General features: G+C 37.1%; 1 protein-coding gene across 1 annotated transcript; it reads right to left on the bottom strand.

Annotated features, from left to right (window-relative positions):
* Positions 1–17,601: 17,601 nt before the first annotated feature.
* Positions 17,602–46,099, bottom strand: LOC139712625 (polycomb group RING finger protein 1-like). The gene is made up of 10 exons (XM_071624436.1): positions 45,157–46,099; positions 42,259–42,358; positions 41,631–41,727; positions 39,197–39,252; positions 38,468–38,527; positions 37,137–37,209; positions 34,309–34,336; positions 30,493–30,591; positions 23,637–23,717; positions 17,602–20,283 (listed from the first exon to the last, which is right to left on the bottom strand). Exons 1-10 carry the CDS (start codon positions 45,718–45,720, stop codon positions 20,221–20,223), a joined length of 1,221 nt encoding a protein of 406 aa, XP_071480537.1. The 5' UTR covers positions 45,721–46,099; the 3' UTR covers positions 17,602–20,220.
* Positions 46,100–54,116: the final 8,017 nt, after the last annotated feature.

Raw genomic sequence — 54,116 nt, 5'->3', positions numbered from 1 at the left:
TCTATCTTGTATTGTAAGATGACTATTATAATATGGTATATGTAGGCTTATGTTACGTCTGTATTTCAAAAGATAGCTATCAGCAGTAAAATAATTGTTTTCCCATCAGGGCGCAGTGTATGTAGGTCCGCCCGACACGACCAGTATGTGTATTCAAAGTGCATACCATATTGGGGGTGGGGGGGGGGGGGAGGGGGAGCATGTCGTCGCTACTTTCTCGTGTTGTATCATTTTTTTCAAAGGGAAACAGTATTGGCTGCTGGTTGCTGTGGCTAGTGCGGTACTGAAGTATCAGCTGAGCAGTAAAGCAACAATTTTTCATACTGGAAACTATAGTGGAAAGCAATATTTTAGCATATGCGCTCTTACAAATACTCGGTCTCTTCGATGACGACTATAGAAATAGTACACATTCAAACCGTTAAATGGAGAATGTGAATACTCAGTAATTTGAACTAGAGGGCTCTATCATTCCTAGTACTGTACATCAGCAGTGGCTGCCCGTCCTCGTGACGATTAACAGTAGGAAGTGCAAACTCTGATACATATGTGGAAGAGCTTTTAACCTATAGAGAATTATCATAGTTGATATACCAGTGAAAACATTAACAAAAATTGCACAGTACTCACTACATCTTAGACTGTTATTTGATCTATTTGAAATCAGGCGGAAAGGAATGCTTATGATGTGTTATGTCGCAAATTCATGCTTGATGGAATGGAACTGTAATTCTTGCACCCGAAGAGACTAGCAGACTTTAAGTAGGTCCTATATATTCTATTGATAAAGAGACATGCAAATACAAACAAACAAACAAACAAACAAACAAACAAACAAAAATCATTAAACGAAGTTACACAAATTAACTGAAAGCTGATGTTTGGCATAGCTTTCAGGTGACAGAAGAGGAAGGAAGGCAACTCAGTAATGTGAAGTTGCTGAAGAAATGCTGTCATCCGATGGGAGTCGGCATCAGTACGGCCCCGCCAGAGGACCAGACGCCTCTTGCACCCATCGAACTTCGGCAGCAGTCAGAAATGACTCTGGATAATGTTTCGTTACTTCTGAGGCTTAATGAAAGCAAGTCCTCGTGGAAGTTTCGTACGGATCTCCTTCTTCGATTAAGGTAAGAAACACACATGTATATTAATCTTACTTGATAAGCAAAAGAGTCAGCATGATTTATTCACGAAATATCCGATGAAAATTTACACAGCACGCCGCTGCACTATGTTTTTTAGACATAATCATATATAGAAGTATACACGAACTGGTATAATCACGCCATGATGAAAATAACTGGGAATTAGTTTGCAAGTGAAGAAATCTTGTCTTCTCGGACACTTGACTTCTCGCGTGAATGACCAGGTGATTTTTGTAACATCCTAACTGCCACTTCGACAACATATTTACAGAAAAAACAAAATATTTTGTCATGGTTTATGGTTTTGTCTGCTTTTGCACGAGATTGCAGCTGCTGCATGTTTTCCGTTGATGATCTCTAGGGACCTGCCCTAACCCAAACCTTGGCTGGAAATGTTATACCAGGGAGGTGTCTCACCTCCCTGGTTATACCCAGCTTTGACGTCTTCAGATTCAGCCACAGTTCGCCACATGCTCGAGTGCATTTCGTTAGTTCCTGTTCTGTTGTTTGTCTTCTTCCTTTAAAATTGGAACTAAATTAAAATCTAAATTGATTCAATATACCACAGCAAACATAACATGCACTGAAATGTTGTAGAAAGTAAAACAGTGACGGATTGCACATTCTGTTCAAACTTTGTTAAACATGTAACAAAATTTCGACAGTATAAATGTAAATACATGTACTATTATACACTAGTGGGGGACGCGTCAGTCCAAAGCTGCCCCTGCCCCAAATGTCCAGTGTTCTCAGGTAAAAGTCTGCAAGAATGCATAGAAGGTGAACTTGCGATACTCTGGTGAATGCGAGACCCCCGGGTCTCTTATATTTTAAAATGCATGTCCGCATTTTTCTACAAACTTGCCAGAGTGATAAGATATACAAATATAAACAGCATGCCCACTAGAGGCCTCAAAACTGCGTCCACCCCCCCCCCCCCTCAGTTTTGATGTTCTGCAAGAATGCATGGAATGTGAACTTGCGACAGTCAGGTGAGCGAGAGACCCCCGGGAATCTTGATTTTGTTTTGTTTTGTTTTGTTTCTAATAGGGTTAGATAATAATAATTATAATAATCATTGCATTCGTAGTCCGCTTCAAACGGTGTTTCTATGACAACTGGTGCTATTTATGTAAAAGACAAGAAAACACGATAACATAATTAGGACAGTGCAAACCAAAATAACAGAAACAAAGAGAAGAAGAAAAAAATCTTCAATTGTATAGAAGACGAAACGTTTGTATTGATGACGTAAAAATATATTGAGCTAATGATATGTCTTTTCCTGTAGAAAACAAATCCGTGACTACACTGGGGAAGACTTTTTGGAAGGATCCTTCCTAAGCCAGTCCAAAACCGCTCTCGATTCTCAAATCAAGTTTTATCCTCCTCCAACCAACCCTCGCGTTAACGTAACACGGCCTCTCTGGAATCGACTACCGAAGGTATGCATCAACCGCCCTTTTTTTACCAAGGGGGGGGGGGGGATTAGAATCGAAAAAAAAGATAGAAAAGAAATGAAATAAGATTGAAAAAAGTCTATTGACAAAAATGATAACATATGAGAAATAGATTAACAGTACAATGTATATACTACAATGTATGTACTTCAATAAAAATCGAAACAAACAAGTGAAAAGTGAAATGATAAGCGAACTTACTAACTGAAAGAAGGAAATTAATTTTGTAATCAAAATGCAGTTTCAGACCAGAACGTCGTTTGAAGAGCACTGTTTTTTTTTTCTGCATTGAAGGTGCGATATACTGGTTGAATATTGTATTCAATTCAAACGGCAAATATTGTGAAGTAAACACTTGAAATTTGATGTGTGATGTGCATACTTAAGTATAGCTCACTTGAATGAACTGCATGCTTTGGGCCTGTGGCAAAATGTAACCCTTTAACAGAGATCTAAATCAGAGATCATTCATATTGCTGGATGATTTCTAATCGCAATCGTTATCATTTCAGCTGACACAAAAAATATGTTGTGATGGCTGAACTCATGCCAACATTCCCTATCTGTCACCCGATATTGAAGTAACCCATTTATACAATAATAGAAACATATATAATGTATTCCTGTATACATGATATAAAGGCCTACGTACATGTATATCATATTTCATAGCATGATCAAGGTGCAAAATAATGTATTGATCAACAAACTCCTGTTGCAGATACATGTATGTGTGTTTATTTACAAACAGAAATAAAAAGAAAATGTTTGGGAACTGGGAAGAGTTAATACCAAACTGCTGTTTGTGACATAGTGACTTTTTTTTTTGTCATACTATGGCTTCAAAAATCAATTTTGTAACAGACAATACTTAAGAGTAACACTGACACATTGGAAGTTGTTATTGGCCGAGTCAAAGCTGATTGATGTTGCCCACTATAGGAAATCACGAGTTGAAACCAAAATGCATGTTTTATGATGAAGATAATGAAAAGAATATTAAAAAAAAGAGGTTTCATAATATTTATGATGAAATAAACGTCTTTCATAACTTTCCATAATGCAACAGGACTTGAGGGTCCAAATAGAACTTGAACTAAGTACAGCAAGTCCTGAAATTTCCCCCTTTTTTCCCTAGAGTTAAGTACGTAATGTATTTTCATTTCATTACACTAATATTTACAAAAGCAACGCAGCGAATAATCTAGTAAGAGAATTAACTATCCCTTAATACTAGAAGTATAGACACCCCAAGCTCATGATTCATTGGATTTTGTAGGATGTCAAAGTAAAGCGTATTCACGGATCCACACACTTGGCAGGAACCTATCTACAAAGGAGCTCACTACCAGAGTTGCAGTGTCGTGGGAAGCAGCGGTATTCTGTCTGGGGCTAACTGTGGGGAAGAAATCGACCATACGGACTTTGTGTTCAGGTGGGCTGACGTGCTAGCTATACCTTCCGTTGGGTTTATTTAAATAGATGGTCAATTCCAGCGTAACGGACATGACATTCAGACAACTTTTTTGTGATTCAAACCATCACACAGTGAAATTGGGAGTCTCCAAAAGATTCTAATTGAGTTTATCAGACACATTTAAGTATATGTAATGTACACAGAAAATTTCATGGAAATTTATCAAGTGGTTGTTGAGAAATTGCATTTTTAGCGAGCGTAACGGACATGACACTAAATGGACAAGGCATTTTGATCTACTTACCATTATGAAAATTCCTGTGAATTTTTGGATAAGATGCAGCTGGTTTTGGTCTTGATTAAACCTTTAGATCATGCTTTACTCATAAAGTCCTAATTTAGAGTAGTTTTACTGTTCATTCTTTTTTAATAGTTTAAAATATTGCGTAACGGACATGACACTTCGAGTGTAACGGACATGACAGTTTTGTCCACTTTTTGTAAGCTAAGAGAATTTTTTTATTACAAGGTATAGCAGATATTCAATTGTTGGCATAGTAAGGTTAGAACATAGGGACACACATCATAACTGCAATCATGTAATATTTCTTGTATTTATATCATTTTAGGGGGGTTAGTCTTTGTATATATTTACAAAACAAAGAAATATAAAACAAATTCGCTCCTGCACCAGCTAGCTACAATTAGTGACAAATTTCCAGTTACTACCACCCACCATAGCAAAATAGGACATATTACTATCTTATACTATGGTTATTTTTTTCTTAGTGGCCTAATATTTGATACTAAGTACTACACACTAGCGTAACGGACATGACACCCTTGTAAGGTGAACCATATTTTCACTTCTTTGTTTCAAAATAAAAAGATTAAAATAACTGCACACTGCTAACTACATTGTGCTCTTGAAAAAAACATCAAAAAGTCCTTTTATTGCAGGTTTCAGTGATCTAACAGCTACTCTAAAGCACATGGAGTACAATGTTCAGAGTACCACGATGGCATACATGTACAACACAGAAAACCATGTCTCCATATCTGCTGATAGGCAAAGAAAACAGAATCAACCAGATCTGTATGAAATAAATAGTTTGAATACATCATTAAAATGCACTCAGGATTGCATCAACTTTTATGCAATGAAACAGGACCACAAAACTGTTTGGTACCATTATCAAATTAGTGTTATCATCTGAAATAAATAAGGTACCAGGTATGTAAATTTCATTCCTGCAAAGTTCTTTCATTTGGCATTAATGTCATCCTTGGAGTAGAATCATCCTCTGTTATCCAATCTTGGATAGACTATTGTAAAAACTTCCACTGCTAGTACCAGTACTTTATCATTGTCAACACATCCTTTCTTTTTTTGGCTAGAAGTGAATGATCAAGCCCCTTTTTTTTCTGAGAATTTTCACAACATATAATCCATTTCCATGTAGAGTGGTCACCTGGGCAACAAAGTATATCTTGTTTTCTTCACGGCAAATTCAACTCGTACAAATTATATAATCAACTTATTGCTTGCTTAGGCACTTCTTAAGGCTTGCCAGAGTGGTGTACTGGTTACATTATTCTCACCAGCTTGTGAGTAGGACTTTTTGAAATACTGGATGCTTTCCCTACCAACTGGTTGTAAATGATTATACAGTGTACCTTTCAGTGGATAAACATCTTCTCATAGCATCTCAAAATTGTGCTTTTTGTACGATGCTGTGCGCTGTCATATATACATGTACCAGTATATCCCTTGGCATAGAGGTACATCTAGTTAAGTTGTATTGATGAAATGGATAGGCAGCATTCAGACCGACTTTCTCCGACGATAGAGCTACATGTACTGTCAACACGCTTAATAAAGCAAACAATTCCATTCTCAGCCCTCTTGGCAAGTGATATCTCATTAACGTGCCACTGAAGGTGTGGATTAATAGAGTCATAGAGATGAGAGAGGTACATGTATAGATGCAGCACAAACTTTTTTTTTTTAAATTATGAGGCAACACCATCATTGAAGACATTGATGCTGGTGACATTTGGATTCTTTGTTGTTGTATCATCAGTGATCATGTTCGTTGGATGCACGAGGATCCATTTGTGCAGGAGTTCCTGGCTGTTGTGTTGACTCCATGGCAGATATGTGTTAGATGTGGTCTACAATGTACTTATATGTAGAAAGTGCTCATTTTAAGTATTAAAGGGAAGGCCAACAGTGAAAGCTCCATTGTCTAAATACTCCTTAGAATGACAGCTGCTGTTTATCAGTCAGGATTACAAGAGGTGGGAATGGATCAAACAGGTGTAACAGGGTAGCAAGATCATCTAAAATCAACTGTCTTCCAGTGGCAGAAAGCAAAGTCTGCTTGTTTTTGTTTTATTGAGTGATGTGCAGACTTAATCATTTACTCAAGTACAGAAATGTCCTACTATCCTCAAGCAATTAAAACTAATCACTACCCTGTTTCACTGGGCCACAGTGTTATTTCTGCCACTTGTCTAATATGAGGTGTCATGTCCGTTACGCAAAGTGTCATGTCCGTTACGCCATTTACAGGAAAACTAGAAGTGGTATAGAAAAGTGGTTTTCACACATGCAAGGGGATTCAATCCTAACATAGAAAATGAATTTGCAGCAACTTTACACTAATTTCCTCTTGGCTATGAAAACTTATAGTAAAAAACGTAACGGACATGACGCTTCAAATGTTATAGAAATCACACAACTTTGGGGATCAATGGGTCATAAACTGATGAATGCTAAGGAAGTTGGTTGTGATTTTCTGTTGATATATACACTGGACTATAGTTTAAAAGCTGAACAAGGCCTCTAGGACATATCCGGCCTTCTTTAGAGACAGGAACACTAAACTCTTTAAAAATAGCCAAATTTTTGCTTCATTGCAACGCATCATACAATATTTTCATTGACCGAGAAAAATACAAAATTTTGTAATAACAAAGATGCGACTAGTGAAAAATGAAAATATATATGTTACTTTCTTAGAATATTTGAGAACTTAAGTGAAACTGAAAACTTCATTTTTTCACCAAAGTGAACATTTCTCATGGAATTGCCCAGATGTAAGTTTTAAATAGACTTGCAATGCGGTATTTTGTCAGTTCTACATGTACTATATTTATTCAAGAATAAGAGATTGTAAACAGAACTGCCTGTTTTGTCAAAGTTTCACATTGAGACACGCGACATATATAGTGAATTAAAGAAATGGTATTTTTTTCAGAGTAGATTGTTTTTCCTTTCACCATTCGCTCGTACCCTAAGACAACCATTTTTCTTTTTCTTTTTTAACCCATCTCAAAGCCGTGCGGGAAGAGGGATTCGACACCCACCCCCTCCCATCTTCGAAACCGAATGATGAAACAAGATGAAATTTGGCATACCTGTACATCAAGTAAATCAAGCTGGATCAACAAATGAAATAGGCCCTACAGTAATGTATCATGAGCATAATTCTTAAGTCTTTAATTGCTGATAAAGTATCATGCAAATGGACAAAATTCTTATGCCTTTCATGGGTTTGTCAGTAATTTTTGAGGAAAAATTGATGGTAACTTTCTCATTTAAGTGAGCTATCGATATTTTGCAGTCGTTTAATGCCAGAATGGCGTCCTTATCAATACTAAATACGTGTAATCAAGAAGTTGATAGGAAGTGGTCTTCTACACCCATGTCAAGTGCATGTTGACATTTTTCTTAAGAGCAAACTCTGCCAAAGTCATTAATCCTACCGTAATTTGATTATTGTTCCTGTGCATGGTCAAACTGCTCACTTGGCTCAGTCGGTTGCGCGTCTGCCTCACGATCACGCGGCCCGGGTTCGAACCCGAGTCTGGACTGAGAAATGTTGTGTGTATTAAAGCATACCGTCCCCTCTAGCAAGATCGAGGCAAAACACTCTGTCCCTCGGATAGGACATAAAATGGACGTCCCGTGTATGAGAGAGTAATAACTCATGCACGTAAGATCCCGCTTCATTCATTCATTGCAAAGAGCAGGGTGTTTAACCCGGTGAAGTGGTCCCACCTCACATCCAACTGGACCCCATGGAAGACCAGCTTTAACGTATAGCTGAATATGGGATATCCAGCCATCTTCTCAGATGGAAATGAGCAAGCAAACAAGATGTGCTTATCAAACAACACAAGAAAATGGCCAGAGTGGTAAGGAGAGTGGATCACACAGTGCCGACCAGCCAGGTGCTCGGAAGGCTACGCTGGACGACGCGACGCTTGAAAAGAGGTGGCGTTTGAACACTTGTACAGCAGTAAGACACTTCACGGCAAACATGCCTGAATATGTGCGAGAACTCATTACACCCCTTGGCAACACACACTCATCTTACACGAAACGCAAGTAACAATGGTCTAATAATTCCACAAGTTAAAACTCAAGCAGGAAAAAAAAAATCGTTTTCACACTATGCACCATGTCTTTGGAATCTGATCAGCTCCCCGCTTTAGTCCGAAACGCCACCTCCCTTCAAACGTTCGTAAGAACATACATACAATATCTCACTTGGGGTAGAATGCGGTTATTTTGATATTCTTGTATAATGAAAAGGTATTATTTTCCTTTAAATAATGTGAACTTGTGTATCATTATAACGAAGATGAATTTTGCATTATACGTATAGTATTAATATTGTTTTGATGCTCACGATGTAAAAAGGGATGTCCTTGATTTGTTATAATGTGTATGTTGAACTAACTGTTATTTGCATTCTGATGCAGGGCCCCCCTAGGATAACAGTGTATAAACCACTGATGGGGCTACCCTGGGCAAAGAAAACTGAATAAATAAATAAATTAAGAGGGCTCTAGCTGCCATTTGCAAAATATGCAAATGCAGACATCTGCAAAGTTGACGTACAAAACATGATGTATTCTGCCACCAAAATGGAAATAAACTCGATACAGTGCATTAGGTTTATGAGTAAATGGATTATCAAATCCTTTATACAGTTGTATTACATTTCTAAATATTTGTATCCAACATTAAATGATTCTCAAATTCCTCTAAAATGTTCAAATTTATGCCAGCCAGTGAAAGTTTATGCATATTTGCTGTTTATGAATTCAATAATTATGTGGAAAAAAAAATTAGGAAGAGAGAAAATATCCGAACCCCCCCCCCCCCCAATGTTATTATAGCAGTAAGAATGGGACTTGTTTTTTCTTCTTTTTCGTAGCGTTCACTCTTCATACATTTTTTTCTATCAAATTTTTATCACGGAAATGGATAATTGATCATAATATGAAAGGCAATCGTAGCCATGAAATACTTTGAGAACATTCCATAATCTTTGGCCTTCATGAGACCTTATATTGACCTCTGATTTGCTAATGAACTTATGATTGCAAACCAAGTATAGGTTTATTGGGCAAGTCCAAGCTATTCGATCACGTACTCATGGCTGAAAATTCAAAATGCTTCAAATAAAACAAACTTGGTGTCATTGTAAAGCCAAGATGTTGAAATACATGAATTTTACTGATAAAAAAACACAGAAAATTGCTTGTGTGTGGCCAGTAATAAATGAATACATTTGCATAAATTAGAAATTAGGGTAACGCGTGGGACATAAAAAATTGTTGCATTTTAAAGATATATTAAAATTTTACTTTTGTAGCCCAATACAAGTGGGACCACCATGTCTGATTGGGAAGTTATCATGATTATGACTTCCAATTTCTCAAATAATTTAATATTCAAATGAGGGACATGCCAAAATTGGCATGTCCCACGCGTTACTTTTTTAGGTCTTGTTTCTCATTTGCATAAAAGCTGGTACATGTAATTGAATTTTCCTTAAACTTTCAAAAGACCAAATCTACATTAGTCTCCATCATAACGTAGAGAAGAAAAGTCAGTCTGTTCAATATAATTAACACCATCTTTAATGAGACTTGGTAACGCGTGGGACAGCATAATTACAATGGGAGTATATTGAAATTTTTTCCATAAAGGAATAGAATTTCCCCAAACCTTATAGAACAATGAATTCTCTATACAGTACTCAAAATACCGATTATTTTAGCCTTGTACATTCCTGGCATTCTTTTACCGGGCTGGAAGTAAATTTGTGAAAGTTTTGTACAAAGCAAAATACAAACAAACAAAACAAAATAAAATGAAACAAACAAAATTTATATATACTTCATAGGTCTTCATAATTATTGTCTATGAGAACTCACATTTTGCTTAATTGTGATATATTTTGCCATATTTATTGAAGAGATGACCTAATTTTTCCTTCAAATAAAAATCGCAGTCTTTTTTTTAAACAAATAAAGTGTCCACCCAATTTTTTTCCAGTCACAAAATGAAATGAATGTATTGTACGTGTTGTGTATGTACCATAATACTTTGATGCTGTATAACTACTAAAGATTTATTATCACAATATTTTGCTTGATAAAAAGTTGTTCATGGTTTGTGTTTGATCTTAATATGCGACTATGAGTGTTGTGCCTTACACTATAAACAAACAATAACGGTCACTCAAAAGTACAGGTATGACACAAGTTATAAAACAGACTTTCACCACATAGTAATAAATGAACAACTTTGCATCAAGGGTGGGGGGACTATATAGGCCTACATGTACAGCGGTACTTGTAAATCTACAACACTGTTCTGTTCACTGAAAGCAACTGAAGATTCCGTGTATAGTGGTCTATGGCTTCATGAAAGATACAGCAATATTACTCTAATATCAAAAACTTTCTAAATTATATCAAATAGTTTACTGGACGTTTATTTTTTTCTATTATAAATTGTTTATTTGAAAGCCCATAACGACTTTACGAAGAGAATGGTGTGTCACAGAAATAAGTCTGAAATACTTTTGTGAACCTGTTACCTTTTTCAAAATATGTAATAATATGTTCTATATGAAAGCAAAAAAAAAAAAATGGTAAAGCGTAAAACTTAACTAGAAATGTCGCTATGGCGACTGGTAAGCCTCCACCATAATGCATGGTTCTCCTAATAGTACAATGTCTTGGCAATGTGTGATGATAGTTTTGCATAATTGGCAAAATATTAAAATGACAGGCTTGTCACAAATGTGTTGAATGTTCACATTCCTTTAACTAGGTATGATTGGATGAATTTCTATATTGTTTCAGAATGCAGGTATTTGGGGATTTGAGAATTTTTACTTGACTTCTGACCTTTTAATAAATTTATGCATCATTAAGTAATTTTCAAAGTATGGAGAAAAAAGTGTAATTTCAGTATCAAATAGTAAAATTTTAGCATTTTAACCTGGCCTTTGTCCCTTGACCTTTAACCCTATGACCCTAAAATTCCCAAGAGAATCACTGTCAGGTAGACCATGCAGTTCCATGGTGATACCTTGAGTTACTTTCGAGATATGGTGGAAGAAGTGAAATTTAGCACTTTCACTTGACCTTTGACCTATTGGCAATATATGTATATATGTATATATGTATATATTATGTTTCAAGAAAAATCCTGTAGGCATTGCTTAAATAAGAGGGAAATAGTGACATTTTAAGGAGTTGACCTTGACCTTTGACCCCTGACCCATAACCCTACATAATCACTGCCAGTCAGTACATGCATATGTACTAAGTTCCATGAAGATACCTTGAACCATTTGCGAGATATGGAGAAAAAAGTGAAATTCTAATATTTTCACTTGACCTTTGACCTCATGACCCCAAACTCTCTCTGAAGAATCCTCATTTAGCAGTACACATATAAATTAAGTTTCAAGAAAATACCTTCAGGCATTGCATAGATATGAGAGAAATAGTGAAATTTTGAGTATTTGACCTCTGACCTTGAGCATGTGCAACCAAAAGGTGATAGGCACAACTTCGCCCACTCATACATAATGATTATACATGCCAAGTTTCATTAGGATACCTCAAACAGTTTTTTAGTTACGCTGTCCATAAAAATTGATTACGGACGGACGGACGAACAACCCGAAAACATAAAGCCTCCGGCAACACTTCGTGGCGGAGGCATAAAAAACAAACAAACAAACGTACAGGCGATTTCGGGCATTTTGGGGGAGCAATAAGATAGGTAGTTTCAAACAGTTGAATTACCAATGGTTAACAGCCTACATGTATCCATTTTCATCAGACGATTTGCGTAGCCTCCATAGAAATGATGTACTAAATGAATCAGTTTGTTTATGAAAATTAATTTATGAAATGGTAAATAAAGCTTTTCTGCAAGCAAATGGAGTCAAATATTATGTATCTGTCTTACTGCCTGACATAAATACCACACTTAAAGTTTTCTCAAGTAGATGTGCCATTTTCAGAATACATGTATTACCCATAGTGACAAAAATGTCCCACGCGTTACAATACCCATCTTTTCAAAATTGACCGTGAGAAAAAAACAGAGAACTTAATGAATTAATGAACATATTCTTCTATCTAAGTAAAGATGTGTAACAAGTTGCTCACTATGATTTTTTTGTGTGCGCAAGTATTTTCACAATATTTGAGAAACAAAGTAAACGAAGAAAAAAAAAGAGTCATCTTTCTGGTCCCACGCGTTACTCAAGAATAAATTAGCATAAATCAATTACGGAATTAGTAATTCTCATTTTATTCTGTTGTTTTGTGCGTAGATACCTATAATATCTACCAGAAACAACCAAACAATTGAGCTGTCATAACTACCTGAAATATAGGACTTAATTTGTTTACTGGTGCAAAATAGCTTGGACTTGCCCTATTCCATCCATATGAATTCCACAATGTGACAAGACTCAGTATAAAGCGCATTTCTGTGTAATAGTATGAGAAAAAAAACCCCACATACTTTTAAATGATAAACGTCTAAATATATGTATGTAATCACCAAAGACGTGGAGGGGTCTGGGGTTCCATCCCTCTCCCATCCTCTTTCCTCTGTTCCTAGCAGTTGTGTACACGTCCACGCACATCACGACATTTTCCTCCACTACGACTATTGCCCCGGTCTTATTTTCTCCAAGGACTTAGGGTTAGGGCTAGGGTTTTGATAGGATTTTATTAGTTTGATGTGAGGATTAGGTATGCAGATATTTCAAGGGCGCAATTGGCGCAGGAGCAAATGTCGTGGAAACCATACATGTACTAATTGTACATGTGAGACAACAATAACAAAGTCGTGATAGCAGTGATTATACCAGCTACCTTTCTGAGTATGTACGTGTAGTAAACAAGATATCTTCGTCTCACTTCTCGAATTCAAATCATGCAGAATGAATAATGCTCCAACATCCGAGTTTGCTGCTGACGTGGGAAGGAAAACAAGTCAGATGTCTCTCACGGGGAAAAGTCTTGCCAAACTAAGGTGAACTTTTGCCAAAGACTTGCCTTTCAACTGTTGGTCTTGATATTTACCCGACAAACCCACTTTGGGGTTTTCAGGTTTCAGGTTTCAGGTTTATTTAACACTTCCATAAAAACAAATCAACATATAACAGAAAACATTCAGCATTACAATCAATTAGACTACACAAAAGCATTATCATTACAACAACATTCATAAGAAGTATAACAATGAACAAAATGATTGGATAGTGTTAGGAGACAAGCAGAAAGGCACAGCCTTATATTTAAGCCTGTCTCCAGAAAAAATATACACATATATTATAATAAATCATATCATGGGAATATTTTTGATAAATATAAATCATTTCAATTTCAGCAAGTTGAAACATGGCTGTACACACCTATCAGATACACACACACACACACACACATACGCACGCCTACACACAAACGGCCTAACAATCAGAAAATTCAATGTATTGATTTAGAAGGTATAACTTGTATCTCCTTTGGAATAATCGTAATGATGTGCTGCCTCGAATATCTGGAGGAATTCCGTTCCATATTTTAGGTCCATTGACAAATATCGATTTTTGAGACGGCAAGGTTCTGGCAAAAGGAACACTATATACGTTAACATTTCTCATATTATATCTACAATTAGTATATAACTTAAAATAATCTAATAAATTTTGAGGAATCATATTGTTAAAACACAAATACATAAATATTGCACACTGATAAATATAAATATCTTGAAACCTCAAAAGTTTCAATTGGTAAAATATTGGAGTAGTATGGGCATAATAATCACTGTGATTTATCAAACGAATAAGTTTTTTTTGAAGCAATAATATTCTATTCACATTTGACATACTGGAATTGGCCCATATTACCGAACAATAATTCAAATGCGGGAGACTTATCATACTCTCATAGGCTATACCTGTATAATGATGGCAGCGTCAGTTAAACGCGAGGTCACGTCTCTTTACACGCTTACACTCTCTTTTCCCCGGTGTTTTGTTGTTTTGGATGCGAAAACATCACGATCTTCTTAACCCCCAAGTTTAACGTCTATAAAGTAGAGCTACGGAAATGTCTCCACATTCTCCTCTTCTTCTTCTTTGTTCTATTTCATGCAGTTGGCTGAAATCTTCAAAGTTCAAACCATCGTGCCAGGCCGACCTTGAATACGTCTCATCTGACAAAGTCACGTACTCCCACCTGCCAGTTCATGTAGTTCGCCTTCCCACCTACCCAGAATCAAAGTTCTTGAGACTTCTTGCCCAAGGCTGCCAAGTCTTGCCAGAGTCTGAGGGAAAGCTTGTACTGGGAAACCCTCAGTTCAGTCCCAAATTGAATGGGTTCTGGCGTCAGCACGGCATTCCTTTAAAAGTCTCTTCAGGTGAATAGATAATCACAGTACAGTGCACTCCCGTTATAACGAAATGCTCGGGACCGGCAGTTTTCTTTAACCGAACAAATTCAATATAATGCATTGTATAACGAAAACAAGGAATCCACGCATAGTATGTATTGCATTCTGTTTGAGGAATACTCATCGTACACTGGAAAGCTATGTGAAATGGGATGGTACCTTTCTAATTTCGTTTAAATATTACATTTAAAAGACAGAATAAGGTTGTTTGTATTGTCAAACATGACTTTGTATAGAAAATAATGGTTGAGGATTCGGTTAAGATCGCTATTCCAGAGGTCCATTTGTTACTAAAATTCGTTACTCCGAAGGCTCCTTATTCCGAAGTTTCACCATTCCCGGGATTCTGAAGGTTTGTTCAACTGAAGCTTCACTTTTCCGACGATTCGTTATTCCAAAAGTTCATGTAATCTTGTTAGAAATATATTGTTCGTTTTCCGAAGGTTCGTTGACGGGAAAATGAAATGAGGTTCGTCACTCCAAAGGTTTGTAAATCAGAAAATTAGAAAGGTTCACTTTTCCGAAGGTTCGTTGTTCCGACGGTTTTTTTAACCGAAAATGAAAGAAGGTTCGTTATTACGAAGGATTGTGAATAAAAAAAAAGAAAAAAAAATAGGTTAGTTATTTCGAAGGTTCAGTTATCTTAATACGATTATAAGGTTTGGAATTTTTTAGTGGCCTCACCTTTATCACTTTTAGATTAAGGATTTTTTTTTTTTTAATGTTCCGATGATCGAACGTTTGCAATTCCTATCAATTTCGGACTAACGAACCGTCGTAATAAGAACCACATTTCATTGTCAGATTAACGAACCTTATTAATAACGAACCTTTGGAACAACGTCAAAATGTTCGTAATAACAAATCCTATTTCATATCTGAATTTACGGACATTGAAGTGTATCATAAATATCAGAATCTGTGTTTTGTCATTTAAGAACCTTCAGAACAATAAAACGAATCTTATTTAATTTCAGATTATTGTACATGTATTACAACAACGCAAGTTGCCCTCGGTAACTGTGCGTGACACACGGAGCAAACACACGGTGATGTGAAGCGTTCTCCCATGCACGCTATACGAGCAAAATGCTTGCTCCGCTATAACGTATTTTCGAAAAGCGCTCCGCATTTCGTTATAACGGAGCACTTCTTTTGTTTTTCTTTGTCAGTGGCGCTCGGAAAAGACTTCGAAAATGTCGCTATAACCGTGTCTGTTAAAAGCGAATTTTGTACCATAGACTTTAATGGCGATAATTTTGGGACCAGAAGTTTTACTTCGTTATAACCGTGTTCGTTGTAACGGGAGTGCACTGTACATGTAAACCTGACACTGCTCGCGAGATAGCAGCACTATACATGTACACTAGTTGCAAGCAAAGAAGAAGCTACGCTAACAGGGTTTACTCCCGCGATTTCGCGTATAGTGCGCTCATGGGCGAAATACGGGCGCCATTGAAAGCAACAGACCTATAGAGGGCGTATATTACGTGCCGTTAGTAGTGATTTCTGTCTCCCTTTCATTTTCCCCCTTTTTAGGGGGCATTCAGGGGAAGAGATGTACTTAGGACCTCGTTTTGTCATACAGAAGTATCATTCCTGTCTAATCATGAAATGCAAATGAATAAATGTCATTTATTTCCCAATATGCAGTCCCACAAAGTTTGAGCTAAAGAAGCCCGAGAGAGAAAGAGATAGACGGCGTTTGTCAGCTCAAGCACAAACTTTGAGGGACTACAGATTGAAAAGTAAAGACATTACTTCAATTTTTTTTTAACGTATCGACAGAAAATATACTTCTGCTGATATTTTGAGGTCTGAAACACAATTTTACCGCTGTGTGCCTCCTTAAAATGAAGAAAATGAAAGGAAGGTACTGGTAGGGTTCGCTCCATAGGCTCACGTGTTAAGAAGATCGCGGTACATTGTATTACATGTATTCCTAAAATGGCCGCCGTTGGGTTCCATGTGGGGCTCCATGGCGTATCACACTAACCTTGTTTGCGTGCGAAATCGCGAGAGTACGCCCTCTTAGCGCTAGCTTCTATACTCTTTGGTTGCAAGCACCACCCTTCCCTTCAAGGAATTTCGTCCGCTTTCGCGTTCGCCTTTTATGACTTTTTGTTGCTATATGCACACTTTGATACCAAAGTCGCAGGATTAAGACATACGGTTCGGGTGTTAAATTACGGTAAACAAAACGTGCACGTCAGACATTACTTGGTGTGTTAACTCATTGGAAAGCAATACCGGTACTCATTTCCATTAAACAACACCATCTGCATAAATCATTCACACTTTAATAAGATTCATTTTATAGAATGAAATGAGAATAAAAATAGTAAGAAAAAACGATGAAATGAAACAAAATTGGAAAAAATGAAAATGAAATGTACACTGACCTACAATAGGCAAATATGATTTGTAGGTATAAATAGGTGTCAGTTGCCAAGTAATGTTCAAATTTTTGGCCACTGAATATTTTCAGATCATAAAAACAAGCAAGATTTTAGTGACATGTATCTGTAATTGAAATCTGATTAAAAAAAACAACCATGATATTTCTAAAGAGATATACATGTACATTGCACAAAAATCTACACACATCCATTTTTATTCCTTTCGAACCAACAAGTCGCAATACCATTGATGGGTCAAGGACTTTTCCCAGCCGCCCCCCCCCCCCCCCCCTCTCTCTCTCGCTCACATCCACAAAGCCTCGCTTATATATTCAGGTTGATATCCGTAATGTAAACACAACGAAACCTTCACAATTTCCTTTACTAATGTCATTTTTTATTCATTTTCTCTTTTCATCTCTTAGGGTGAATTGTGATAGACCAGGGCCCCGTTTCATAAAACTTGTTATCAGTGACAAGTTGTCATAGTTGTTATAAGCTACTGAAATCATTGCATCTTATTGGCTAAGAGCAAATTTGTCACAGAAATATGACACTTTTCACTAATAACAACTTTTATGAAATGGGACCCAGGGCCCCATTTCATAAAAATTGTCATCAGTGACAAGTTGTCATAGTTGTGATAAGCTACTGAAATCCTTGCATCTGATTGGCTGAGGGCAAATTTGTCATAGACATGTGGCAGTTGTCACTGATAACAAGTTTTATGAAATGGGCCCCTGTAAGTGATTCAAGTGCTAACAATATCGCACAATTTTAGAGTCCTACAATAGAAAGAAAACTGAGCTTGATTGAAGAAAATACCAGAAATGGCCATATCATGACTAGGGAAAGTAGAACCTCTCCTCATATAGGACACATAAACACATAACATGCAGAGAGTCAAGTAGAATCATTTTAGATGATGTTCCTTTAACTCCTCTTTGCCCCTATGTCTCCCATACAATTAATGCAGGGCTCTACTCTGTTGGGATTGCTATACATCTCTGCCAGCGAGTTCATGTCTACGGTTTTTGGCCGTTCCATTTGTCTGCAGAGCGGAAAGCCGTTCCGTATCACTACTACGACCATCTCATCACCTCAAGAATCATTCATGACTTTTCAAATGAGTTCGGCGTACTAGTTAAATTGCACGAACTAGGAATCATCAAACTTCATGTCCAAAAATGCAGAGGAAATAGGTAGCTGCATACATGTATGTGAGGAGTGAAATAACATAGTGTTATCAACAGCACCCGGACATAATACATACCAGGTATCATTGGTTTGGGGTTTTCTGGGTACTTTACAAAGTGGTTTTCTGACTCCTAATGTCACATGATGAACAGCCACTCCTAATCGAAATTCTTTCTGACCTTTCACTACATACCAATAATATCCAATATGGGGTGGAAACTGGTGGTGATGATATAGATTTCATAAGAAATTAAAAGGTCTTCATACAACAAATTACTTATGTTGGATAGTGATATACATACGTGTATGATAATCACATCAGCCATATTTCAAATTTAATGTAAACAGCCTTGATATGATTAGATGTACCTTTGAATGATTATACCTTGCCATGAAAACTTGATGGGTGGTCATTTGTTTTCTTTAGTGTCCGTGTTAGATGCACTATGTAGGCTGCTTCAGTCTTTCATTGTTAATACACCACATTATGCAACCTACATCCCAGTGAAAGAAAAAAAAAGGCAAAACGTCAATACAGATCTCTCTTCTCGGTGTGATATGCAACAATATTTTTTAACAATTTCTCCGTGACGTATCATCCAAAATGAATAATTCTGGTGCAGCTCCTTGTCGATGGTTACCATATTCCAAAGGGGTTGTACAATGTATCTTCATAACAAGTTAATTTATCCTCAAATCAGACACAACACCAAATCTTTTTCCATCTCACATCTTGTTGCTCTCTTTTGCCATTTTTCTGCATGGACAGGATGACTGTCAAAAAATTACTGTGCTTATTTAGACTTTGCAAAACAACAACAAAAACCCCACATATGAAGATTGAGACAGGAACATGAAACAAAATGAATAAATCTCTTGTGAAAATCATCAATTTTTTCTGTTGCCAACACTTCATTCATTTCTTTTCTTTTTCACAGATAAATATAGACATTTTACTGAAACACTTCATCACTTTACCAAGTTTGATAGAAACCATGATTGATGCTTTTAAGCCACCACAAAAACACTTGCCTTGAAGCAGTCACAGTGATTATATCTGGAATCTCCCAGTAATCAAGTTATGACTTGATTTCACCTTCTGTATAGGCCTAAATGGAAACACATACCATGCTTCCTTATGATATTATAATAGACATGTAATGGTTTGCTTTGTACATTCTACACAAATATACTTAAAAACAACAAGAACAAAAAGAAAAAAAAAAGGCAAAACCTCCAATGCTGCACTTTCCTAATTAAAAGATACAAGCTTGGTTCTAATTTACACATATGCAGTGGTGATCTTGGTGGCAGCATATTCTATCAACTTTTGGGAGGACAATGTCATCCCTTAGCAAAAACAAAACTGAGGAAATCCATGTTACCTACTGACAAAAGTTGTGTAATTTTAATGTCTTTACCACTCCTTGAACTTGGGCAGGAATACATGCTCATGTCACTGAATGTTCTGCAAGCCATACTGTAGAGTGTTCTTATTGACAGCATTCCTAGTTGCTTCACATCCTGCTTATTCAGAAGTAAAAAAAAAAAAAATGATATTTCCATCTTGTGTTGGTTACCACTGCCTAGCTTTATGTGTCACCTTTTTTATGTGTGTGTGTTCTTTGTCAATTACATGTCTTTACTAATTTGGCCCATGTCAGCATTCATCTCTGAATGCAAAGTGTCCCACAACCTTCAAATAGAAGTAGTTTACACAACTATCTTCTATCATCTATACACAGCAACAGTCATATGATTTTTGGATGTACAATACATTTAACTATTTGTTTTTCCCAGGGTAGCATCACACAACATCTGGCTGTGACCTGGTGACACTGTAATATAGGCACAGCATCCCATTTGCCATCTGTGGGTTGGAAAGATATAATTGAAGAGAATAATAAAAAAGACTTAACCAAAACATGGGTTGGAGCAGTTAGTTAGTATTTACTACTGTATAAGAACTCATTCAATTAAAAATTTATGGAATAGGGTCGTGTCTTGTGGCAGAGAATGGAAAATCACAACAGTACTGAAGACAAGTTTGGATTAATTCAGTAGATGTCTTAACGAGTAGATGTCTTAACCCTAAAATGGCCGGGGGGGGGGGGGGGGGGGGGGGGGATTGAATTAACCCCCCTCGACATTTTCCACTACCATTCCGCCGCACAATTTTTTTTTAATCTGACTACGCCTCTTGCTAACTTTTTACTTTCAAGCCTCGCACACCTTATGACACCACTTTCGAGAAAATTGGGCATACCGTTACAACGCTGCACCACATTTTATACATGCTTGTCAGACCGAAAATAGCTCAACAATGTGATTTTGGGTACAAAGACTATGCAAATAGATTTTTCTCACCTTATTCAAAAAGATCTGATTATTTTCACTTTCAATGACTGAAATTAATTAATTATAGCATAATTATGCTTGAATTAGGTTCTGTAATAAATTTTGCGGAAAAAATACTAAAAAATAAAAAGTCAAAAACAAAAAAATACATGAAAAATACATAAACAATAAAATACATAAGAAATTAATTTGGGTACCAGATTTTTTTCAAGTATATATTAAATAATATAACCAAAACTTAGGATGCTAGGGTTAGGGGTAGAGCAAAATTTATGATTTCATGCATATTAATTAATATAAAATATAAAAAATAAAAAAATCAATATTTTCTTTTATAGTTTGGTAGATTAGGCGACAGGTAATGTGTGTGCCAATTTTCATGGTGATTGCGCGATCGACGGCCGAGATCGGGGGGAGGGGGCTACAGAACAGCCCAAAAAGCCCGGCCTGATTAGGGTTAAGCAAAGAAAATGACTCATATGGGGCATTCTTCTTAGCTTTCAATATGTCAAAGAATAGTTACTGCTAAATCAACTTCAGAGTCTAGACTTTTATTCCACAACATTTCCCAAGAGTTTGCAGGAATGTGAACATTTTGTAGGACTAAATGACTTAAAATGATGGTGAGCTTTTCAATATACATGTACCTGTGTTACCATCAATGTATAATTGCTGCTGCTCAGTGAGGACTTGAATAAATGGAACTCTTCTCATATTGGGTGACACAACATATTTTGACAAGTTTACTAAGATGTGTTATTTCTACTACATAGACAGAATGAGACAGAGGATACACACAATATATTTTTCATGAGAGTTTTACACAATATAAACAACAGCCATGGAGACTATGTTCATTAAGAAATCTAATACAGTTAGCCAGTTCAGACTGCATTATATTCTTCTGGAATTTTGAATTTTGATTTTTTCCCCCTTTAATTTTTACTGAAAGCCACAAAAACAAAAATATGACACTCTATGACAAGAGATCTGGTGCTCACCTGAGTATCGCAAGCTAACCTTCCATGAATTCTTGCAGATTACTACAGTGCACTCCCATTAAAAAAAAACAAACACAATTATAACAAAATTCTGGTTACAACTATCAAAGTAAAAATTCAGGCCACAACATTACCCACTCTATGTGTTTTTATTGTTCACATATTCGGTTATAACGAAATTCTGACATAACAAAAGGAAACTGCCGGTGCAGAGGACTTTGTTATAACGGAAGTCTACAGAACCTGAGAACATTGCAAACTTGGGGGCATGGGGTAGCTTTGAGGGCTTCCATAGGAGGGTGATGCCATTTGCATATTCTATCACACTGGTTAAAATACCTGCCAAGTACCCTGTATTTTAAAAAACCAGGCAAGTGCCAAATTGTGTCTCGCCCATTCGCGTACAAAAAATTGATATTTTTATAACACCCAGAAGTTCATTGACCTGCTTATGACCTTTGACCTTGTGGTGACCTTCAACACCCCAAGGGACATTTACCATCCAAGTTTGGTCACAAACGGACAAAGGGATCAAAAGTTATGAGCCATAATCGAAATGCGCCATAAAAACTTAACATTGGGCCCTAAAAATTGTTGACCCCTTTCTGTGACCTTTGACCTTGCGATGACCTTTAACTCCCCAAGGGACATCTTCCATCCAAGTCTGGTCACAAACGGACAAAGGGATCGAAAGTTATGAGCCATAAATGAAACGCGCCCTAAAAACTTAACATTGGGCCCTAAAAGTTTGTTGACCCCTGTCTGTGACCTTTGACCTTGTGGTAACCTTCAACTTCCCAAGAGACATCTATCATCTAAGTTTGGTCACAAACGGACAGATACATCAAAAGTTATGAGCCATTAACGAAATGCGCCCTAAAAACTTAACATCGGGTCCTAAAGTTCATTGACCTCTGCCTGTGACCTTTGACCTTGAGGTGCCCTTCATGTTTGGTAAAATGTGTAACTTTGTATAACCACTCTTCCCTCCAAGTTTGATTGAAATTGAAATCCTCAGTAGAGAGTTATTTAAGTTTATGTAGCGTTACGGACAGACGACGGACGGACGGACGAATGGACAACGGATGGACGATGGACGGACAGACGCCGCAGGCGATTCCTTAGTCTCCCCGCACCTCTGGTGGGCTCGATAAAAATTGGCTAGGCAGTTTAAAAAAGACTGAAATATAAGAACTGCCGCCCTCCCCCATTTGATCCCTGCCCAAACCCTTGATTTACCATAAATAACATTAAAAGTGCATCCAATATATATACTCAAGATTATTTCCGGTTTTAAGTAATTTATTTTATTTCGTGTAGTTTTTTTTTTTTTTTTTTTCAAATAGGGGGCTGAGGGGATGATACCCAAATATACATGTGGATTGAGTGATTGCAGCAATATTAGTAGAACACATCAGTGAAAGTGTAAGGAAAATCAGACAATCCATTCAAATGTTATGGATTTTTGAAGTAATGGTGACATGACCGCTGGATCAGAAGACTACTACAGATTATGACATCACACATGCACTACAATATAAAGAAAATATAAAGAAAATTCAACATATTTTCACATTTGTAGTATTTATGGAGCACTAGTCTTACCTCTTTCAGAAAGCAGGCATACATGTAATAATATAACCCTCGACACATGTCAGTTACAAGCCAAGGGAATGTGTATTCTTTAAATCAAATGATATTTTGTGGATTTTTCTTTATATTTTCTCTATACCGTAGTGCTTGATATGTAATTTCCGTAATTTTTTTCGTTCTTGTATAATGTCAAATTACTTTGCGAAGTGAGGTATTCCTGCCTGGAGAGTGAAATAGAAAATGTCTAAAAAAGAAAGAGCAGCATACTAACCTGATCCTCAGTGCTCTGGGCCCATATACGTTTCAGCGAGACTTCAGGTTCTAAGATTTCTTCATCACACACAATGTCCACCTAGAGAAAGAAGATGATGGTTAGACTGATATATTCACTTCTCAGGATACCTAGGATGTAGAGTTGTTTGACTTGGAACTGCAATATGTACCATTATACAAAAAATCCTACAAAATCTGCCAGTGTGCACAAGGTTCCACTTCTCAGATTGCAGCAGAAAATACATCCACATATTCCTTACTAAAAAGTGGCAAAGACTTCATCAGTGTAGAAAAAACGACACACCATTTACCCCAACACATTTTAGTTTATCCCCAAGAATATAAAGACTAAGAAACAGCTACCCATCTTCCCTCAATGAGTTGTATCACACGTTATAGTCTTATTGCCGGAGGTTGAACTTTGACCATACAATACTTAAAAAAACTAGAAATGTCGCTATGGCGACTGATGCCTCCGCCATAATGCATGATTCTCCCAATAGGTGTATAGTACAATGTCTTCACAATGTGTGATGACAGTTTCACATAACTGGCAAAATATTGAAATGACATCAGGTTTGTCAGAAATATCTTGAATGTTCACTTTCCTTGAACTGGGTATGCTATAATTGTCTAAGAGTGCAGGTACACATATTTGGGGAATTGAACATTTTTATTTGACTTCTGACAGACCCTTTTATAAGTTTATGCATTGAGTAATTTCCAAGGTATGAAGAAAGAGTGTAATTACAGTACAAAATAGTTTTTGGGTTTTTTTTTGTTTTGTTTTGTTTTTGTTTTGGGGGAGGGGGAGCATTGAAACCTGGCCTTTGACCCTTAACCTTTGACCTTTGACCTTCTGGCTGGAAATTTTCCGGAGAATCTCCATTAGGTAATGCATGTATATATTAAGTTTTAAAACTAATAATGCAAGCATTGCATATACTAGTATATGAGGGAAATAGTAAAATTTTAAGGAGTTGACCTTGACCTTTGACCCCCTGACTATTGACCCACGACCCCTCAATTCCCTAGATAATCCCTGCCAGTCAGTACATGCGTATGCACCAAGTTCCATGAAGATACATTGAACCATTTGCGAGAAAAGTGATATTGCAACATTTTCACCTAACCTTTGACCTTTGACCTTTCGACCTTTGACCTTATGACATGAAACTCTCTTTGGAGAATCTTTACGCAGTAGTACATGTCTACACTAAGTTTCAAGAGAATACCTTTGGGCATTACATAGATATAAGGGAAATAGCAACATTTTTAGCATTTGACCTTGACCTTTTGACCTTTGACCTCTTGCCAATGTCACTAAAATCTACTCAACTAATTGTCCCATCATACATCATCCTTGGACCAAGTTTGGTGAAAGCTGCTTCATCCAGTTTTGAGTTATCACGTACACAGATAAATTCTAGGATTTGACCTTGATCTTTGACCTTTGACCTCTGTCCGATTTCACTAAAAAACTTATCAAGTAATTGCCCCATCATACATCATCCTCCGACAAAGTTTGGTGAAATTTGCTCGATCCAGTCTTGAGTTATCGCGTAAACGGATACAATTTCATGATTTGACCTTGACCTTTGACCTTTGGCCGATTTCACCTAAAATCTTATCAAATAATTGCCCCATCATACTTTATACTTGGACCAAGTTTGGTAAAATTCCAGTCAATATTACTCAAGTTATCGCGTAAACGAAAGCGGACGTACGTACGAACGGACGTACGTACGGACGGACGGACAACCCGAAAACATAATGCCTCCGGCACCACTTCGTGGCGGAGGCATAAAAATACTTCCACACTATTTCAAGGGTGCTGAATCCTAAACTCTATGATGCATCTTTTGCATCATTGAGGGTTTTAAAATATTCAGAAGTCTGTCGACAATTGAATTACCAATATAAATATTTCCTTATAAGTGGTTGAAAAAAAAAAATCAGTATTTCAATCTTTGGTGACCATTCTGGATATCTAAAACCCTAGAGGATGTGAGTTTTGCTTCTCTCAGGTTTGGATTCAGCACCCTTGAAATAGGGGACAACAATATTTTGTTTTTTGAATTGTTCCCTATTCATAAGGAATATCTAGGAATATCAGAACAAGGCAAGTGCCAAATTGTGTCTCGCCCATTTGCGTACAAGAAATTAATATTTTTCTAACTCCTAGAAGTTCATTGACCTGCCTATAACCTTTGACCTTGTGGTGACCTTCAACCCCCAAGGGACATTTACCATCCAAATTTGGTCACAAACAGACAAAGAGATCAAAAGTTATGAGCCATAATCGAAACGCGCCATAAAAACTTGATGGGGCCCTAAAAATTTGTTGTCCCCTTTCTGTGACCTTTGACATTGTGATGACCTTTAATTCCCCAAGGGACATCTACCGTCCAAGTTCGGTCACAAACGGACATACGGATCAAAAGTTATGAGCCACAATCGAAACGCGCCCTAAAAACTTAACATTGGGCCCTAAAAGTTTGCTGACCCCTGTCTGTGACCTTTGACCTTGTGATGACCTTCGCCTCCCCAAGGGACATCTACCATCCAAGTTTGGTCACAAATGGAAAAAGGGATCAAAAGTTATGAGCCATAATCAAAACGCGCCCTAAAAACTTAACATTGGGTCCTAAAAATTTGTTGACCCCTGTATGTGACCTTTGACCTTGTGGTAACCTTCAACTTCCCAAGGGACATCTACCATCTAAGTTTGGTCACAAACAGACAAAGGGATCAAAAGTTATGAGCCATAATCAAAATGCGCCATAAAAACTTAACATTGGGCCCTAAAAGTTTGTTGACCCCTGTCTGTGACCTTTGACCTTGTGGTAACCTTCAACTTCCCAAGGGACATCTACCATCTAAGTTTGGTCACAAACAGACAGATATATCAAAAGTTACGAGCCATAAACGAAACACGCCCTAAAAACTTAACATTGGGCCCTAAAGTTCATTGACCTCTGCCTGTGACCTTTGACCTTGAGGTGCCCTTCATGTTTGGTAAAATGTGTAACTTTGTATAACCACTCTTCCCTCCAAGTTTGATTGAAATTGAAATCCTCAGTAGAGAGTTATTCAAGTTTTTGTAGCGTTATGGACAGACGATGGACGGACGGACGACGGACGGACAGACGCCGCAGGCGATCCCTTAGGGTGGGATTTCACGGAGCACGCGAACGATTTGCGAAGGACGCGAATGGCAAAATCCAGCATTCGTATTTTAGTCTGCAAAAGTTCGCCAAACGGTCGTGAGCGTTCGGAAGCGTCGTCAGTTGTTCGCGAATGTCGTTTTTACTTCGGCGAGAATTTCAAAAAAGTTTGAAATTTTTTGCGAACCTTTTCCGCACACTTGGTCGTGATTTGCTCGTGAATTGTTCTCGAAATTGTCTTGAAAGCTTCGTCATATGCGCAAGACCTTCGCAAGACACGCGCGATGTTCGCAAAATGTTCGTGAAACCCCAAACAGACTCCGAAACTTTGGAGAATGTCTCGCGTATGTTACGCGAAATCTGCGAAGTTTTTCCGATCATTTTACGACGTAATCGCAAACGGTTCGCGTACCTTTTGAGACATTCTCGCGAACGTTTAGCGCACGTTTGGGTGATGTATGACTTATACGTTTTCTGCAGATAAAAATCGTAGCATACATCTAAACATCAAAGAATTATTAACAACTATAGTAACAAAAGAAATTAAAGACTAGCAAAGAGAAAGAAATGTTTGATATACAAAAAAAAATCGCAGAATACACTTAGAATTTATCTTAACTATGTAAAATTTCATTTGAACTACAGAGATTATGTGTCGGAGGAACTGAAAAAAAAATCAAATGCTCCTTACTATAGTTGAAATAGGTATTAAGAAAAAGAATGTAGGCAAGCACACGATAGAGAAATGAGAGAAAAAGAAAGGAGAAATAGAGGAAAGAAAAAAATTCAACTCAAGACAGCTTCCAACTCTCCCTGGGTACATTTTCTCCCATGATTATTGAAAATTTTTCGTTGTTCGCATTTCCGTCGCGTGTTCTTCGTGTACGTAACATGCTGTACTTTAGCAATGATACACACGACATTCGCACATACGTCGTGGAAACTTCGCACAAATTGCGCAAGAATAGTTTTCGGCTTCATTGTCGGAAAACATTCGGAGAAAAACTTTTCCGAATGTTGGATTTTGTCATTCGCGTCCTTCGCAAATCGTTCGCGTGCTCCGTGAAATCCCACCCTTAGTCTCCCCACACCTCCGGTGGGCTCGACAAAAAATGATAAAACAAGGTTTGGCCCAAAATCTGACTTTGGCACCTAGACTAAACCTGTATTATCAACAGTGGTTTGTATCTACATAACAAATATCCAACAGTCACTATGACCGGAAATCTTAGACTAGATATCAAAATGTACCTGTCCTTGCGAGAACTTGTAGCTTCTTTTAATCAATTTACTGGCTGGAGTCTACAGACATACACAACATGCACACACATATCAGCACGCTGATGTTCCACAAGATTCATACATCTCTGATGTTATTACTGAATATCCTGAACTGTGCACAGAGTCTAACAGCTAAAACAATACTGGTCGAAATACTTTTGAGCTGCATTTTAACCATTTCCAGCAGCTGTTTTGTAAAAAATGAAAAAAACAAACACACAAAATAAATCAATGAACAGAAAACCTTGCTCATTCATTCAGCTGCCTCTTACTTTGGAGTCCTCCCCCCCCCCCCCAAAAAAAAAAAAAAAAAATGTGTGCCATACTACTCCAAAAATTAATCTAAGATCATTTATGGATTTTTATGTGACCATGCTGAGCTCAAGATCATTTTTAAACTGTTCAAAGAGGCTTAGAGGGGTAAGCAAATGCAAAAAATAATAATAATGAAAAAAAAAATCATACACTCTTCAATAATTCCTGATGTCACAGTAGTAAATGAGAAAGGAGCATTGAAAGAACTTCACAAAGCTTCAAATGATAAGCATGTGATTTTTAGACCTGTGCTGCAGAGAAGTTTAGGGCAGATATCCACAATACCTTTTGGAGAAAGTATGTTAAATGCTCTTTCCCTCTCCTGGACACATAAATTTTGCATAAACTCCTTTCATTTTTTACATTATTCTATGTAATCAATGTATTATAACTTTTCAACAGACTGTATGATTTCCCTCAAATTTTCACTGTGTTACTGAATTGTCTGCATTTGTTGAATCCACTTACCGGTATGTTTACGAAAACTTTCCAATAAACAAGGCAAATGTCAAGAGATGTCTCGCCTGCATATTGCAATTTGTGTACATTGTATGGTTTGATAACTTGATGTAGCTTCCAAGGTGGGAAATATCAATAAGATCTGAAGCTGGCATTGTCAAACCTGACTTATATTCACACTTTACCATCATCTTTAGGTAATGTACATATGGTACATATTTTATAGTCACAGCTCAAAGCTGTGGAAACTTATTGAGGGAACACTTCAATATTGTATGTTTTTTCCAATGTAAGTTAATTTGACCTTTGACCCTGTCAGACTTTGCCACTTTTCAAACTTGACTTGACCGGAATCTTTAGGTGATGTACCTGTGGTGTGAGTTTGGTAGTCATAGCTCAAAACTGTGGAAAGTTTATTGAAAGTATACCAAAAATAGTGTGGTTGATAAAGTCTAAGGGTACAGAACCAAGAGAGCCTAGTGCTCACTTGTGTATTGCAAGTTCACCTTCCATGCACTCTTGCAGACCATTAACTAAACAGAACATAGCAAACGAGGGGGGGGGGGGGGGGGAGTGGGCTTTTGGGGCCTTCGGGGGGCATGGTGTCAATTAAATTGTACATTCTATCATACTGGCAATATTTCCTCTCTTTTTTTAATAGAAAATTTGACCATGCATTTTCAAAAGGAAGATCAAAATGTGAAAGGCCACCCCTGGATCTGCCATTAGAAACCTGAAAGTGCACTCATCAATGTAAAACATTACCATGTGTGTATAATCATCTTTAGTTTTACAATGTATAGCACCTATATATAATTTCTGGTTCCACAGAAAGAGTGTTTTTTTGTTTTTGTTTTGTTTTGTTTTGTTTGTTTGTTTGTTTGTTTGTTTGTTTTTTTTGGGGGGGGGGAGATAGGGGAGGGATTGTTTGTTTGTTTGTTTTTTTCACAGCTCCTCTAATTTTGGGGTAAGTTTGGAGTCCCCGAGAGGGGCATTGTGACTCTGTTTATTAGCTCCTGCTATATTAACTAGGTGAAATTTTGACCATGCATTTCCCATAGTAACAAGACGATGAAAAAGTTAAAAATTGGTCCTGATTTGGCATTGGGCCTATGACAGCAACCCTTGGATCTGTCATTAAGAAACTGGAAAGTACACTCATTAATGCATTTCCTCAAAGCATTCCTGGATGAGTAGAAGACTGCTGAAGATTCTCTCTTGTGGGAAATGTGCTCATTTCTATGAATACATATTGTATCACCCTAGTGATAATACCTGCCAAGTTTGGTGACAAATTTGGCTTTTTTTTTTTTAAGAAGATGAAAATATGACAATTGGCCCCACTTTGCTCCATTCATCACAGGATCTTTAAGACACTGGAAACGTAAAAAGTATGCATGACTGACACTACATGACAACTGATCGAAAATAGCTTTCTTAAGCCCAGAGCTCAGATAAGCTATACAGCATGATTTTCTTTATACATTGTATCTTTTTTTTTTTGGGGGGGGGGGGAAGGGAGAAAAGATGGAAGTGACATATATTTACAATATAGCACAGCTATCAGAAAAAAAAAGAGAGATGAAAGACTGTGGGTCCAATAACAACAATGTTTATAATCATACAGTTTACCTCTAAGGAACTCTTCAACTGTAGCTTGAGGGAGATGAACCTTTGAATCTGTCGAACCGTGACACGACTTGGAACCAAGATAAACTTCCTATCAAGAGGCTAGTAAAAAAAGTTTTTGTAAATTGATGGAACACATTCAGTACCGAATCAATACAAAAAAAAAAACAAAAAACTCAAGACAACAAAAAGGTTATCAGAATTGGCAGCATTTACCAGTAAGACATAAACCACTCAGATAGGAGTATAAAGGAATCTTCCATACAACACCTATTAGTCTAAAGAAGAAAGGCCCAAAACTGACACACAAAACTTACATTTAAAGGGATGGTACAGTATTGGTAGAGATGAGAATTGGGATTTTAACCTTTTGCAAGATACCAAGAAAACACTTATGAAATGGTACAGAGCAAACCATTTTAAGAGGAATTTAAAGTTTATTTGATGAAAATTGGGTTTGGAATGACTGAAACATCCACAAAGTAAAACAAAGCGATTGTAATAAAATGTGGGTCCCACATTTTATTACAATAGCTCTGTTTTGGATATTTCAGCCATTTCAAAACCAATTTTCATCAAATAAACGTTGAATTCCTCATGAAATTACATTCTCTTTCATATTTCATAAGAGGTTTCTCATTATCTCACCCAAAAATGTTACAAACCTGAAATTAGGTCTCAACCAAAATTATATGATCCCTTTCATGTCCTATCTGAGGGACATATCTTTAGAGAGCTTATTATGTGGTAACTGCCCCACAACAAAGCCTTCTCTTATGTTATTTTCAACAAGAACAAATCCTCTTGAAACTGAGAGGAAAGTTTTCAAAAAAGGTAAAATACTAGTAGTTCATGCAATTTGGAATGGTAGCTTTAAAAAGAAACTTTATGGAGAATAGCACAGTTCAACAGTGTAGTTTATCATGATAAATGTTAAAGGGACTATACAGTACTGGTTGAGGTGGGGATTCAGGTTTAGAACATTCCTAAGTGAGATAATGAGAAATCTCTCATGAGATATGAAAGAGCATGTAATTTAATGAAAATTGGTATTCAAATGGCCGAGATATAAAAAAAAAAACAAGAGACCCGCGGGTCTAGCGCTCACCTGAGTATCGCAAGTTCACCTTTCATGCAGTCACTAATCTAAATTATTCACAGCTCTACCAAAATTTGACGAGGCATTCTCAAGTGGAAGATGAAAATGTACAATAAGGGCCCAATTTTTTCAAGATTCCTTAATTTGGGGGAATTGGGGCCCCCTGGGGCCCTCTGGGTGGGGCATGGTGCCCAGTTTGATAAATTGAGATCCTGACCACCTAGGGATGCTACCTGCCAAGTTTGACAAAAATCCATCATGAGGTTTTCAGGAAGAAGATGAAAATGTACAATTCAGGCCCCCATTTGGACCCTTCCAACCACCCCCCTCCCCCTACCCCCAAGAGGGGCACCCCTGGATCTCCTATGAACAAACTTGAAACTACAGTCATTAATGTACTCACTCATAGTATTATCTCAGCTCTATAACTTCTGATTCTAGAGAAGATTTTTAAAGATTCCTTCATTTGGGGGGTTTGGGCCCCCTGGGGGCCCCCTGGGCGGGGCATGGTGCCCATTTTAACAAATTGAGATCCTAACCCCCTAGGAATGCTACCTGCCAAGTTTGGTGAAAATGGGTCATGGGGTTCTCAAGAAGAAGATAAAAATGTACAATTTAGGCCCCATTAGGACCCCTCCTCACCCCCACCCCCACCCCCCCCCCCCTGGGTCCCAAGGGGGGCACCCCTGATTCTGCCATGAACAAACTTGAAACTACAGTCATCAATGTGCTAACTCATAGTATTAACCTAGCTCTATCACTTCTGGTTCTAGAGAAGAAGGTTTTTGCGGATTCCTTAATTTTGGGGGGTTTGGGCCCCCTGGGGGCCCCCTGGGTGGGTCATGGTGCCCATTTTAATAAATGGAGTTCCTAACCCCCTAGGGATGCTACCTGCCAAGTTTGGTGAAAATGGGTCATGGAGTTCTCAAGAAGAAGATGAAAATGTACAATTTAGGCCCCATTAGAACCCTTCCCCACCCCCCTCCCCTGGGTCCCAAGGGGGGCACCCCTGATTCCGCCATGAACAAACTTGAAACTACAGTCATCAATGTACTAACTCATAGTATTAACTTCGCTCTATCACTTCTGGTTCTAGAGAAGAAGATTTTTACGGATTCCTTAATTTTGGGGGGTTTGGGCCCCCCTGGGGGCCCCCTGGGTGGGGCATGGTGCCCATTTTAACAAATTGAGTTCCTAACCCCCTAGGGATGCTACCTGCCAAGTTTGATGAAAATCGGTCATGGGGTTTTCAAGAAGAAGATGAAAATGTAAAAAGTTTACGCACGACGCACGACGGACGACGCACGACGGACGACGGACGACGGACGACGGACGACGGACGACGCACGACGCACGACGCACGACGCACGACGGACGCCGGACGAAGGGCGATCGCAATAGCTCACTTGAGCCTTTGGCTCAGGTGAGCTAAAAAAAATGATCATAATAAAAGGCGACAGGCCACGCTTTTTAATAGGATCTCTTTGTTTCACCTTGTTTTTCAATATCTCAGCCATTTCAAAACCGATTTTTATCAAATAAACTATTGATACCCCTTAGAATAGCATGCTCTTTGACATTTCAAAGAGTGGTCTCTGAATATCTCACAAAACGTGAGAAGCTAAATAGTCACCTCAACCTGAACTGTACAGTCCTTTTAATATGAAAATATAAAAAAAAATATGAATATAGTCGGTCTCATCTTTCACTTTGATTTACTTTGTTTTTAAACAATGCAGCCATTTCAATACCGAGTTTCATCAGATAAACTTTTAATCTTTATAGAATATAATAGAAAGTGGTTTCTACTTATCTCACAAAAAGTTAAAACCTGATTTCTGATGTAAGCAGTTACCCCACCAGTACCCTCTCTTCACTGTTTGGTTAATCATCATTATAACTTAGAAGCTTGAACACCGGTTCACATAGAGTCTGTATCCCACTCATCATAGGCTGATTGTAGAAGAGTTGTTGTGCTGTTTTATTTCATCACATAGCACTTCAAAAATTATTTTGCACTGACCTCAGTGGGATGAAAAGATACGCCAGGTGAATTGTAGGAGTTGATGGATATCATCCTATACAGAACTAATTACTTCCCCACATGGGGATCCAAAGATTCTTTATAACCACTCTTGTAACATGACAGACCCTAATTATAACCTCCGCCAAGGAAGGTTATGTTTTCACTGGTGTTTTTAGTTTGTTTGTCTGTCTAAGCCAAATACCTCAAAAAGTAAAGAAAAAAAACAAAACAAAACAAAAAACATATATGGATGACATTTACAGGAAAGGTTGAGAATGACACAAAGAACATGTAATTAAATTTTGGTAGTGATCCAGGCTTCTTTGTGAAGTTTATGAAGGATTTTCGATATTTTGGCAAGTAGGGTCAATGACCTTTGGAGTTCAAGCTGCACATTTTTAAGGTGTGCATGTGTGCACTTAAGTGCACGCTAGGCTTGGGTAAGGTGCCCCACTGCATGAAGCTGATGATGTAAGGGTGATTTTCAGCATGCATAAAGTAGAGTGGAAATCACTGATCTTATTTGGAGAACGGAAATGAGCTGATTGGCAGAGGTCTGCGCTGTAAGAGTACTTGTGTAGTATTTATATAAATTTGTTTGTGTCAAAAAAAACCCAACAAAACATCTCAATCTTGGTTAATGCTGATACAAACTTTGTAATTAGGCAGACGTATAAAATGTATATATTCTTACCTTGATATCACTGCAACCAACAGCAGCTCTACAGAACAGCCATGGTAGGAAATAATTACAACAGATGTGAAATAAGATAATTACATATATACCTAGAACTTCAAAAAAATTCATCAATTTCACCTCATTCAATTGTAAGTAAACAAAACAGTGAAGTCATTCATAAGCTGAAAATGTGTAAAAGCAAACGAAATTTATTTTGTGGAAGATGTTTTGCAGGAAATCAGTCAAAATGAAAGCAGATTTGCAGCAAACAATTGGAGTACCATAGAAAATGACTGAATCAGTTGGTGTCATTCATCGTTCTCTTTCTATCTACTCAGTCAACAAATGTTCTTTAACATCATGTAATTAGCTGTTACTGATACACTAAACAACTTACAGCTTTACACATCTCACAAGCCTGAATATGATGACCTTGGTGCTTTCTGAAAGCTTGAAGCTTTACTTCTTGATGTTGAGTCTTCACATCACTGAACACTCCATGATAAATAACCTCAATTTCTACGCACCACAGAGCAAGTATTTATTATCCATGGTGTCCCATCCCACCATCACTAAAATATTAAAGTCTTGGCGCTGTATTTGATTGGACATTGCCAATGTCCACCCACATCGTCTCTTCCTACATCAGTTTGCACTAAATACTGTAAACAAATTCATTTTCATAGCAAATAGTAGGTAGCTCACTAAAAAGCTTGTACATTTTTTTTTCATCTCATCTACACTTGACTTTGGGATGCACATTTTGTCCATCTGCCCATTTATTTCGGCCCTTCTTGCAAAACAAATTACTTTCTCATTGGACATTTCTGACTAAAATTATGGTTAAACAAATGTCAACAATGACATTTGAACAAAAACCAATGACCTTTCAAATTGGTATAAAACATTTTTGTTAGTTAGAGTTGAAACACTTCTTTTAACCATTTATCTTTTTCAACCTTTCCAAAACAGGTTCTAGGACAATTACCCCCTGGACAATTACCCCAGACCCTTCCCCTGACCCTAACCCTTATCTTAATCCTGAACTTAATCCTTACCCTAACCCAAATTCTAACCTAAACCTCACCCTTATACTAACCAGCATTTAGCCAGGGGTAATTGTCCTCTGTGGGTAACTGTCCTTATCAATTCGCTACCACATTACATCATGATGGAAAAAAACAACAACAACAACTACAAGAAATTATGGCTGGAATACTAATACAAAATTGTAATTTAATATCATCTGTGCCTGGGAGATTTTTGCACAATCTAATCAGCACATCTGCAATTAATATTGCATACCTGGGCAACATATATACACTCAGCAAAAAAAAGTAAGTTCCCCCCTAACATTTCTGAATATACACTGTATCTCAAAAAGTGTTTTACGGATTTTCATAATTCAAACGGGAATGGATAGGAAATGTCATTATTCGTAACATGAATGGCATATCATTGCCACCAGATATCATTATTGGTGTTTAAAAAAAAATGCATTTTATGTCAAAACGCATGGGGAAAAAAGTTGCACTTTAGGCTATATGAAGCACATTGTATACATTTCCTATGTAAGTTAGCAAATGACCTTTTTAAATTGTGTAATTCTCAGGAATTTCTTCAGGTACAATGTGCTTCCCTATCAAACAGATGTTATGCATACTCTTTAAACAATAGCCTTTTCAATATTAAAATGTTGGGAGAAGCCATGTGATTTGTAATTCCAAATTGGGTTGATCACATTAATGTGCCTATGGCCATTTTGCATCCTGCGCTCAAGTTGTAGATCAGTTTGTTGAGGGAAATGTATGGAAACGTATGGAGTGGCCTACAAGATCCCCTGACTGTAATCCAGTAGAGAATCTTTGGGATATCATTAAGCGGAAAGCAAGCAAGGAGGTGAAAAATGACACTTTACTGCAATAATTTCAGCGCATCTTGCAGAGAGCATGGGCCAACATTGAGCAGCGCCAAGTACAAACTTCAGTTAACAGTATGAGGACGAGATGCCGGCTGGTCATTGAAGCGGATGGTGGACATATCAATTATCAAATACTTGACTGTATGCTCATGAAAAGAAAGAGATAGAAAAATATGCAATAAACCATGCTTAAATGTTCAGAATCATGATTGATTGTTTGATTATTTGTGTAAAAGTCACTGCAAATCAGTAAAGTGCAACTTTTGTTTCCATGCATTTTGACATAAAATGCATTTTTTCACACCAATAATAATATCTGGTGGCAATGATTTGCCACTCATGTTATGAGTGAATGTTATGAGTGATAAAATTCCTTATCCATTTCCGTTTGAATTATGAAAATCGGTAAAATACTTTTTGAGATATATCCAAAAATGTTAGGGGGGGGGAACTTACTTTTTTTGCTGAGTGTATATATATATATATATATATATATGTGTGTGTATATATATATATATATATATGTGTGTGTGTATATATATATATATATATATATATATATATATATATATATATTAATATTATATCATGATACATTCAAGAGTTCTTCAGGTCAATATACTGGAATAAAGAGCAGTGAAGTAGACATGCTGAAGTGCATATTGATGGATGGTGAATGCAATAAACGAGAACTTGATGCCTCAAATATCCTTCAGAGGCAAAGCAGCACAACATATACAGTAACAAACAAACAAATGACAGAGTAAATACACATTTATAATGAAAAGCAAAGCTATAGTGCTTCATTAGGGTAGTAATAGGACCACTGGAAGTACATGGTAGAAATTGTTAGATTTGAAGAAAAAAAAATGGAGAGGGTTTAGCAAAGAGAACCAGAAAGATTCTGACACTATGTACTAACCCAGCATATTCCAGAACAATTGCAATGTGAGGCTCTGCACTCATAGGTGACACAGGCTCAACAACAGCAGCTTCTGCAAGGTCACAAAAGCAAAGACACAATTTTCTGTACGGATATGAACTTCAAAGACAATAGGTACCTGTAGTTTCATATTCCAAAGACTATATTTACTTTCCAATACCTGTATTCAGTGATTATCATGAACTTTTTCATGAAACATTATGCATGTTGGAAATTCACATGAATGAACAGAACAGTGGAGATTACAGAACAAAAGAAAATTGACTGCCTATACAATGTTACATGACCTATCAAGACTAAGTTGTCAGCAACAATTGTGTCTCACTCACTTCATCCTAGATATTTGATCACACTTTATCAAACATGGAACTCCTCTTTAAAGTTACTGATTCTTACTGGAGTTCCAAAAGATGGCTTATCTACCCGAAACTATGGTGTTCATTCAGTGGGCCTTGTGGCTGTGCTTTTCACTGTCTCTCTGGCAAAATAAATTTGCCCACAGTTTGCCCAATAAATCTCACTTTGTGTTTTCATTCTCAGCAAAGTCATGACATAATTTCTTGTCTTTAGATCAATACCTTTTAATCTTGTCTTTAGATCAATACCTATTGATCTAAAGACAAGAAATGATGTCATGACTTTATGTGGAGGAGATGATGGTTAAGCTGGGACTAATAATTTATAAACAACGATGATGATGAATAAAAGTGTTGAGATTTTTTGTTGTTGAAAAAAACCCAAACAAATCAGCACATTTGGTTCTAAATGGAGAAGATATATTCATGGCTTGCTACATATAACAATAATGATACCACTGCTGCTGCTACTACTACTACTACTACTGACAATAGTGAATACTTGTATAGTGCACAGGTCCACCTATTGGTGCTAATGGCAATTCAAAAAATGAGGAGATAGATGTATTGATACATGCACAAACATGACAACAGACAAGAAAATTCAAACAACAAACAAACACATACCAAATAAAGGACACAATTGTTTTGAACATTATTGCAGTTACATGTATATAATCCTCAGTGTGAGAGGAACAGATACATTTTAAGTATGAATTTTAATATTTCCGTAGGTGACAGGTGTAACTAAACAGGTATTAAACTGATACCACAGTTTTGGTCCCATAACAGAGAAAGCATGATCCTCCATTCATGTTTTATTCTGGGTCTTTGGAGTAACAAGATGCATTTGATGATGAACGGAGACTTTGTGTTGATTTGCACTTGGGAATAGAGGCACATAGAAATATATGATATTTGAGATGCTGGACATCACAATGCTATGATACTTACCTTGTTGTGGTGCCTCTAGGTTCCTCTCTTTCCAAAATCTTCTCTGACGTGCCAACTCATCTATTTTTTTTTTTTTTTTTTAAAGCAAAACAGTTAAACACATCTATAGTCATCGCCAAACAGTGTTGCTAATCATTTACCAAACAAAAATGAACTACAATGAAACAGCAGAAGCTGAGTATGTGATTAAAAAAAAAAAACCAAAGAGAAAAAAAAAATCCTCATTAATCACTATATCAGGGCTTGATACTAGGTTGGGGTTTTTTGTGTTTTTTTTTTTGTTTTGTTTTGTTTTTTTTTTGTCTGGTGGCCTGTTTGGGCCACTAAGGTCTTGAAGTCTGAAAGTTTGGTGGCCCAAAAAAGATATGTTGTGGTCCGGAATAAAAGCAAAAGTAACAATCTATTTTGAATCCTAGTCGCCTGATCAGACTACCAAACGCAGGTATAAATTTGGCAAGCCAACAACAATTTTAAATGACCCCAGGTCACCAGGACACTGCTAATTCTGAGTCATGACTACATACGAGTGCATTGTTTCTAAATTTGCCAGAGATTTAGAAACCCTTCCTTGGAAACACTTGCTGATAGATAAATGATTTAGATACCCTGGTAGCTTTGCTGTCCTACATGTGTAAGTTGACAATTCCATTTACTTTCAGGTACAAACTGAACTCATAATAGTGAAAACATGTACAAGTACCTCAGCAGATACACAGAAATGGAACATACCTTCTTGAATATATGGAAGCAACTTGTAGACAATATCTTGCATTGTTCTGTCTAGTCTGTTTAAAAGTATGAATACAAATAAGAGGGCATTTAATAAAGTACTATGTACATCAAAATAATGTCCATGGCATATTTTGACGAGATAATACAGGGGAATTGACTTCAACTTGCAATTTATGGCTACCTAATTAGAGACAGATTACATTTGTGACCATGCATCACAAAACCAACAAAGAGTCGTACCCCTTGATTTCACGTGAGGACTCAAGAAAGGTGAAACAGGTCAACCAAGTCAATTTTTAGTTTTTCATATTTCTGAATCTTCTACATTATACTGAAATTTGGGATCATAAAACAACAAGGAAATTGTGTTTGAAGCAGCTTTTCTCGAACACTTTTTGGTAGAATAGTGTGATTAGGCATTTTCCAGAGTCCTCTTTTCATTTTGTAAAAACCCTGTCTATACTCTTCACTTTCAATTCAAATAACTTTTGAAAGAATCATGCTACTGCTTTAAAATTCAGCATTAATCATGTACATAATTTGTTAATGAAGCATACTCCATTTCAGCTATCCCTTTATTGATGTTGCTCCTGTGGTTAACATCCTGTTTTTTGTTCCATTCATTCCACAGCTAGCACGGCTTAGTAAAGAATATATGAAAGCACTTGAATAGACCCTGTACTTCAGAGCCTCTTTTATCAGTTCACACTGATATGTGCTTTCTTTCCAATATTAGGATGTATACACTGTAGGTTTGGCCAGTCCATTTGAATTGAGTTAATATACATTATTTTAAAGCTTAAAGTCTGCTCTTTCAGAATCTGCTCATAACTAAAAGTCCATGTCTTGCGGCATTTTGTTGGTTTTGTGATGCAGGGTCACATGTACTACATGAATGAATTCAGGAGTCAATGTGCCAAATAATCTTAACATAATGTAGGGAGACAATGTATACCCTGCAAAGCACTGATCCTCACAAGATTGACATCTCAATGAGCATTATTATCATTTTTGATGTAATTACACCTATAATGACATCTACACAATGTTGTCTAACGGTCTAAAAAAGAGACTGTAACAAGGATTTAACAGGTGGATATCAGCAATAAAGCAGTGAAGATGGAACAAATCAATAATAGTTAATAATATTAGTACTACTACTACTACATGTACTACTACTACTATTGATGATAATAATTTATATTGTGCCAAACCCACACTGTAGATCGCTCAAGGTGCATACACATTTAATGCATGTACACATTTAATTTACTAATTTAGTATTACCCTGATCACTGGATACATTAGTTCCAACCAGCAATGAAAGTGCTCACTCTCCACTGCCTAGTGAGCATTCTAGCCAGTCGCCATTTCACAGGTGCCACATACTGATCAACTATTCATTTCAAATTTATTCATTTATTATTATTATTTTTTTTTACTATTTATTTTCGTCAAACTTTCAGTGATGAGTTCTAATAACATTGTTGCTTTCACCAAACCCACATATATTGGGTTTTGGTTTGGCATTATCATTCCCCAGCTGCTTTCTGAAAGAGATAAAATAAAGTCAAGTGATTTTTTATTACGCTAGAAAATGAATACATTTATTTACGTTGTATATATTCTCTTCATCTTTTATTGTCCTACTTGCAAGACCACATATTGTTGCAGCCTTTTTATCTTGTGCTGACAGGACATTAACTTTTTATTTTTTTTATAACTTATACAAACTTTGAATTGATTGTCTGATTTTTCTTAGATTTCATTGGTGTGTATAACTAATATTTCTGTCTTCATGGTATTCACACAAATATCTTTTGGGGCTAAATTCCACTTAAGGTCAGTCTGCTGTGAATGCATTTGAGAAAAGGAAAAAGGAAAATGTGGGCTAAGGTTTCACTGCAGTGTAGAAAAAGACCCAATCAGAACAGACTGAGGCTGTAGACAGTTTGGTGATTAGCGTGAAGTGGCAAGGAGTGGATAACGACATTGAGAGCAATAAAAATCTGTAAGCATCTGTAATTTGCAATTAACATCACAACAAATTATTAGGCAAAACTGTAGGCTCACAAAGAGGTACAGTTGTATTACCCATAACAATATGCGTGGCAGCCTCGGGAAGAATTAAACCCAGAACATTGAAATATGATGAACACTGAGTTCTTGCTTTCACGACATAAATCTTTCAAAACACACTTTGGTCTGGTATGGTACACTGAACTTTATATACACTGTACATATTGTACCATTTAAAGTGTTGTAGTGCCTATAGCAATATGTGTGACTAGAATCCATGAAGAATCTCATTTTGTACTTTATGCAACAAATTAAAGCTCACAGTGTGAATTGATAGTCCAGCAATTCTGTACAAGCAAAGCACACATTTTTACACTTAACTATTTTCTGTTCTACTATATGAAATACTCACTTAATACTGAGGAAAGGGTTTGAAGGGTGGATGAGGATGTCACAAGTCGGGCACAGTTCATGTTTCTTGATATACGGGATTAGACAACTCTTGCAAACTAGAGCAATAGAAAAGACCAAAACAATACAGAAAAGAAAAGAAAAAGTATACTTATTTTCCCAATATGAGGCAAATAACTTTAAATTTTCTGAAGTACTGCATTATAACCAGAGGAGTGATTCAGCAAAAAGATCCATGTTTCTATTTTAGTGTACTAACTCAGTGTCCACAAGCACACAATACATCTATCCACTTAGCCAATTGCCCCTGAATAAACATTTTGAGCTGTAAAATTTGATATCTTTCTGCAATAAGAGAAAAGAATTTAACTGACAACTGATATTCATCAGATATTTCCTTATCGTACAAATCATTCAAAAAGCTTTGATTATAATGCAGCTGTTTTATCACTGCACTATAATTGGGCTTGCCCCTACTGACCGCTACTACGTACATCAGTGTAAATAGCCGTGAGCACGACTGTGTCAATTATGCACTAAATGTGGGAATGTAGACATTCATGTTGCACTATTTCACTCAGTTTTATATTTTCTTCACTAAAATTGCAGTTCTGTGCTTTCATACTCACATGTGTGCAGGCACTCAGTGATAGTGGTAGCATCAACCAAATAACCTCCACACAGATGACAAATTATGTACTGGTTGACATCAGTAAGGCGTATGTATATCTGGCAAAGGAAATACAATTCAGAACAATTCGCTCAAAATGGACAACATACCCATGGACGGCCAGCCCTTCATTGCTATTGAGTATTTCATAATCTTTCTTTAATGCAATGTATAGCATAAACTCATAAAAAACAGGAAAGTGTTGATGAAATTGCTATCGCATTGCACTAGATTTATTAGTAAAAGAGTATACAGCTATACATGAACAGTGGGGATTGCAAATAGCATTTAAATATTAGCAACAGAATTAGCTTTTGTATCATTACACATTATTTTCAGAGTACAATCGTACTTCTGAGCATGTTTTGTTCATTTTTGTTAAGTTATTACCTCACTGGCAAAAATTTGGAGGTGAGTTTTTGTTCGAGTGTTTGTTCGAGTTTTTCGATTGAACGATGTATCTACATGTGTGACAATATTAATGTGTGCGAGAACATCGTATTTTGTATGGTACCCACTTGTTTATTTCCGTGTAAATTTAAGTATTTTTTTACCGTAAAGTGTCTTCATCATTCGTCTTCAAGCATCAGGTTTTCGCGTTTCTTTTCAGTATTTATTTATTTATTTTTTTTTTTGGTGTTGCACAAATCGGGGGTGCGGCTTATACGGCGCTGCGGCCTTTGCGCCGGCGAATACGGTACTACAATTTATAGCATGAGTAAACATGGTATACATTGTTCATTCAACTTTACGATACTATACGGTTCTTCATATTATGGCTGTCATTTGCCTGTCAGATAAGAAGTAAAGATTAGAATAACAAAGATTAAGAAAGAGAATGCAGAGAGGCTACACAGACAATCCTGTGTTTTAGAAGGCTAAATAATTTCAGGCTTCTAGCTTCAGCACAGCCATATGTACACAACCTCTGGTAAAGGAACAAACCTGGATCTGAATATAGAGGCTCAGCCTGCATTCAGAATCATCCATAGGTAGGTAAAATCAGAAAAAAGTGATACATGTGCAATTGTATCAAATTCATATTCATGATTAAATCTAGGTGGCTTCAGTGTTTAATAGGGTTAGGATACACTCATACAGGATTCTTGAATCTTGAAATGATAATCCCTGTAGCAGCTCGTCGAAGCTAAACTGGGATGGGCTGTGCGATGACGACGTTGGCCGACGGTGCTTGAAGTGCTATTATGCAGATGTAACTATTTACAATAAAATGTCATGTGCGTGCAAATAAAAATCAGGCTGCCAGGCTTACAGCATTTTGGACCCTACGGGAGGCTGCAACCTTCTGATAATTGGTAGGGCAGCCTTCTGGAAGGTGTCGACAGTAGGTGCAGTGACAGCGTTGCTTGGTAGGTGGTTCCAGATCCATACAGTACGTGGATAGAAGGAATATTTGTATGGGTCAATTGAGGCATCTGGTATCATGTATTTGAGCTGGTGGTCATGTCTGCCAATGTTAGGGGCTGGAAAGATGGAGGGTGGAAGTGATATGTTGACAAGGTTGTAGTGGACTTTGTAGAACATGGTGCATTGTGCTGTGAGGTGTCGTGTGTGCAGTGTGTCCCATCCCAGTTTGGATACAAGGGATGTAGAGGAAGTACCCCATCTGTAATCCTGGTGGACGAAGCGAGCAGCTGCTTTTTGGACTCCTTCAAGGCCTTGTACTGTGTTGGTGTGGTATGGATTCCATGCCTCTGATCCATACTCTAGCTGCGGACGAACAAGCATTTGATATGCCCTGTTTTTGACAGCTTTGGAGCATGGGGATAATGTACGACGTAGGAGACCGAGAGTTTTGTTTGCTTTTTGACGAAGGGCCTGGCAGTGAGTAGCCCAGCGAAGATCTTTTGAGACCGTGACCCCCAGGTACTTGTATTGTTGGACTCTGGGTATGGTCTCCTGAAGGAGCTTGTATTCACGGAGCAAAGGTTTCCGTTTTCTGGTAATAGTAAGAGTAGCACATTTGGGAATGTTGAAATCCATTAGCCACTGTTTGGACCACTCAGCGAGGGCATGGAGGTCTTGCTGCAGGATTTCGTAATCTTCCAAATGGTGGATTTCGCGGTAGATAGCACTATCATCTGCAAACAACCGCATCTTGGACTGGACATGTACATTGATATCATTTACATAGAGCAGGAAGAGAACTGGTCCGATCACCGAGCCCTGGGGCACTCCTGACGACACGGGTCTCCAGGTTGATTGAGATCCTCTTACTGTGACTGCTTGTTGTCTACCAGAAAGGAGCGAGTTGATCCAGTGTAGAGTATTACCAGTTATGCCGTAGTATTGGAGTTTCAAGCTTAGCCGTTGGTGAGGAACTCGGTCGAATGCTTTACGAAAATCCAGGAAGATGATATCTGTTTGGCCCCTTGACTGAAGAGTACTGGACCAGTCATGAATGGCTGATATGAGTTGGGTGGTGGTGGAAAGTTTCTGTCTAAACCCGTGTTGTATGTCAATGAGGATATTGTGGGAGGCAAGATGTTTGGAGATATGGCTGAGTACAATATGTTCCATAATCTTGGAACAGACACAGGTCAAAGAGATTGGTCGGTATTAGGGTATTAGGATTAGGGTTAGAGTTTAGGGTAAGGTTAGGTTAGAGGCTGTGCTGAAGTTAGAAACCTAAAATAATTTAGCCCCCTATTAAAAATTAAAGCCCAGGATAGCTCAAATACAATTCAATATTGCATCTAAAGAACTACTACACATACACGTAGGCCCTAGAATTAGAATTTGAAATGCATACTAATCCTGTCAGTTTGCAGGTGAATGCCATTGAGAATGTCAAAATTTGACCTCATTGATTAACAAAAATAATTTAATAACTCACACATGGTGGATGTTCCCGTTTCGTCATCTTGGGCTGCACTTTCTGAGGTGTCTGCTTCCTCGGCGAAATTGAATGTAGAGATGAACTGGATTTCACATTGTCATTGGAGGTATTGATAGACTCTGTTATTGTCGAGTTACTGGAAGTGCCTAAAGATCTCTTACGCATGGCCACACTTTGAGTGCACTTTGATTGAATATCTGATTTGCATTTCTTCCCCACTAATAGTTTATGTCCGACTCCACGTACTTTACCAGAAGGGACATTCACTAGTTTAGTTGGAGCCTTTAATGTCGGAAGTGATCCAGTCCTCAGGATGCATTTTTTACGGTATTTCCCTCTGTTATAGACAGTCACCTCACGCTTGCAATCATATGTGAAATGTCTGCTACATATGTACTGCCAGTCAGAATTTTTCTTGAAGTCTTTTCGTGTCATCTTTACAAATCGGATCCACTCGTTGCGTATTTTTACATCCTTTGGAAACGAAAAGAAACTTAAATCGGGGTTAGTTATGGTACTTTTCATACATCCCCCAACAACGCATCTTCTAATAGTAGGCATCTTGCTTCACGTTCTTATAGAATACATCAAACTGGTGTAAGTTCCGAACAAAAACAACAATAAGTGTCTTTGCTGGAGATCCAGCGCTAGCAATGAAAGAGCAAAAGCTGGTTTGAGATCGATCGAGAGCTAGAGTCTACTCAATTTCAGCAGACGCAGACATAACATGAATCTTCACATGTGGGACTATAGCCTTGCGACACGGGCCTATTTTCATTGAGAAACCTCGGTCAGCTGTGACGTCGGCATGAAATGATAGGTGGTTAGGCATACCTCTCAGTGAGCCAGTCTTTTGGAGGAAAAGTTTCCGAGTTTGTCCAAAATAAAGTAAAACACAGATTCCAATGGCACTGTCCCATCGCATTGGCATAGCCATAGATCGTAGCTTCTCCCAACACGCGGACTGCAGCAGCAATCCCCCGCCGCGATTTTTTTTTTTTCCGTAACCCTAACGCGTCGAAATAGCCAATTGTGTCACTTGAGCAAAGACTATCAGTGTACTGGCTGGTTTTTGTACGCATGCGCGTGGACTTCGTTAGGCATGCTGTACTGTTGCACAGTACCAGTGGCATGGTCGTCTGCTAACACAGAATCAGATTCGAATATGGCACGCCTTCATGCCTTGCAAACATAACGACGGGTTTGTGTGTGTGTGTGTGTGTGTGTGTGTGTGTGTGTGTGTGTGTGTGTGTGTGTGTGTGTGTGTGTGTGTGTGTGTGTGTGTGCGTGTGTGAGTATGTGTGTGTGTAGTGTTAAAAAAAAGAAGGTGATTCTGCAGCACAAGTGTTTGCGTATTAACGGAAGACAGATATGGATTGGCTTAAAGTTACTATAGTGTAAGTACTATTAAACAGAAAGCTTTTTCTGAGATTCATGCAGACTTCTATGCCAATATTTTATGCATGGTACGATTTGTATATATAGGCCTATATTGTACTGTATGTTAAGAAAAATATGATTTAGGAGCACAAGAGATAAGAATTCAGCTGCTTATTTTTTGTTCAAATTAATTTCATTGTAAACATGGGCCTGATATCGATGAAATTCTAATAAAGAATATAATTAAAAAAATGTTTGGTGTATTGGTCTGCTCGCAGTGAAAGTATACACACAACAGTAACACGTGAAGTTCCCATTAATTGAAGTTACAGAGGGAAATGAGACGTTAGGAAACAAGTCGTACATGGCAAATTGGAGCATTATGAATTATTCGAAGATGTTTCACATGGGCAAGTCGTTTAGCAAGTCATCATTTACAAAACTCAGCAGTCAGTATACGTGTACAACATCAGAAGGGAGGTGACTCACCTCGCTGGTATTAGCAGGGAGGTGAGACTAAATTCTCTCACCTCCTTGGTATTAGCATGGAGCTACAAACGCTCCTTGGTATTAGCAAGGAGGTACTAGGCAAGCTTGCCTAGTACCTCCTTGGTATTAGGCAGATTGAAACGAAACGGTGCCTTTTTCACTGGTCACTTTCATGCACTGACAGCGATCACTTTGTTTTCAGATTATTTATGGGCTGTCTTACTTTTACACATTAAACCGCGGCAGCCCAAAGTGGAGTGAGCGTCAGGTGGTGTCCGTTGACAAGCCACGAATGATTTTTTTTTCTTTTTTTAATGGGGGGTGGGGGGGAGGGAGTAGGATAATAATAGTGCTGCATGATGTAATAATGTGCACATAGGCCGTGAGGGGGGAAGAAATTGCATTTGCATCCATATGATTGCTCTTTTTTGTTTGTTTGTTTGTTTTACAACAGCTATATACTGTATGATAGTATAATTTGCTATTCAAGAGTGTAAGGATGGGGTTAACAGGTGTCTGTGAGGGGTACCGTTAGTGTAGGATTGCATTTGTATTACATCAAATTGATTGTTTAAATGTTTGATCTACGGTATTAAGATGTTAAAAGGAATGATAATATTAAGTGAAAAAATTGTGCCAACATCCATGTGGCGTATGAATGAAGTAATAGAACTGTCATCACAGAGGTTATTATTTTGTGAAATATTTGGAGTGATTACCATAGAGGATGCATTTAAAGGAAACCAAAACCCAAAGAGAAAAGTGGATTGAGTGAAAGCACCAACATTAGTAGACCACATCAGTGAAAGTTTGAGGAAAATCGGACATTGGATGCAAAAGTTATGAATTTGTAAAGTTTTTGGACTGGAATTGCTGGATGAGGAAGACTAATAGAGGTATGATGTCATGTGTGGACAACAATATAAAGAAAACATAAAGGGAATTCCACAAAAATTCACTTTTCTAACATAATGAAAGAGCACTTGATTAATCGCTATTAGAAAGCAGGGGGAATAATTGCTACCCTTAACATATGTCAGTATCAAGTTGATGGAATGTGTAATTTTCATGAAAAATAAATTTTTGTGGAATTCCCTTCATATTTTCTTTATATCGTTGTCCACACATGACATCATAACCTCTAATAATCTCCTCATCCAGCAGTTCCAACACCAAAATTTTAAAAATTCATAACTTTTGCATCGATTGTCTAATTTTTCTCAAACTTTCACTGACGTTTTCTACTAATGTTGCTGCTTTCACTCGATCGACATTTCTCTTTGGGTTTTTGTTTCCTTTAAAATGGAATAAAATGTATTTTAAAGGTCCTGTTTACCTTTTGGGGCAGTGATTTAAAAAAATGTTCAAGATATTACTTTTGATGGATATTATGTGTAGGTCAGTTGTATCACAAAACATCCTACCATATAAAATGTTTTCAATATAGCATAAAAGGACATATCACGGGTTTTCTCATTAAACCATAACTGTATAAAGACTGTTTAATCTGGAAACATTCTTAATAATTAAAACTATTTTAACATTTTGTATATCTACAAATAACATCGACGATAATGTACATGTACATGTACATTATTTTTCTTCGATCAGTCTGCCTGTTGCGCTCTCTAAGTTTTTATTGTTACACTCGATTGTTGGAATTCTTGCGCGTGGCAGCTGTCTGTTACCATGGTCACACGGCCTGCATGGTTTAGGACCCCGCTGGAATTTGACACCTGAGCTCCATTGTCCTTGTGTGTATATTTTATATTCACGACAAAATTCTTTTAGCCCACCTTCCATTTATGTATTTATGCCAATTGTTACGTCATCATCTATACCTCCACACCCACTTAAATCCTTACAATCTCAGTCGTTGTTCTCTCAATGTCCTTACTTGTAGTAGGTTATAGTTGCAACATGTGACCTTTCAGTGTTTTATTCTGTATTTTATATAGCAACATTTGATTTGATCTTGTTCGTTTTAATCGGATCCCCCAATTATAGTATGGTCTAAAAATATCTGTACTTATGCTTCCCCTAATCTGATTTTACCACGGGACCTGCGGCTCTATACAAGCTTGCTTTTACGCAGGCCCCATCATATTTTTTTTTTCGCATTATGATCTCAGTTTAACTCGCATGTATACAGACCTTGTGTATACCAAGACAAACTTTTGAACATTCCGGTGAAGTTCTATTTTGAATTATGTTCTGTATAGATTTCGTATCAATTTATTTTATATTGTGATATATGTGAGAAATATGAAAATAAATTGAAATGAAATGAAATGAAATAATGGTTCAAATATTTATATTGGTTGTTTCTATTCCTATGGCGCATATTTTAGAAAATAATGTTTTGAAGCATTAATACTGGGTTTTAGTTTCATTTGCAAATGTATTGTGCCTTTAAGTTAGAATGTTATTTTTGCATACATGTACTTTCTTTTCTATTCTCTTGCATAAGAAGTCGCTGGAAACGTCGTAGATTTCTTGATTTTCTTGATCGATCATAATCTGTTGAAAATTAGAATGATACCTTTCTTTAGAAAGTTTTCCTCAAATTTTCACCAATCATATTCTTTTTTTTATTATTGTCAGGGGTTTATCTCTAAAGAAAAAGTTATCTTTGAGGGTGAACTTCCCCTTTAGGTTTCACACACAGACCTGTGAATTCATCTATTTCAACGTTTGGCGTTGTATCTCAGCTCAGCAAAAGTTGTCGATTTCTACAGCCTGGATGTATTGATATAGGATGCATGCAGAAAATGCACAGAAATTGGTTTGAGAAAAAATAGCACTAATACTAATACTAATACTATACACTGAAGTCATGGTTGAATTGGAAGAAAGGAATGGAACCAACTTTATGAACATCCCATCAGCTAGCAGACGGAGGTCAAAAGGACGTCTTAATCATTTTGGTTGCAACTGGTCAAAGTGGTCGCACGTCTGATAATGACCAGGAAATGACGTGATTTCAACGTATTTTTGAAACGAATTTATCACGTCATGTTATGGACCTCCTGACGTGAATTTTACGTCTGTTTTCCGACATATTTATTACCTAATATTAGTGACATTTTAAACACGTATTAATGACGTAAAATCTATGTTGCTTTGCAACGCATTCATAGCGTTATCTACATGACGTCTTGCATACCGCATATTTACTTTGTTTTGCAACGCATTTATGACGTCATATGAGTGACGTATTAATAACGTGAACTTTTCCTCAGTTTTGCGACGTATTTATGACGTCATATTAGCGACGTACTAAAGACTTAAAATTCAAGTCAGTTTTGTGACGTATTATTCACGTCATATATACGACGTATTAGTGAAGTAAAATTTACGTTGCTTTGCAATCTGTTTACCACGGCATATTAATAACGTATTAATGACGTTAAATTTACGTCAGTTTTGCGACGTCTGGCAAAGAAAACAGACGCCATTTAGAGGTCGCAACCTGACGCCAGAAAGTCATATTTCTGCTCAAATGGAAGAAATCTAAAAGACGTCATATTTGTGACGTCTTTCTGACGCCTGGGTGGTTATACAAAGACGTCGTAAAGACGTGTAAATTACTAATTTAAAGTCTTTTAGACGAAAATAAACAAAGATTCTTGACGTCATATAAACGTTTAAAACTGACGTGAATATGTCGTATTTTTCAAACTGACGTCAATATGTCGTATTTTTGATCGATGGAAGTTGTCCCAAAGATGTTATTGGTGGTCAAAGAGTCGTCTTCATGACGTGTAAATCACAATTCTAAAGACAAGATGTACGTGAGAATAACGTCATGCGCACGTCGTTTACACGTCAATTCATGACTTTTTCACGTATATTGGTAAAGAATACAAGAAAGACTTCTGAAAGACGCCTTTTTCACGAAAACTAAACAAGGAAAATGGACGTGATTTTGACGTCATATTAAGGTCGTGGCCGGTTGGTTAATCAGTATTTCATTTTAGGATCTAATAAAGCGCCTGTGAGCACCTCAAGGTACATGACCATGATACAAATCTGGTTCCCAGCTAACATTTGGAAGTTTTCTCAACGTTCTTGAAACGTTCCAAGTTTGTTATTTGGACGTTTTGTCAAAACGTTTTCAGAACGTCTTTTTGTGGGAGGTTTTCAACGTATTGAAAACGTTTCAATGGACGTTTTTTAGACGTTAAAAAAACAATAAAAAACCTTTCGGAATTTTTAAGGTCCTGCAGAAAACCTTTTGGACATTATAGACGTCAGTAAAACCTTTTAAGAACATTCAGAACGTTTTGTGGACGTTCTGCGGACGTCCAGAGAACTTTTGAAAACTGTCTAGAACGTTCAAAAACGTTTTAAGAACGTCTAAAAAGTCTTATGACCCGTTCCAGAACGTTTAGAGAACCTTCCATATCCGCCTAGAACGACCAGAAAACCTTTTGAGAACGTCTGATGTTTATTTTACTTTGAAATGTAAGCACGTATTTCGGATTAATGTACCCTAATCCTACGTATATAATCCTATCCTAACCTGTTCCTAATGTCCTACAACCTATACCTATACTACATCCTATTCCAAATTGATGAATCTGTATCACATTCTTTTATATACCAGCAAAATGATGAGATGCATGAAGACATGGTTACGAAGATGAAATCACACACACCTTAATTAGGCCTATTAACATAATATGAAAATACCTCTTCATAACACAATTTGAAATTGTGAGTGACTGAACAATAACTTAGGTAAGTTTATTTTTATGAACACAGAAAGTTTGGATCCAGCATAAATCTTCAGATTTCAATGTCTTTTATCTATTTCCACAGTTTTCAAATTATTTCAATACTTTCTTATTTGAATATTCATGAATAGTCATGAATATTCATAACAATGAAACCAATGACGAACACGTAGCGGACCAAATAAAAACGTTTTTTTAAACGTTCATTAAAGACGAAGTGGACTAACGAAAACGTTTTGTGGGCGTTTATAAAGGACGAAGACTAGCAGACATAATAAAAACGTTTTGTAACGTCCATTAACGTTTTTAAAACGTTTCCGCAAAAATCCTGTGCTTTGCGGTAAATGATAATTCCCAACTTCGACGTTGTATGTACGTTTTAAAAATGTCCCTTTTTAACGGAACCTTTACGGAAAATTTACGGAACCTAAAAAAAAAAAAAAAAAAAAAAAACGTTTATGAAACGTTCTGAAAACGTTATGCGTTTACCAGGCTGGGTTACAGTTCGTTATTCCGAAGGTTCGTTATTCCGAAGGTTCGTTATTCCGAAGATGCGTTATTCCGAATGTTCGTTAATCCGAAAGTAAAATAGGATTCACTATTCCGAAGGTTTGTTAATCCGAAAATGAAATAAAGCTTGTTATTCCGAAGGTTCGTTAATCCGAAAATGAAACAAAGCTCGTTATTCCGAAGGTTCGCTACGAACCTTCGGAATAACGAACCCTATTTCATTTCGGATTAACGATCTTCGGAATAACGAACTTTATTTCATTTTCGAATAAACGAGCCTACGGAATAGCGGACCTTATATTATTTTCGGATAAATGAACCTTCGGAATGACGCCACAAGCGTTCCGATCAACGAACCTTCGGAATAACGACCCCTCATTTTCGAATAAACCAGTCAGCCTTCGGAATAGCGAACCCTATTTTATTTTCGGATAAATGAACCTTCGGAATAACGAACCTTCGGAATAACGCCACAAATGTTTTGTCTCAAGTCAAACCTCTTGCCTCCAATATTTAACAGAATATTTCGGTCAAATTCAGAGATTCACTCTTATCCAACCAGACAATCCACAAATTTACACTTATTTAACCCCAAAACCGCACTCGCGCATCATTCTATCAGACACTCCGGCCCTGACACTTGGAATTCCCTTCCCATCGAAATTAAAAACATGACCATTATGTTTTCATTTAAGAAGGCTGTAAAACTTCACCTCCTTAAGCAGTATTCCCCAGGATAACATTCTGATTCCTTTATTGTATTATAATCAAATGTATATGAATATGTACGTGGTACATGATGCATGTATGTGTGCATACATATATCGATTTATTTATCTATCCATATTATGAATATGAATTATAATGTATGTATAGGATAGGTACATTATGTATATTACATGAGCATGTATAATTATGTATGTGTACGATGTGCCTTACCATTACTGCGTACATAAAATAAGCACGATATATTTCATTCCATATCAGATAACAATATGTATAGGATACTTTGTATTCACACATTATTTTCATAGTGCATATTCGGTCATTACTCCGGCAAAGGCAACTGAACGTGTTAACTTTAATATCATTATCATATTGTATTTATCATCATTGCTATTATTGTAAAGTAGTTGGAGTGGTTATACATACACTCTGTAACTTTCCCTTTTCCCCCTACCCTTCCCTATTTCTCTCTTTCTCTATTCCCTATTCTATTCAGAGTAGGTAAGCATATAGTCTCCATACCGTCAAGCCTCGGCTTATTTTGGAGACCCTTCTGTTTAAATTCCATAAGCTGTTTGTATTTGTCTTGTATGATTGTACTAAAAAGTATGTGTCGATATACTGTTTGTCATATAAATGACATGTATACATAATCATATCTGATGTAACGGAATTAAGCAGAAATAAATCAAAATCAAATCAAATCAATCCGAACATTTGTGGCGTTATTCCAAAGGTTCGTTATTCCGAAGGTTCGTTAATCCGAAAATGAAATAAGGTTCGCTATTCCGAAGGCTCGTTTATTCGAAAATGAAAAAGGGGTCGTTATTCCGAAGATCATGAAGTTTCATAAAAAGTTACGAGTATAGAACTGGAGTTTTGGAGCGCGCTCGGTAACCAGCTATAACGTGTGAATGCGGCTAGTGCTCTTACAAACAAACAAACAAACAATCAAACAAACAAAACCAATGCTTTAATATTCAATCGTTTCTCTTCATCATTTACAGGGTGCTAGGCCATGTGGGCATTGGAGGGAGGGATTGAGTAGGAATATATTGCCAGTCGCAATGCATATTTAGACTGCAGTGATAATAATGATGATGCTGAAAACTA

Source organism: Diadema antillarum, unplaced genomic scaffold, assembly GCF_040938485.1.
Source record: "Diadema antillarum isolate AM-2024a unplaced genomic scaffold, OU_Dant_1.0 seq00001830_RagTag, whole genome shotgun sequence".
In the NCBI taxonomy this organism is placed as follows: domain Eukaryota; kingdom Metazoa; phylum Echinodermata; class Echinoidea; order Diadematoida; family Diadematidae; genus Diadema; species Diadema antillarum.
The sequence above is the reverse complement of the archived record's forward strand: the minus strand, read 5'-3'. Positions and strand labels throughout refer to the sequence as shown.

Excerpts from the sequence above, each read along its gene's own strand:
- LOC139712625 (XM_071624436.1), bottom strand. The coding sequence starts at position 45,720 with ATGCCTACTATTAGAAGATGCGTTGTTGGGGGATGTATGAAAAGTACC. Across the intron at positions 30,592-34,308 it reads TTGGTTGCAGTGATATCAAG|CCTCTTGATAGGAAGTTTAT; the intron begins GTAAGAATATAT and ends TTTTTTTACTAG. Across the intron at positions 23,718-30,492 it reads AGTTGAAGAGTTCCTTAGAG|GTGGACATTGTGTGTGATGA; the intron begins GTAAACTGTATG and ends TTCTTTCTCTAG.